Source organism: Theropithecus gelada, chromosome 10, assembly GCF_003255815.1.
Source record: "Theropithecus gelada isolate Dixy chromosome 10, Tgel_1.0, whole genome shotgun sequence".
Taxonomy (NCBI): domain Eukaryota; kingdom Metazoa; phylum Chordata; class Mammalia; order Primates; family Cercopithecidae; genus Theropithecus; species Theropithecus gelada.
Genome location: NC_037678.1, coordinates 78724932 through 78797020, shown reverse-complemented (window position 1 = coordinate 78797020; position 72089 = coordinate 78724932).

Here is a 72089-nt window from a genome sequence, read left to right as displayed (position 1 = left end):
GGGAAAATAAAGGGGACTCTGTCTTTCACCATATGTACCAACTCAGCCAAAATGAGGTAGAGGACCAAGTGGGTTCTTGGGGCCCCTGATTGCAGCACTTGACTCTTCGATGGCATTTCTGGACCTGTCCTCTGCCAGAGGGGAGCCCAGTGCCTTGAAGGGTAAGTCCCAGGCCAGGCAGCATTTGCCACAGCTATTTCCACAGGTTAAGCCCTTGGGAATTAAAGAAACATAGGTGGCAGTCTGGCAGTACTCCTTGTGGCCTGTGGTGGCAGTGGCCATGGGGTGAGTCTCCTCAGCCTTTGGAAAGTGAGGAGGAGAGTGGGAAAGACTGTGTCTTGTGGCTTGAGTGCCAGCCCAGCCTCAGTACAATAGAACACCAGATAGAATTCTAAGATTTTAGGCTCTAGTCCCTGGCTTCTGGGCAGGACCTCTGTACCCACCCAGGTCCTAGGGAACTCACAGCCTTGAAGTGAAGGACACAGCCCTGGCTGAATTTACTACCTGATAATTGCAGAGCCTGAGGGCCTTGAGAAAGCATAGGCAGTAGCCAGGGAGTGGTTATAGCAGGTTTTGGGTGAGACCCAGCACTGTACTGGCCTCAAGTCAGATCCAGAACAGAATGGTGGTAGCCAAAAGGGTCCTTGTGTCACTCCACCCCCAGATTCAAGTGGCTCAGAACAGAGTGAGAAGCCCCATTTGTTTGGAAGAAAGTAAGGGAAGAGAACAAGAATCTCTGCCTGTTAATCCAGAGAATTCTTTCAGATCTTGTCTAAGATCATTAAGGCAGTGCCCCTACAAGTCTGCGAGAACTACAGTGTTACTACACTTGGGGTGCTCCCTAAAGCAGATATAACTTAGATCACAAAACCCAAGAAATTTTTAAGATCTGGGAAGTCTTTCCAAGGACCACAGGTACAAACAACCCTAGACTGTGACGACTACAATACATACATAACTTCATTGCCGAGACACAGATGAACATCTACAAGTATCAAAACACTCCAGAAAAACATGACCTCACTAAATGAACTAAATAAGGTACCAATGACCAATCCTGGAAAAGCAGAGATATATGACCTTTCAGACAGAAAATTCAAAACAGCTGTTTTCAGGAAACTCAAAAAAATTTAAGATACACATAGAAAGTATTCAGAATTATATCAGATACATTTTACAATCAGATTGAAATAGTTTAACAGAATCAAGCAGAAATTCTGGAGCTGACAAATGCAATTGGCATACTGAAGAATGCATCAGAGTATTTTAATGGTAGAATTGATCAAGTAGAAGAAAAAAATAGTGAGCTTGAAAATAGTCTATTTGAAAATACACAGTAAGAGGAGACAAAAGAAAAAAATTAAAAACAGTGAGGCATGTTTACAAGATATAGAAAATAGCCTCAAAGGGGCAAATATAAGTTATTGGCCTTAAAGAGGAGGTAGAGAAAGAGGTAGGGGTAGAAAGTTTATTCAAAAGGATAGCAACGGAGAACGTCCCAAGCCTAGAGAAAGATATCAGTAGCCAAGTACAAGAAGGTTATAGAACACAAAGCAGATTTAACCCAAACAAGACTACTTCAAGGCATTTAATAGTCAAACTTTCAAAGATCAAGAAGGGATCCTAAGCACAGCAACTGAACAGAAACAAGTAACATAAAATGGAACTCCAATACATCTGGCAGCAGACTTTTCAATGAAAGCATTACAGGCTAGATGAGAATAGTGTGACATATTTGAAGTACTGAAGAAAAGAAAACTTTTACCCTAGAATAGTATATCTTGGAAAAATATTCTTCAAATATAAAGGAGGAATAAAGACTTTCTCAGACAAATGAAACCTGAGGGATTTCATCAATACCACTCCTGTCCTACAAGAAATGCTACAAGGAGTAGGAAAAAAGACTATGTTAATAAACAATGAGTACTCACCCGAAGGCACAAAACTCACTAATAATAGTGAGTACACAGAAAAATGCAGACTACTATAACACTGTCACTGTGGTGTGTAAACTACTTCTATCCTAAATAGATTAAACAATGAACCTATCAAAAACCAAACAAAGCTAGGTAGTAGAATTTTTATTAGTTTTCTTTTTGCTTGTTTGTTTATGCAAACAGTGTTACGTTGTTATCTGCTTAAAATAGTTGATTATAAGATAATATTTGCAAGCCTCATGGTAACCTCAAACCAAAAAACATACAAGGGATACACACACAAAAAAAGGCAAGAAACTAAATCACATTACCAGATAAAATCACTTCCACTGAAGGAAAGACAGGAAGAAAAAAATAGAAGGAAAGGAAGACAAGAAAAAAAAAAAAAAACCAGAAAACAAATAGCAAAATGACAGGGGTAAGTGCTTACTTATCAATAAAAACATTGAATGTAAATGGATTAAACTCTCCAATCAAAAGATGCAGAGTGGCTGGATGGATTAAAAATCCAAAAGCCAATGATCTATTATCTATTAGAAATACACATCACCTATAAATAAACACATAGACTGAAAATAAAGGGATGGGAAAAAGTATTCCTTTCTAACAGAAACCACTATGGAGCACGAGTAGTTACACAAAATAGACTTCATGACAAAAGCTATAAGAAGTGATAAAGAAGGTCACAATACAGTGATGAAGGTGTCAATTCAGCAACAGAATATAATTTTAAATATGTATTCCCCCAACACTGGAGTACCCAGATAAATAGAACAAATATAGAGCTAAAGAGAGAGAGAAACTCCAATACAATGATAGCTGGAGACTTCAACACTCCACTTTCATCATTGGATAGATCTTCCAGACAAAACATCAACAAAGACACATCAGACTTAATCTGCTCTATAGACCAAGTGGAACTTCATCTAATGGCTGCAGAATACACATTCTTTTTCTCAGCACATAGATTGTTCTCAAGGGTAGACCATATTTTAGGTCACAAAACAAGTCTTCAAACATTCAAAAGAAAATGAACTAGTATCAACCATCTCTTCTGACCACAGTGGAATAAAACTATACACAATAAAATGAAACTATACAAATACATGGAAATTAAACAATATACCCCTGAATGACCAGTGGGTCAACGAAGAAAAAGAGGGAAATTGAAAAGTTTCTTGAAACAAATGATAATGGAAATGCAACATACCAAAACTTAACAGGATACAGCAAAAGCAGTACCAAAATGGAAGTTTATAGCAAAAAGTGCTTACATCAAAATAGAAGAAAAACTTAAAATAAACAACCTAATGATTCATCTTAAAGAACTTGCGAAGAAGGAGCAAACCAAACCCAAAATTAATAGAAGAAAAGAAATAATAAAATTCAAAGCAGAAATAAAAGAAATTGAATAAAACAATATAAAAGATGAATGAAACAAAAAGTCAGTTTTTTTAAAAAAAAGTTAAAATTGACAAACCTTTAGTCAGACTAACTAAGGAAAAAAGAGAGAAGATTCAAATAAAATAAATAAAATCAGAAATGAAAACAGAAGACATTACAATTGATACAGCAGAAATTTAAAGAATCATTAGTGGATACTATGAGCAACTATATGCCAATGAATTGAAAAATCTAGAAGAATTGAACACATTCCTAGACACCTATAACCTGCCAAGATTGAACCATGAAGAAATCCAAAACCTGTTCAGACCAATAACACATAGTGATATCAAAGCAATAATAAAAAGTCTCCAAGTAAAGAAAAGCCTGAGACACGAGGCCTTTATCACTGAATTCTACCAGGTATTTAAAGAAGAACTAATACTAATCCTACTCAAACTATTCCAAAAAATAAAAGAAAAGGTAATACTTCCAAACTCATTCTATGAGGCCAGTATTACCCTTATACCAAAACCGAAGACACATCAAAAAAAGAAAACAACAGGCTAATATATCTAATGAATGTTGATGCAAATTTCCTCAATAAAATACTAGCAAACTGTATACAATACACATGAAAAAGATGATTCTTCATGACCAAGAGGGATTTATCTCTGGGATGCAAGTATGGTTCAATATATGCAAATCAATCAATGTGAGACGTCATGTCAACAGAATGAAGGACAAAAATCATGATCATATCAATTGATGCTGAAAAAGCATTTGATAAAATTCAACATCCCTTCATAATAAAAACTCTAAAACATTAGGCATAAAAGGAACACACTTCAACATAATAAAAGCTATATACAACAGATGCACATCTAGTATCATACTGAATGGGGAAAACTGAAAGCCTTTCTTCTAAGATCTAGAACATGACAAGGATGCCCACTTTCATCCGTGTTATTAAACATAGTACTGAAGTACTAGCTAGAGCAATCAGACAAAAGAAAAAAATAAAGGGCATCCAAACTGTAATGGAAGAAGTCAAATTATCTTTGTTTGCAAATGATACAATCTTATATTTGGAAAAACCTAAAGACTTCACCAAAAAAGTAGTAGAACTAATAAACAGATTAAGTAAAGTTGTGGAACACAAATCAACATGCAAAAAGTAATAGCATTATGCCGGGCGCGGTGGCTCAAGCCTGTAATCCCAGCACTTTGGGAGGCCGAGACGGGTGGATCACGAGGTCAGGAGATCGAGACCATCCTGGCTAACACGGTGAAACCCCGTTTCTACTAAAAAATACAAAAAACTAGCTGGGCGAGGTGGCGGGCGCCTGTAGTCCCAGCTACTCGGGAGGCTGAGGCAGGAGAATGGCGGGAACCCGGGAGGCGGAGCTTGCAGTGAGCTGAGATCCGGCCACAGCACTCCAGCCTGGGCGACAGAGCAAGACTCCGTCTCAAAAAAAAAAAAAAAAAAAAAAAAAAAAAAGTAATAGCATTTCTATATGTCAACAGTGAACAATCTGAAAAAGAAATTAAAAAGTAGTTTTATTTAGTATAGCCACAAACAAAATTAAATACCTATGAATTAAAGAAGTGAAAGATCTCTATGATGAAAACTATAAAACACTGATACAAGAGACTAAAAAGGCCACAAAACATTGAAAAATATTCCATGTGCATGGATTGGAAGAATCAACATTGTTATAATGTCCATACTACCTGAAGCAATCTAAAGCTTTAATGCAATTCCTATCAAAATTCCAATGATATTCTTCACAGAAATAGAAAAAACAATCTTAAAATTTACATGGAATCATAAAAGACCTAGAGTAACGAAAAATATCTTAAGCAAAAGAACAACACAGAGGAATAAATTACCTGACTTCAAATTATTCTAGAGAGCTCTAGTAACTAAAACAGCATGGTACTGGCATAAAAACAGATATATAAATCAACAGAACATAACAGAGCTCAAAAACAATCCACACACCTAAAGTGAACTCATTTTTGACACAGGTGCCAAGAACACATATTGGCAAAAAGAGAGTCTTTTCAATAAATGGTGCTGGGAAAAATAGATGTCTATATGCAGAAGAATAAAACTATGCTCCTATTGCATGCCATATACACACACCATATACACAAATCAAATCTAAGGTATCAAAATACAAAACTACGCAAAGAAAACATTGGAAAAAATCTTCAGGACATTGGTCTGGGCAAAAATTTCTGAAATAATATTCCAAAAGCATAGGCAACCAAGCAAATATGGACAAGTGGGATCATATCAAGTTAAAAAGTTTCCGTATGGCAAAGGAAACAATCAACAAAGTGAAGAGACAGTCCACAGAATGGGAGAAAATACTTGCAACCTATCCATTTGACAAGGGATTAATATCCAAAATATATAAAGAACTTAAACAACTCTGTGGGAAAAAGCCTAATAATCTAATTTTTAAAAATGACCAAATATTTGCATAAACATTTCTCTAAAAAGACATACAAATGGCAAACAGGCATTAGAAAAGGTCCTCAACATTACTGATCATCAGAGAAATGCAAATCAAAACTACAACAAGATATCATCTCACCCCAGTTAAAATGGCTTAGGATGTGGTTTAGATATGTGTCTCCACCAAAATGTCATATTAAAACATAATCCACCTCCAGGGTTGGAGGTGAAGCCTGGTAGGAGCTAATTGAATTACGGGGGCACATTTTTTATGAATGGTTTAGTACCATCCCACTTGGTAGTGTCCTTGAGATAGTGAGTGAGTTCTCATGAGATCTGGTCATTTCAAAGTGTGTAACACCTTCCCCCTTGCTCTCTTGCTTCTGCTTTTGCCATGTGATGTGTCTGCTCCCACTTCGTCTTCTGCCATGAGTAAAAACTCCCTGAGTTCTCCCTTCAAGCTGGTTGGTGCCTTGCTTGTACAGCCTGCATAACCATTAGCCAATTAAATCTCCTTTCTTGATATTTTGTCCAGTCTCAAGTATTTCTTCATAGCAATGCAAGAACAACCTAATATAGCTTATATTTAAAAGACAGGCAAAAACAAATGCTAGCCAGGATGTGGAGAAAAGGGAAAGCTCATACACTGTTGGTGGGAAAGTACAACCTATACAAAAATGAGTTGGGATATTCACCCCAAAAATAAAAATTGAGCTACCATATGATCCAGCAATCCCACTGCTCAGGTAACCCCAAAGAAAGGAAATCAGTATACTGAAGAGATATCTGCACTCCCATATTTGTTGCAGCACTGTTCAAAATAGCCAAGACTTGAAAGCAACCTAAGAGTTAATCAAGATGAATGGACGAAGAAAATGTGATACATACACACAATGGAGTACTGTTCAGCTACTAAAAAGAATGAGATCCTGTCATTTGCAACAACATAGATGGAACTGGAGTTCATTATATTACGTAAAATAAGCCGGGTACAGAAAGACACACATCACATGTTCTGATTTGTGTGTGGAGGGGGGGATCAAAAAGTCAAAACAAGGGAACTCATGGGCATAGAGAGTAAAAGGATAGTTCCAGAGACTGGGAAAGGTAGTGGGAGGTGTAAGGGGGAGGTGAGGATGATTAATAGGTGTAAATAAAAGAATGAATGAATAAGATCTACGATTTGATAGCACAATAGGGTGACTATAATCAATAGTAATTGTGCATTTAAAGATAACTAATACGATTATAATTGGACTGTTTATAACACAAAAGAGATGTGCTTGATGTGATAGATACCCAATTCTCCATGATGTGATTATTACAAATTACATGCCCATACCAAATCATCTCATGTACCTCATAAATATATACACCGACTATGTATCCACAAAAATTAAAAATTAAAAGAAAACTGTGAGTTTGAAAAGTAAAAACAAAGAAGTTGTTGTATGTATACAGTATTGGGAACCACAGACATAGATGACATTAAACCAACCTCTGGACCCATAGACCCATATGTACCCTACGGAGTGTAATCATTCCATAGCACTACTTTTTTTTTTTGAGGTGGAGTCTTGCCCTGTCACCTAGGCTGGAGTGCAATGGCCTGATCTCAGCTCACTGTAACCTCCACCTCCCGGGTTCAAATGATTCTCCCGCCTCAGCCTCCCGAGTGGCTGGGATTACAAGTGCCTGCCAGCACATCCAGCTAATTTTTGTATTTTTAGTAGAGATGGGATTTCACCATGTTGGCCAGGCTGGTCTCGAACTCCTGCCCTCGTGATCCGCCCACCTTGGCCTCCCAAAGTGCTGGGATTACAGGCATAAGCCACCTCTCAAAGCCTACAATTTTTTAATTGAAGTACAGCATACATACAATAAGGAATATATTCACATTTGATGAATTCCTACAAACTGAATCAGTACCTGCATTGAGAAATAGAACATCACAGTGTCCCTGCCGTTCCCTTTGTGCCTCCTTACAGTCTACTCTTGGCTAAGGGTAATCACTACCTCAACTTCTAGCAGCATAAATTAGTTCTGCCCATTTTTGTACTGCATAAAAATGTAAAAATATAGTATACTCTTTGTGGCTGGTTTCTTTCAGACAACATCAAGTTTATGAGATTAATCCACGCCATTGTGTGTAATTGTAGATGACTCATTCTCACTGTAGTATAATATTCCATGTTTGATTTCCCATAATTTAGTTATCCATTCCATTGTCGAATTTCGGGGTAGTATTCAGCTTGTGGCTATGATGAATAGCAGCCATGAACTTTCTAATACATGTCTTTTACTAAATATATGTACACATATATGTCATATGCACACTTAAGAGTGCAATTATGAGGCATGGGGTATGCTCTTGTTGAGTTTTAGAAACAGCCAAATGGTTTTCAATGTAGTTGTATCAATCTGCACTCTTAGCAGTTGAATTTGAAATTTCCGATTGTTCTATATACTAGCCAAAAGCATTATGATTTTTTTTAGTTTTCTATTTTAATTTTGGCTATCGTGATGGATTTGTAGTGGTATCCCATTGTGGTTTTAATTTTATTTCTGGATGAGTGAAGAAGTCTCAATAATAGTTTTTCTCAGTCAGGATACATCTTGGCTTTATTAGGTTTTTCAGGTATTTCTGAGCAATTATGAGTTAACAAATAAACAAAACTATCTAAAGTCTCATGCGAAATAATGTAATTTTTTCCAGGTAAAATGCTAGGGTTAAAAAGCACTGGAAATGTTTGATGTGATCACATAATATTGGCATTATGTTCCAAAAACAGCTGAATATGAAAATAATAATAGCAGAACTCTTATGGACCAGGCACTGCTCTGGGAGACAGGGATTAAATGACTGAACAATGTACAAACCTTGGCTTCTGCCATGTCAGAGTCTAGTTGAAAGAAAGATCAAATAAATCCCAGTTATCCAGCAAGAGTTAATGATAAAAGAGAAGCATTTATGGCATTCTATGAATTCAGAAAGAAGGAAGCACTTAATTCTGTGTGTGACAAGTGTGAGGTATGTACGTGGGTAGGGGGAGGAGCTGGGATGACATCAGAGAAGTAATAAAAACTCACATTGAATACTGCAGCAAGAGTAGAATTCACTAAGCAGAGAGTTGGGGAGAAAAATGTTTTGGAAAAAATGAACAGCACATATAACAAAAGCAAGGCAAGCAAGAGGAAATTTTCTCCTGACAAGTGACCAGTTTGGATTCACTGGAGTACAGGGTGGGGAATGAAGTGATGCAAATAGTGTCAAGTACATAAAATCCCCCACCCCATACCTGTCAAGGGGATTTGGACATTCTCCTTTAGGAGACAAGGAGGATCTGTTGAGATTTATGCCACACAGGAAGTAATGTACCCTGGCCTTTGCTGTAAGAAAACCTACTATTCAAAATCCACATCTGTACAATAAACATATTATCAGGTTATTATTCATGTCAAAAATATCAATTTAAAATAGATTTTCTACAGAGTCCATTAAAAGCAAGCCTCTCAGCGCCCTTCAGGTGTGAATTTCTCATAAGTTACCAGGATGACATCTACACATTACTACACCCTTTGTCTGTTCTTGGAACATGCATCTGCAGAATGGAATTCTGCTTTGCTTTTTCTCCATCAGTCATACCAGAATACAACTTCTATAATATACAGATTTTCTTTCTTAAAAGTGGATACAGAATTTAGATATCTGCAAAAATATATAACAACCAAATCCTTCCATACTTCAATCATTTTCCCTAATTTTCCAGTTGTTTCATCAATCTTTACTTTATTAATATTATTTTAATGAACGCACATTTATCAAGTTTTTCCAAAGCGTTTAGAATCACCTTTTTGTGGAAAAACCCTCTGCCTTTATTCATTTATCAGAATAGATAAGATTTAATTTAATTACATAATTGCAGTACACAGTTCAACTGCTATAATCAGGTTTGAGAAAACAGCTCAACTGGAGGGATTCAGTTAACATTGGAAAATGACAGTTATGTTAACCCAGTAAGGAGATGTGAATCCAGTAAGAAGCTTGCTCAAGAAACTTCTACTATATTATCTTTACTTGGCCTATCTAATATAAAACTTAGCCGTAGTCTTTCTCCTATAAAAGACTGTAATCTCACATTGCACCTTACCGTCCCCTTCTCCCATCTTTTGGTAGTTATTTTCACTTGCCTTTTCTTTTCGTTTCTTTTTCCTCAATTGGTTACCTTTGGAACCTACATCTGGGTATTACTATAACTAAAAAAAAAAAAAAAGAAGAAGAAAAAAAAGAGTTGAGATTTACTCTTATGAACAATTTGTTTTCCCAAGTCCTAATAATCTCTTTCCAACCTCCTGAAGATCTCCCCCTTCATAACTAACATCTCTAAAGCCAAAATCTTTTCATTATGAAAAAGTGACCTTTTCTGCTTTAATTATCATTTTCTGTTTTTCTTCTCAAAGTACTTCTGATCTATTGTAAAGGACAAACTAATGAAGGAGGGAAGGAGACTTCACTCCAAAATATGGCTGCACGGTATAAGTGTCTTGAATTAAATGCCCTTAGAGATCAGCAGAAGCTGGAAGAGTCTTTTCCTCTGTTTATATAAAGACCAAACACATTCCCTTCTACTGTAGGAGAATCAAGGATTAGTGGGATGAGGAAAAAGATTGCAGTATTGAAGGCATCATAGAACTGCTGTCAGCCCTGTACTCTGTAAAAAAAAAAAAAACCCTGATTTAACCATGATATTTGGATGTTTGTTATAGGCATCCAAATGCAATCCCTAAGTGTTACAACATGAAAGTCTCTTTTTAAAAAGCCTTGTTTCAAAAAATGGCAAAAGAATTACAGCAAGATCCAGAAAAGACAAGGGGAAACATAGTGCAAATTCAAATTAGGCAATGAAGTGGTAGTTGCATGTGATAGAGTAATAAAGGTAATTAGCACAACCAGGGAGATAAAACATTGAATTAGAAAGGATAATTTTAAATGTCCAAGTTGGTTCATATGCAGTGGCTTATCCCTGTAGTCCCAGCTACTCAGGAGGCTGAGATGGGAGGATCACATAAGCCCAAGAGATCAAGTAAGCTATGATCATGCCACTGTCCTCCAGCCTGGGAAACAGAGCAATACCTGGTCTAGAAAATAAATAAATGAATGAACTAATAAATAAATACATTGATTAATGAAATGTCCAAGTGATGAGGGAAGAAAATATAATCCTAGCAAAAGCACATAGATAATGGGGGCCCTGTTCGTGGCAGTACAGGGACGGAGGAAGTCTTTTCCTTTGCCCTCTGGAGGTGTGCTGAAAAATCATCTGACAAAAGGCAGACCAGATGGAGAAAAGGACATGAATTTATTAACTTCCACCTGGCGGAGAACTACTGAGTTGTTTTACTACCTCAGAGTTTGTTACATTGGGACTATGAGACAGTGGCTGATATTGCTCCTTAATTATTTAGAATCCATCATTTTACAATCAACTGGAAGACTTACAGTTAAATAATGAGATGATGAAATAAATCAGACCCTTACTATTAAGAAGCTTCTTGTTATATTTAGGAATGACCTGTGTGTTTTCATAAAAGGGTTCACAATTTTAAGAGGACCTGACATATTAGAGTACCTGGCAAGTTAACTTCATGATTTCAACTTAAAATAAATAATTGATATGAGAATTATTATTTTAAATGTAAAGGCATTGTACAATCTAATTGTTTGCAAACAATAACAGAATGCTTAAGAAAACCTAATTCACCAAATTTGTAAGTTTGAGCTCATAGATTCCAAAGAGTTACTTCAGAACATAGAAGTATTTTGCTTTAGCTCCCATTTAATTAAATGTCATAAGTATTTAAATTCTGTCCATTTCGACCTTTGTCTGAAGAAGCAAAGCCTAAATATCTATTTTCTATTTCAACCCAGAGCTTTAAGTTTGACGTTTTTATGTATTTTTAGTTACATTTCATTGTAGCAATGGTATGGATAACACCTTTAAATAAAATGTTTCAGTATTTCATATTGATATGACCTCTACAACTTAGGACAATTTCTATTGCAAGTGATAGAAATCAAACCCCATGTGCCTTAAAGGAGAAAAGACACAATATTAGCTCATATAACAGCAAAACCTGCACATGGATTTCAGCTACTACTATAATAGATCCAGGATACTATGTACTTTCAGGACATGGTATCTCTCAATCTCCTTCTCTCAGTTTTCTTTCTTCTGTGTTGGTTTCATTTCCATGCAAACCCTCCCAATTTCTTGGCAAGATAAAAATGAACTCACATCCTGTCAATTTGGCAACCTCAGAGGAAAGGGGTTTTTTTTTTCCTAATGTTTCTGTCTCAGTCCATTTGTGTGGCTATAAAGGAATACTTGAGGATGAGTAATTTACAAAGAAAAAGAGGTTTATTTGGCTCATGCTTCTACAGGCTTTACAATAAGTATAGTACCAGCATCTGCTTCTGGTGAAGGATTCAGGCTGCTTTTACTTATAGCAGAAGGTGAAGTGGAGCTGGCGTGGTCAGAGATCATATTGTGAAGGAGGAAGCAAGAGAGAAGGAGAGGTGCCAGGTTCTTTGTAACAACCAACTCTCCCAGAAACTAATAGAGTGAGAACTCACTCATTGCCTCCCACGGAGAAGGTATCAATCTGTGCACGATGGGCTCACTCCCATGATCCAACACCTCCCATTAGATCTCGACTCCAACCCTGGAAATCAAAGTTCAACGTGAGGTTTGGGGACAAATATCCAAACTATAGCAATTTCCAAAGAAATTCCTGGCATTTTCGCTAATTAATCAAAATAAATCATGTGTCCCTTTAAGAACCAATCACTATGGCCAGAGGTAACCAAGTGATTCCCACATCTGGAAGTGGTCTGAGGAAGGGAGATATGAGGAAGGGTGTCATTGTCCTCAGAAGTAAGAGATAAATGCTGAGCAAACAAATGCAACAAACACACAATCTAATGAAGAGTTTTAAAGGCTGGTCTGAAAATCAAATTGCATCTTCTATTAGTTTTTCAGAAGGTTAAAAAAAAGAGTTTTATCCTCAAATAATAAATTTGTATATGAACATTTGGAACCAACGCTGTTTTTAGTTGGGGACTAATTACTAGAAGCCAGATGATAACTTAATCACAGGGCAGGATGTGAAATTTATCTAATTTTTTTGTATATAGGAATTGATGTGGTATTGCTGAGATGTCTTTTGGCACTGTCTCAACTCTACTTGATAATGGAAAAGATCATTTCCTATTTTGAATTCAAAATCTAAAGTCTAATTTTGAAATTTAGCAAGGAATTAATGAAGAAATATGTGTTTTTCATTGATTTTGCTGAGAGTGTTTTTGTGTGTGTGTGTGTTAAAACAAGAGAATTATTCCTGAATTATTCCTCTGGAAGAGAATTGTTTTGGAAAGTTTTCTGTTTCTATAATAGAATGCCACAGATTAGTACATTATGAACAACAGAAGTTTATTTGACTCATGGTTCTGAAGGCTAGGTAATCTAAGATCAAGGTGCTGCATGTGGTAAGGGCTTTCTTGTTGTTTGATAACACGGTGAAAGGGTGGAAGGGCAAGAGACTGCATATATGAAAGAACTCACTTTTATAACAGAGACTCCTGTGATAACAAAGCCATTCCCACAATAATGGCATTAATCCGTTCATGAAGGTGGATATAATCACCTCTCATAGGCCCCACCTCCAACCACTGTTAATTCAGGGACCAAGTTTCCAACACACGAACTTTTGGAGGACATATCCAAACCATAGCATAAAGTCCCTGCGTCTTAAAATTTATGTTCTCACAATGCAAAATACATTGATTCCATCCCCATAGCTCCAAAAGTCTTGACTCATTCTAGCATCAACTCAAAAGTCCAAAGTCCAGAGTCTCATCTGAGTCAGATGTTAGTGAGACTAAACACTTCATTCTGAAGTGAATTCTCTTCAGCAGTGAGCCTGTGAAATTGAAACAGTTATCTGCTTCCACAATACAATGGTGGGACCGGCACAGGAAGGAAATTCTCATTTTAAAAAAGAGACATAGGTAACTGATTCCAAGTAAGCTCAAATTCAATAGAGTAATGACATTAAGTCTCAAAGTTGGAGAATAATTTTCTGTGACTCAGTGTCCCACATTCTGTGCACACTGAAGCTTTTGGGTCCCCAAAGGCTTAGGCAGCCTCACTCCTACAGCTTGGCTGGGGTTAACCCAAGCAGCCATCTCAGGTTGGAGTCTTTTGCCTATAGCTTTTACAGGTTGGAATTGCGTGCTTGTGGCCCTACAGTTTCGGAATCCTGGGAGTGGCCCTGCTCCCAGGGCTCCATTAGCCATTGCTTTCATTGATATTTTCTGTGGCAGATCCCCCAAACCCTGGGCAAGTTTGTTCTTGGGCTTCCTGGTCCACAGCATCTTTTCACTTCTAGGTGGACAAAGCCATGCTCCCATGGCTCTTGCATTCTGCATGTCTGCAGACTCAACACTATGTGGACACCACTGAGGCTCATGGCTTGTACCTTCTGAAGCAGTGGCCAGAACAGCAAGGGAGCTCGCTTGAACTATGGCTGGGCAATCTCACGAGCACTGCATTGGAATACAGGGAGCAGAGTTTCAAGGCAGCTCTGGGCAGGGAGTGTGTGGAGGGCTGCTAAGGCCCATGTACAGAAACAGTTCTGCCCTCCTAGAACTCTTGGCCTGTGATGGGAGGGGCAGCTTTAAAGATTTTTGTGGCTCATGCCTGTAATCCCAGGAGACCGAGGCAGGTGAATCACTTGAGGTCAGGAGTTCGAGACCAGCCTGGTCAACATGGCAAAACCCCATCTCTACTAAAAATATAGAAATTAGCTGGGTGTGGTGGCAGCCACCTGTAATCTCAGCTACTTGGGAGGCTGAGGCACAAGAATCGCTTGAGCGAGGGAGGTGGAGGATGCAGTGAGCCGAGATCACACCATTGTGCTCCAGCCTGGGCAACAGGTGAGATTCTGTCTCAAAAAAGAAAAAAAGAAAAAGAAAGAAAGGAAGTGTGCATGTATATATTTGTCCCGCATTATGTTTTTTACTTGATATAAATGTATTTTTACTGTGATAGCCCAAATGCACTGGGGGCAGTTGTGCTCTGCGTGGTTCTTCTTCCATTGGAGAGCTGGAGTAGAGACCTGCAGTGTTCATAAGGATGTTGGTTTGGAGATGTCTGCTGCTAGGACCTGGGGTGTGTGACTCAGTCCATATGAGAGGGACATCTGGGTGGAGGAGTGAATTCCTGTGCTCTGAAATGCCACTTGGGAGCTCTGGACAATGAAGGACAATTGACTCAAGGGTGCCTGGCTTCTGCTGCTGCTGAGAAAAAATTCAATTTATAGCATTTCTGCACCTCCCAAAGTAGATAACCTGGAGATCATTCAGTCAACAACTGTCCCTGAGGACTCAGTTTTGGGGGAGGGGTTATCTGGTAGAAGCTTTAGCCTGTTCTGAGCCATTAGCAGACATTAGTGAATTGGAGCACTGGAGAATCCTACAAATGGACTGTATCTCAGAAGAGGTGGGACCTCCTTCCAACTGCTGCAGATGCTGACAGGCCCTGGGAGGCAGCTGTGCTCTGGAGAAACTGGAGCAGCTCATTCTTGGCCTAGCCTGGCTGCCTCAGAAAGAGCAGTTAGGACTTGAAGGAAGCATCAAATTCTATACCCATAAACTGCAGTTAGAGGTCAGCTTTTTGAAATGTCCAGCATTTGCCCGATTGTTTCAGATCATCTCATTCCTCAGGCTTTGGCAGGTATCCTGCCCTCCGTCTTATTCCAGTGTGTTCACCTCATCAAGGCAGCAGAGTGGATGAAGGAGCAAGCCTGCCCTTTGCCATGCTGAACAGCTGTGGGCCCCGATTGGTGACGGCTCTGCACGTGCCTGTATGAAGGAGATACAGGTGTGTGTGCACATGCCTGTATGAAGAAGACACAGGCGTGTGCTTCTCAGTTTTGCTAACAGTGGGAGCTCAACGGGGCAGAGAGGGAGGAAGGTCCATGATGCTCAGCCATATACTGGAGAGGCAATTTAATGTTAAATGACACGCCATTCTTCCTTCCTGGGTCCCTTCTCCCAGTCAACTTTTTTCTTTTTCGAGAACTAATAATTGTCTCTCACAACTGAAAAATTAATTGCCTTAGGTAGAGAACTTAATTCCTAGTATCCACCAAACTTAACTCCGTGATGTCTCCATATCTACTGTGTGAGCTACTTAACTGATGCCCCGTTCCTCCAACTGAAGGATCGCCCAATGTTTTTGGATTATAGAATTATTTCCGACGGCCGGGCGCGGTGGCTCACGCCTGTAATCCCAGCACTTTGGGAGGCCGAGGCGGGCGGATCACAAGGTCAGGAGATCGAGACCACAGTGAAACCCCGTCTCTACTAAAAATACAAAAAATTAGCCGGGCGCGGTGGTGGGCGCCTGTAGTCCCAGCTACTCAGGAGGCTGAGGCAGGAGAATGGCGTGAACCCAGGAGGCGGAGCTTGCAGTGAGCCGAGATCGCGCCACTGCACTCCAGCCTGGGCGACAGCGCGAGACTCCGTCTCAAAAAAAAAAATAAATAAATAAGAATTATTTCCTGCTTTCTTTCTTTGAGACTTTTGAATTTCTTTGGTTTCATTTTTAAGAAGTAACCCAACATTTCCTACAACACTAAATGAAATGGTACTACCTTTCAAAGATTTGTGTCTGTAGTTTGGTATGGGTGCAATAAAAATTTATTCTGTCAAAAAAAAAAAAAAAAAAAAAAGATTTTTGAAATGCCTTTGGGAGTCTTTTCTCCCATTGTCTTGATGAATACCCTCTGGCTCCTTTCTGTCCATAATAATGTCTTTAGAATATGGTTCCTTGGCCACACTCAAATAGTCTTTTTCACTCTACATGACCAGGCTGCAAATTTTCCAAATTATACCACTCTGTATTCTCTTGTATCTTACTATAAACAATTAAAAGTAACTCTGCAGCAATCTGAGTACATTGCTGCTTAGACACTTCTTTTGTCGGATATATTAGTTTGTCAGTCTTAAATTCTGCCTTCCATTAAGCTCCCAGGCATGGGCACATTTTAGACAAGTTATTTGTTACTTTATAACAAGGATGGTCCTTGCTCCAATTTCTAATATCTTGTTTTTGAGTTCCATCTGAGACCTCATTGGAATGGTCTCTAATCATGTTTCAACCAGCGTTCCTATCACAACCACTTAAGTAATCTCTAAAAAGTTACAGACTCTCCCTAGTCTGCTCTTCTTCTGAACTTTTACCAGAATTGTCCTCAAGGCTTTGTTTATGGCAATCTAGGCTTTCTCTAGCCTGCTTCCCCAAATTCTTCCAGCCTCTACCCATTACCCAGGACTAAAGTTGCTTTCCCATTTTCAGGTATTTATTGTGGCAACAATCCCACCTCTCAGTACTAATTTTTTGTTTTAGTAAATTTCTAATGCTATAGCAAAATACCACAGACTGAGTAAATTATAACCAATAGAAGTTTATTTGGATAACAACTCTGGAGTGGGGGAGGTCCAAAATCAAGGGGCTGCATCTGGTGAGGGTCTTCTTGCTATGTTATAACATGGTGGAAGAGAAGCAGGGCAAGAGAATATGTGTGAAAGACAGTCATTTTTATAAAACGAACCACTCCAGAATAATTAGCCCACTCCCACAATAACAGAACGAATCTGCTTATAAACATGTAGGCCCCATCACCAAATAACTTCCTACAGGTCCCAGTTCCCAACACTCTTACACTGGGAACAAAGTCTCCAACACATTAATGTTGCGAGGGACATATTCTAACCTTAGAAGAAGTCATTTTTTAAACAGAATAATCATATTTGAACTTTTTTTTTTTGCAGAGTAAAATATGAAGCATTATAAGAATTCAAAGGCAAAATAAATTACTGTGGATGGGAGGAATCAGAGGATGCAGTGAAAAACAGAGATTATGAACTCTGCCTTTAAAAATAGGTAGGATGTTAAAAAACAGAAAAAAATTATTTAAAGATAAAGTTCAAATTAAATTGTTTTCAAGAAACTAAGAACTAAATGTTTCTTAATAATAGGAATTTATAAAGCAATTATGCAAAAATTTCTGAATTATTTTACCTCATTCAATTCAATTCAAACTGATTAAAAAGAAAACATTAACATATTACACAAACTTTTCAGCTGAATTCTTTTGTTGGTAACTGAAGAGTTAAGTTTTTAAATCATAGATTACTTGGATAGCTCAACAATTAACTGCTTGGATTTGGCACCTCTAGAATTTTGTCCTCAAAATGTCTGAACAAATGACTTTTTTTTTTTCAAACTCCGTGTTCTTGATCATGGACGTTTTTACTTCTCTCGGTCTCTTGGTTCTTCGAAAATTATAGAACACTAAATGAAAAGGAAGGAAAGAACTTACTAAATCAAAACCTATCACTCATCTCTTGGGTTGAGTAACTTACTATATGCCAAAACCACTTTAAGGCAATCTCCATAAAGTAGAGACAGATATATTAGCCCCTGAAATGGACCATATGCAATCTAGTATTAGGCTTGCAAATGGCTAGATTTCAGTGATTGATATAATCATGTTAGTAAATCGACTTTTTATCAGTTTCAAAAGCTAGTAGTCTCTTTCTCAAATATTTACAACTTCACTTAAAACTCTTTCATGGAACACTCATCCTTGATTTTGCTTAAATATTTATTCCCAAAGAGAGTATTTATTTCAGAAATGCTACCAAGAACAATTTATTTCATAGAAATCCCATAGGGAAATTTGGTAGAATGCATGCAATTATTGAGATGAGTGGATCTAGAAGGTTAACCCATGAATATAGATAAACAACACAAGGTTTAAGTTTTCCTCTGAACATTATCCAAACCTCTCTGGTCTGCAAAAGACAAAAGATTGTGCTCTCCTGCAAGGTTTCTCATTCTGCCCAATCACCATCAGTCATAAAGAACAAGAGAATGGTTCTTTTCACATACTTGGATAGCTTCACTTCTGTGCCTCACTAAAACTACTACGTGCCAAAACATACAATTAAACAAGAAAGCTTAACTGAACTTATTTGAGCCTTTAAAAAAATTAGAATAATTGTATTTGAAGAAATGTTCAGGCTAGCTATAGTATGTAACCAACCTGTTACAGGGCCAAAGTCCATGAACTAAAAAAAAAACCTCACTCTTGAGGAAACAGCAACAACAAAAAATGAAAACAAATAAACAGAAAACTTGTCTTAAAATGAAAGGTGGTACAATTCAGGAATTACCTTGTGATTCGTAGGCAGTCAATTATTAGTTCTTGTAGAGTATGCAAATGAACTTGTGGATCAATAACATTCTTGGCTTCTCATCTTTATTCCTAGCAGTGCAGGCATATGACAGAAGAAGACAAATGTTGTGAAGTTTGTCTGATTGTTTCCTAACTTTGAGGCCACACAGTATATGAGATTAAGGAAATGGATCCCATTGATTTTTCATTTTTCTGCCACCAAATCCAAAATTATTCTTACAATGGAAAAATGCCTTGTCAAACCCAAGTTGAACTCTTGCAGTTTTCTTCTATATCATATATCTTCCATCATTTACTCAAAGGATTTCACTCCTACAGTTATTACCTTTGGAATTTATGTTTAAGTATAGTATCAAAAAGATATATTTATTTTTCCCACGGATAAAAGCAGTCTTCTAATAAGTACAAAGGCCTTTTTTTTTTGGATATTGCTTTTGTCTCAACATTCTATTTGTGTGCATATGTATCTATCAACATTATTTTAATTATTGTTGTTTTACAAAATGCATATATATAAGCCAAGTCACAAACTGTGTATGTTGATCAAAATTGTCTTTGTAATTTTGTATTTTTATTCAAGATCAAATTTAGAATGAGTTTATCAATTATATTATGGGCATATTTTTGAAAATACTAGTTTTGATGGCTTTTCTTTATTTACTTTAGAAAAGATTATGTATTTCATAAAAAGCAAAAAATGCTTTAAAGTTGTGTTTGTTTATACATTTATTTGAATAAAAAATGGAAATTTTATAATATACATTTTCCCATGTTGAAATAAAAGATTTCTTATAAAAATGTGTACTTTTTCATATTAGTTATACATTTCTGTTTGTGCAGTTACTAGTATCTCAAGTGTTTATTGTGATTTTTGTTATTTTTCTAATTGATTTTTCTGCCCATTAGAAAAGCTATTTTTTGTGTGTATGTTGTGCTTATATCTGTGTATGTTGTGCTAATTCACTTTGCTAATACTTTTGATAATTTAATATTGATTCTTATTGGATAGATATTTATTTAAAGTATTTTAAATATACAAAATTTAATAGAAAATAACAATAAAATGTCTATTAAACTACTTCATAAAATGTTAACATTTTATCCTTTTGCTTCAGGTTCTTTTAAAGAAAATCTGTTGAAGTTCCCATGATTATCCAAATTAAATTCCAAAACTTTCACAATAGTGTCCCCTATTCGATAGCATTCCAGCACTGTTGCAATAGTATCCACTATTTTGCAATAGTATCCACTAGTAAAGAAATTGGGGGTTATAATTTCTATGAATTTTTATACAACAACAACTATATACAGATATGTGTGTACAGTTGCTTTACATATTATAACATTTTATACATATGACATCATGTTGTATACCTTACGCTATTTTTAATGAAATACATTTAATGACATATATTCATCATATAGATGTATCTGTTGTTTATTCATGTTGGTATTGTTTAAATGAACCGAAATATTATTTCTCCAATCTCCTCTAGAGGACCAATATTTTAACACTACACACATAGCAGTAATGAATATTCTTGTACAAATCTCCTTATATCTCTGGCAACTTTTTTTTTTTTTTTTTTGAGACGGAGTCTCGCTCTGTGGCCCAGGCTGGAGTGCAGTGGCCGGATCTCAGCTCACTGCAAGCTCCGCCTCCTGGGTTTACGCCATTCTCCTGCCTCAGCCTCCCAAGTAGCTGGGACTGCAGGTGCCCGCCACCTCGCCCGGCTAGTTTTTTGTATTTTTTTTAGTAGAGACGGGGTTTCACCGTGTTAGCCAGGATGGTCTCGATCTCCTGACCTCGTGATCCGCCCGTCTCGGCCTCCCAAAGTGCTGGGATTACAGGCTTGAGCCACCGCGCCCGGCCTCTGGCAACTTTTATAATTCCTTCTGTGTTGTATTCATATTTTTATATCTCCTTGAGTGTATTTGAATAACATAATTTTATATATGTCATTATTTATACCGATTATCAAAATTTTAGTCTAGAATTATATGTACTATTTTGTGTCAAAAAAGGTACTTTCATTTGTATCGGAAATTATATAATATTTAACCTGTTTAAAAACTTTCACTTTGAAATCTCTTACTGTCATCAACTTTACTCTTTCTTTCATATTGAAAGAGAAAAACAAATAGAAGTTCATTAAAGGAGCTTATTTAATCCCAAGAGGTGCAATTCTGAATGTCATGATCCTGAATGTTGAAGTCCCACATGATCAAATTTCCAAAACTGTAACTCTGGAAAAAATAATTTAAAAATGTGTTAAAAGACATTTATTTATATTTTTAAAAGGCAATTTATTTGAGAAACATATAAAACACATCAGAGCATGTCATACATAATTTACACAACAAAAACAGCAATATAACATACATATTATTTCAAACATAAACTCAGGTACACAAATGACAGGCACATGAGTATCAAGCAAGTGAACCATGTTCATAAAGAAAGAAGTGAAAAAGCAAAATATATAAATGCCTATCAGTATGGTTGGCAATTTTGTGCACTCAGCTTTATGCCTGTGATTATCTGAAATGCTGTGATGGACAGACAAGTCTTTTGACAAGATTGATCAAAAACTTCAAAGGGTAATCAATGCATATGCAGTCACCCAAAGCGCTGAGACCTGGAGAAATTTTATCTTTCAAAAATGCAGATGTATGATAAGAACATCTCTTTACCTATTGAAGAAGTTTTAATGTTTTCACATTGAGAACTAGGAAAACCAATGGTGTTACTCTCAGTTCAAAGCTGAAAGCCTCAGGACCCTGGGACCCCTGGTATAAGTGCTGGAATTCAAAAGTTGGCAAGCCTGGAGCTCTGACGTCCAGGACACAGAATAAAAGTCTGTCCCAGCTCTCAGAGAGATACCAGTTTGCTCGGTATTTGTTCTCTCTGGGACTCTGTGGCAAATTGGATGTTGCCCACCAATGTTGAGGGCAGGTCTTCCCTACCTAATCCTCTCAGATTCACACATGAATCTTCTTTGGAAACACTCTTACAGACACACAGACAAGTTTATGCCTTACCAAGTTTCAAGGATTCCTAAATCCAGTTAAGCTGACATCTAAAATTAACTCCACCTCTTGTCAACTTGGCACCCATACACATCTCTTTAGCCATACTTAATTTCCAAATAAAGGCAATAACAAGTTAGTAGTTCTACTTAACATGATAAAACTATTCTGTGGTTGTGATTTTGGGGATTTTAGATGTTAGGGATTTTAGACTTTGGAATTTTGGTCTTTAGAAATGTCAATATTTGGGATTATGGCAGTCAGAATTGTGTCTTTCAGGATTCTGATCCTATTTATTAGCATGCGTATTTCATGTATATGTCGGGGACACCCAGGGAGTGAGTAACTCTTAGAGCAGTGGCTTAGAACTCTAGCTTACATAGTATCTTCAACAAAGAACAAAAAATTCTTTGAAAGTGACAAGACAAAGGAAAAGGTCCTTGAGCTTCTAGGAGTGGCAAATTGTAGGAAGGCAACAACTGGGGAACTAATAGTGGATAAAGACTACTTAGTAAAGCTTATTATAGAGCTTCCATCTGTTTGGGCTGATGAGAGTCTAAATTTGTCTTCTGTGATCAATGTTTTCCCTTCCTGGTAAAGAGTAGAGGAGGAACACCTTTGTAAATGTGTGTCCTGCCTTTAGGCAAATAAGAGGAAGGTAGAGAGCTTTTCTGTATCTGCTTCTTCTCAACTGCCTTCAGCTCAAAATAATTATTATGCCAAAGTGGCATATTGTAGTGTGATATATTCTCCAATCCTTCACTTGTTTATAACTCCTTATCTGTTCAAGTGTTATCAGTAGATTACAACAATTCAGTTACATTTTTTGGGCTCCACTTCTAATTTTATTTCTCTTGTTATTTCTGTTACATCTACAGTCACTTCCTCCACTAGTCTTGAAGCTCTCAAACTCATACCTGAGAATTAAAATCAACTCCTTCCAAACTCTTATGAATGTTGGTATTTTCACCTCCTCCCATGAATCAAGAATGTTCTTAATGGCTTCAAGAATGATGAATATTTTCCAGAAAGTTTTCAATTTACTTTGCCCAGATCCATCAGAGGAATCACCATCCATGTCAGTTATAGCCTTACAAAATGTTTCTCTTAAATAACAGGACTTGAAAATCTAAATACTCCTTGATCCATGAGTTACAGAATGGATGTTGTGTTAGCAGGCATGAAAACATTAGTTTTCTTGTATATCTCCATCAGAGCTCTTGGGTGCCCAGGTGCACTGTCAATGAACAGTAGTATTTTGAAAGGATTCTTTCTTTCTGAGCAGTAAGTCTCTACAGGGAGCTTAAAATATTCAGTAAAATATGCTGTAAACAGATGTGCTGTCATCTAGGCTTTGTTGTTTTATTTATAGAGCACAGGAAAGTAGACTTAGTATAGTTCTTAAGAGTCCTGTGATTTTTGGAATGGTAAATGAGTTATTTGCTTCGGCTTAAATTTATCAGCTGCATTAACCCTTAAGAAGAGAGTCAGCCTGTCCTTTGAAGATAGGCAACGTCTTCTCCTCTCCAGCTGTCCTAGATGGCGCCTTTTTCCAATAGAAAATTATTTTGTCTGCACTGAAAATTTGTTATTTATTGTAGCCACCTTCATCAATTATCTTAGTTAGATCTTCTGGACAACTTGCTGCAGCTTCTACATTAGCACTGTGATTTCCCTTTTTACTTTTATGTTATGGTTATGGCTTCTTTCACTAAACCTCATGAACCAACCTCTGTTAGATTTCGAATTTTCTTCTGCTACTTCCTCACCTCTCTCAGCCTTCACAGAATTGAAGAGAATTAATGCTTTTTTTCTGAATTAAGCTGTGGCTTAAGGGAATGTTGGGGCTGGTTTGATCTTCTACCCAGACCACTCAAACTTCCCCATATTGGTAATAAGGCAACTTCTGCTTTTGTATCATTCATGTATTCACTGGCGTAGCACTTTTAATTTCCTCCAAGAACATTTCCTTTTTATTCTCAACTAGGTTAGCTGTTTGGCATAAGTCACCTAGCTTTCAGCCTATCTCAGGTTTCAACATGCCTTCCTCACTAAGCTTACTAATTTCTAGCTTTTGATTTGAAGTGAGAGACATGCAATTCTTTATTTTGCTTGAATACTTAGGGGTTATAATAGGGTTATTACCTGACTTAGTTTCAATGTTGTTGTGACTCAGGGAATAGAGAGGACTGAGGAAAAGGAGAGAGATGGGGAAACTGCCTGTTAGTGGAGCAGTCAAAACACCACAACATTTATCTATTAAGTTCTCCATCTTATAGAGGATGGTTCATGGCCTCCCAAAACAATTACGATAGTAACATCAAAGATCACTGATCACATATCACCATAACAGATATAACAATAATGAAAAAGCTTGAGATATTGCAAGAATTACCAAAATGTGACACAGAAACAGACGTGAGCATAGGCTATGTGAAAAAAAATGGTGCCAATAGTCTTGCTTGATGCAGGCTTGCCACAACCTTCAATTTGCAAAAATACAGTATCTGTAAAGAGCAATAAAGTAAAACATGATAAAATGAGTTATGGTTGTCCATGAATCTACTAGGAATCAATGTCAAAACACAGGATCAAACAAATCCATTGTTTCACTTTTCTCACATAACAAAGCTTTTTGAGGTAGGATGGTTTCAGATGAGAGTGTCACCCCATCCCAATTTTGTTGTTTTGGTTTTGCTAGGCTTTTATAATCTAAAGATTTAATATGAAAATATGTATCCTTAGTAATGATTCCCTATTAAATTCATAACTTGCTCTATTTTACTTTTTCATTTTGAAACTCCTGTTAAACAGATGTCAGAAGATGTTATTTTTTCACATATATTAGCTTTCCCACATAAATTCCACTTCAAAAATTTTATCTTTCATTCCTTAAGAATATACCTCCCTCATTGACATACTAGCTAATCAAATCCAATGCCACATCAAAAAGATAATATTTCATGATCAAGTGGGTTTTATCCCAGGGATGCAGGGATGGTTTAACATATGCAAGTCAATAAATGTGACATCACATGAACAGAATTAAAAACAAAACCATATGATTATCTCAAAAGTTGCAGAAAAAAAGATTTGATAAAATCCAGCATCATTTTATGATAAAAACCCTCAACAAAATAGGCATTGAAGGGACTTATCTCAAAGTAATAAAAGCCATATATGGCAAACCCGTAGCCAACATTCTACTGAATGCGGAATGGTTGAAAGCATCCCCCCTGAGAACTGGAAAAAGACAAGGGTACCCGCTTTCACTTTTATTTAACATAGTACTGGAAGTCCTAGCTAGAACAATCAGACAAGACACAGAAATAAAGGGCATTCACACTGGAAAAGACGAAGTCAAACTGTCACTGTTTGCTAATGATATGATCCTATATCTAGATAACCCTAAAGACTAATCCAAATAAACTGTAGATCTGATAAACAAATTCAGTAAAGTCTCAGGATACAAAATCAGTGTAGACTAATGACTACCACTGCTATACACCAACAATGACTAAGCTGAGAATCAAATCAAGGACTCAATGCCTTTTACAATAGCTGTAGAAAAATAAAGTACTTAGAAATATACAAGGAAAACTACAAAACATAGCTGAAAGAAATCATGGATGACACAAACAAGTAGAAACACATGCCATGCTCATGGATGGGAAAAATAAATGTTGTGAAAATGATCATACTGCCCAAAGCAATCTACAGATTCAATGGAATTCCCATCAAAATACCATCAGCATTCTTCATAGAACTAGAAAAAACAATCCTAAAATTCATATGGAACCAGAAAAGAGCCCACATAGCCAAAGCTATACTAAGCAAAAATAACAAATCTGGAGGGATCACGTTACTTGACTTTAAATTATTCTACAAGGCTATAGTTACCAAAACAGCATGGTGGTGGTATAAAAATACACACATAGACCCATGTAACAGAATAGAGAACCCAGAAATAAAGCCAAATACTTATAGCCAACTGATCCTTGATGAGGCATCCAAAAACATAAATTGGGGAAGAGACACCCTATTCAATAAATGGTGCTAGGGAAACTGGCATACCACATGTAGAAGAATGAAACTGGATCCTATCTCTCACCTTACACAAAAATCACCTCAACATGGATCAAAAACTAGAAGATAACATCAGGAAAACTTTTCTGGACATCAGCTTAGGCAAAGAATTTATAACTAGGTCCCTAAAGGCAAATTCAACAAAAATAAATAAGTGAGACCTAATTAAACTAAAAAGTTTCTGCACAGCAAAAGAAATAATCAGCAGAGTAATCAGACAACCAAAGAGAGGGAGCAAATATTCACAATCTGTGCATTGGGCAACAGACAAGTATCCAGAATGTACAAGTAACTCAAAAAAATCAGCAAAGAAAAAACAAATAATCCCATCAAAAAGCAGACAAAGGACACAAATATACATTTCTCTAAAGAAGATGTATAAACAGCCAACAAACATATGAAGAAATGCTCAATATCACTAACCATCAGGGAACTGCAAATTAAAATCACAATGAGATACCACCTTACTCCTGCAAAAATGCCCATAATTAAAAGTAAAAAAACAATAGATGTTGTCATGGACATGGCAGAAAGGGAATAGTTTTACACTGCTGTGGGTAATGTAAATTAGTACAACCACTACAAAAAACAGTATGGAAAGTTCTTAAAGAACTGAAAGTAGAACTACTGTTTGGTCCAGCAATCCCACTACTGGGTATCTATCCAAAGGAAAAGAAATAATTACATGAAAAAATACGTGTACATGCGTGTTTATAGAAGAACAATTCACAGTTGCAAAGATATGGAACCAACCTAAGTGCCCATCAGCTAATGAATAGATAAACAAAATGTGGTATCTATACACCATGGAATGCTACTCAGCCATAAAAATGAATAAAATAATGTCCTATGCAGCAACTTGGATGGAGATGGAGGCCATAGTTCCAAGTGAAGTAACTCAGGAATGGAAAACCAAATATTGTATGTTCTCACTTATAAGTGAAAGCCAAGTTATGAGGGTGCAAAAGTATAAGAATAATGTAATGGAAGGTGGGCACTCATGGAGGAAGGTTTTAAGGGGGGTGAGAGATAAACAACTATATATTGGATTCATGTGACAGGTGCACTAAAATCTCAGCAATCAGTACTAAAGAATTTATAAATATAACCAGAACCATCTGTACCTCTAAAATCTATTGAAATAAGAGAAATTAAAAAAGAGAATATTCCTCTTGATCTATTCCATTATCATTTTTGTAACTCAGTCTCCATATTATTCTATAATTTTGTATGTACATACATACATATATAGGCATGTATATACACAAATACATATATATTTCTAAGAATGCTAACAGTTTGTTTCTTTGTCATAATTCATCTGTTCTTAGTGGATGTAATAGGTTTTTAAAGAACTGTGAAGACTAATTTGTAGAGAATTTATTTGCAGATGATGGCTTTCTTTGATAGTAATTGTTTTATTTTAACGTTCAGTGATTTGGGGATATATAATCATATCTGTGAACACATATATAATTGAACTGTTTCAGGATTAAAATTAAATAGGTATCTGGGTTGTTCTTTCTTAACCCAAAGAATATTCCTATTTGTGCATTGGTGGATTCAGTTTCTTGTTTTAGTATGGTTTGTTGGGGACAGGCAGGACCTTCAGTAGAATATGGACACAGGAAACTGTTTCTAGGTGTGGGCACTCTTGATTTCTCCCTGTGGCTGTACATTATTCTCTAGTCAAATACTCACCTTGTAGGTCTTCTAGGTGAGGCCAACACAATTAAGCTGGTAGTAAGAGCTTTATTCTGAAGGAAGAATGCAGTCTGTAGTTGATTCAGGGTCTGCTCAATATCTCAGTCCCCAAACTCATGACAAAGACCTACCTTAGGCTGATTCTCATCCCTGTTTAGAAATAACTTTGTGCTGAAACAAAATAGTTCTGCCTCTAAAGTCAGTGGACTAAAATAGATAAGGAACATCTCTTTCAAACTCAGCCTTAAATGAACTGTCCTGATGATCACCCCTCAGCCACTCTGGATCCTGTTGAATTTGGGGAGATTCTTCTAAGCCTTAGTTAGTAAATGCTCTTTTCACCACCTCTAGACATTTCTGCTTCCTGTATTTTGGGTTTTATTTTCCCTGTTTAATTGTTTCCTGATTTGCATGCCATCTTCCATCTATTGGAAATTTCTGAAAAGTTTCTAACCTAATAAACATACCCCCTTTTTTTCCCCTATGCCTATTATTTATTTATTTTTCCTTTTGCATTTTATTTTCTGTCACTTCAACAGAGTGGAGTGAGTAAAGAGATACAATTCATTATCTTGATCCAAATAAATTCCCTGTCATTGGAAACTCTTTAATTCTTTTGAAATTGAAAGCTTTTGACACACGCACTATCTTCTTTCTCCAAGAACCTGCTATATGAATTTTGTCAAGGTGTGGTTTACAGTTCTGCATGCTCAGCTCTCTTTAGTGATTTTATGCACTCTAGTGGCTATTTGTGTGTGTGTGTGTGTGTGTGTGTGTATGATTATTATTTAAAACTATGCAATGTATGCACGTAGATCTAAATGATGATGATAATGTTTAACACAGGTGCTTATCAGGTGCTGGGCATTTTGCTAATTATTTTACGTGTTTAATATTTTTAACCCTCATGACATATTAACCACCAAAACCTTCATTTTACAAATGAGAAGACCAAAGCTGGAAGAGTTTGCATAAGTATCCCAGGTTCTGTAGGCTTGTGAGTGTTGGAGTCATGATTGCATGCAGCACTGGGATTCCAGAACCAGCATTTTTTAAAAAAACTCTGCTATATTGCTGCTTATGTGTATTTATAATTATTTAGCCAAGAAGTGAAGTCCTTATGTTCTCTCATGTATTGAAAAATGAGAAGAAACACAAACACTCTTGGGGACTTCTGCATTTAGTAGCCAAATATTAAGCAACAAGGCAAATTACTTGTGGGACAAATTCTAGTATCTCAGAGTTAAGGATAAATTGCAAATTGCCACATGGAGATTTATCATAATGTCTGGCGACTGGGATGGTTTTCTAATAATTTTCATGAGGAACAAATAGTGCTTTGTGGTTTTCTTTTTATCTAGGTCAATTCTTGTTATCATGCCTGGATCTAAGCAAATGCTTTCTCTTTTAACATCAGAAATATACTATTAAGTATATTTACCTACTCAAACCCTACAAACATATAGGGTATCTTACAAGGTCTTTGTTCAGTCTGAAGCTCTGTCTTAACTTTTTTAGGCCATTGACTTAGAAAGCCCAAAAATTCCTTATACACTCTTTTTTAAAAATTAAGCTCATCTTTAAGCAATGCTCCCTGTGACAAAGTCCTTGCAGATGACTCTCTTAGTTTTCTTGGTTGAAACAAAATGAAAGCAATAAATAAAAGCCCACAGAAATAGACTCAGAAACAGGACTATGCTCAAATCTTACATCTATCACTTATGTTTTCCTAAATCAGTGATTCATATATGAGTTTTGTTTTCTGATTTTTTAGAAAGGATACTTAATATATTTAGGATTTTATAAAATTTGATTAAAATAAAATATTGTAGGCCTTACACTGGAAACATGTTTTAAGTCTAAATAGAACATCTTCCCTGCAAGGTCAATACAATATATGAAAGTACAGTTGACCCTTGAACAACTCAGGAGTTAGAAGTGCTGACCTCGTGCAGTAGAAAATGTGTGTATAACTTTTAACTCCACCAAAACTTAACTACTAATAGCCTACTGTTGACCTGAAGCCTTACTTGTAACATAAAGTCAATTAATACATATTTTGTATATGTATTACACACTATTCCCTTATAATGAAGTAAACTGGAGAGAGTAAAATGTTGTTAAGAAAGTCCTCAGGAGGAGAAAATATATTTACAATTCATCAAGTGAAAGTGGATCATCATAAAGGTCTTCATTCTCATGATCTTCGTGTTGAATAGGCTGAGGAGGTGACGGAAGAGGAGAGGAGGGGTCGGCCTTGCTGCCTCAGGGGTGGCAGAGGTGGAAGAGAATCCTCATATAAGTGGACTCTTTTAGTTCAAACACCTGTTATTCAAGGCTCAAATGTGTTTCATAAAATGTGAGGCACATATACTACATATTCTGAGATAGAGGAAAACAAACAGGCTCTGAAAACAAACACTCTGACCCAAAAATGCTCACAAAAGCTCTGCAGCCCTGGGTAACTCTTCTAATTTTCTTAAAATGTTATTTATTTACCAATAAATTGGTGCACTTAAACTATTTCAAAATAAAATGGAAAATAACATTTGATAAAGTGAGAAGACATTCACTCATATTTGATACTCATTAAATTCTGTGCATTTCTCTTCTTAAAACATTTTATATTACACTCATTCGACTAAAAAACCTTAAGCTCATGTGTTTGTATGTGTATGTATACACACAAACACACACAGAAATAACATTCTTTCTGTATTTGTGCTATATATGCTGGGAAAACTAATACCAAGTGTTGGTGAGGCATGGAACAATACAAACTTTCATATTTCATTCTTATGGGAATGTAAACATGAATAACCATTTGGAAAGCAATATGACAATTTCTAATAAATAGATATTTCTAGTAGATAATGCATCAATTTCACTTTGAGTTATGTGTTGTAGAAAAATTTTTGAACATGTGCTCACTGAGGCATGTTTAAAGGTATGAATTACATAATTTAAAAGTTCCACAAATTGCTAACAACCTCAATGCCACCAGTAAGTCAATAGAGGAATAAATTGTAGTCTGTTTATATAATAAAATGTCATAAAGTAATGATACATTGAGTGAATAAAACAAGTGGTACAAGAATACATAAGGATGCTAACATAGTCAAATAAAAAACACATGGAAAATGTGATTGTTTACACACACACGTAGGTTGCAAAAGCATAAAACCTTGGATGGAAATGGTATTCCCAAGTTTCAGTTTAGAAGTAGCTTCTGAAAAGAAATTGAGAGAAAGGCTGGCACCAACTAGATCTGTCACATTGTATTTATTTAAGAGAAGAAGATGATGTGAAAGCAAATATACTCAAATGTCAACATCATCTGTTAAGTCCGGATGGTAGGTATGGAGTGTTGACAAAATTGGTCTCTGCATTTGTATGTTTATTGGCAGGGTTATAAAAGCATACAAATAAACTCTTTTGGAAACTATGGAAAACCTTTAGTTGTTTTAAATTCTTTCTGGATAACAGATATACAATCTATATAGGGGATCATATATTTGTATTTTCTATATGTGCAGCTTAGTTACTGAGAGGATGCAATATATGTGTGCACATATGGATATGCATACACTCGATTTCTTTATCTCTGTGTGTATATAACACTCTTATATTTATACCATATGTACAATGAGTTGTGTCCCTGCTGTCTCTTCTCACTGTAAATTACTTTAAATTTTCATAAAATACATTAATTTAGGGAAATGCTTTTTTACTTACCCCTGACTCTTTTAACAGATTTTATTGACAGATGTTGCTTTAAATTTTCTTAGGTAGCACTACACTTTTTCCTCCAACCGTTTGCCAAGACAGATCCAGGATTTTGTTCCTCTCTGCTTTGTTTCATCATTTTCTGTGAAAACAGGCTGGACACACTTTAATAACCTTTGTTATTAACATATTTTAACTTTAAATCTGTTAAATAAGATATAGTGTATTCAAAGTGTACTTGGGTCATAGAAAGACCGGAAATCTGCCTTTACATCTCATGGAAATATCTTATGAAATGTCTAGTAATACACCCACCTAATTGCAATTTCCTGTAACATAGAGTGGCTTTTAATAAAGCTTATTCTTTTTATGGTTTACTGTAGCGTGACTTCTGGATTGTGTGATTTGACATCAGAAATTACTTAGATGAGATTATTTCCTTGTATTTTTTACTCTTAGGATATGTGGAGTCACATTCTTTTCCATAATGAAAAAAAATTAATAAAATGCTCAAGAAACAAATGGACCACAATTCCACCCATTCAAAATAATTGCAAGGAGGGTTGGCCTGAATCTGGAAACAAAGAAAATGTTAAAAGAGGCACCATATGTTCACTTTCAACTGAGGGCAGTAATGAGGATCCGCTTTCAACAACAGTCTACCTAAGCAAGGGTCCTGCTGAGACCGTTACGATGAACAGAACATGCTTACTTCCTAGTCTGTTGATTACTGATGCGACTGCTGATGTGGTTTTAAAAGTGCTTGAGAATAACAGTTTATTATAATAAGTTAAACATTCCTTGTCTGCTCCACCACCAAATCTTATGTAAACCGAGATTTCCTTTATAAAGTAACTTTCTTTCCTAATGTTATGAATTAATTATCATGTCAAATAAATAAAATCACCCATGTTCATGAATTCACATGGAAAGCATGTGGGATTTTTAAAAAATAAATCTAGAAGTGTCAGGTTAGCTCAGAGTTAGATGGTAAGAAAAAGTAATGCATTTCAGGGTAGCTATTTCCCTAATATTTAATTTATATTTGTCTTATCTCTCTTATGTTTCTCTTGCTGTCAAGTACATGCACAAGCTAATAAAGCATGAATGGAGAGTAACTCTGAGGCTTTGATTATAAGAAAATACCTTTAATTTTATCCCTGACACTTTGGCTGGTTTTAGAATTTAGGTAAAAATTTTTTTTTCTTTGCTAAGATCAGTAAAAACATTACTGAAAACATTATTTCTGAGACCCAGAATTGCCAGTGAAGTATGCTTTCATTTTGTGAAAACAATTTATGTTTCTTTATAAGAGGTCACTACTTTCTTTCCGGAAATTTTAAGAGCTTCTGTACTCTTGGTGTTCTGAAAATTCACAAGTTACGTACAAAGTATTTCAAAATATATATATTTTGTTCAGCAGTTTATAGGCACCTTAAATCTTAAAACATATGTCATTCAGTCATTCAGCTCTAGAAAGGTTAGTACTTATAAATAATTTCCTTGATAGTTATTGGTTAATCTCCATGTTTTATTTTATCTTCTTTTTTAGAGATTTCTTTTATCATATGTTACACCTTCGAGATAGGTAATATTTTCTCTCTTTTTGGTCATATTCTTTCTCTCTCTCTCTTTTATACACACACACATACACACACACACACACACACAAGCATGATAGAGGGCAGAAGCTCTCTATTTCAGAAAATCAAAAACTTCTAAAACTTACAAACTTCATATTAGGACCCTCACATGGTAATCCTAGCAGACATTTAGAATAGAAAAGTGAAAATTGGCTGAGGCCAATTGTAATGCCCTAGTTGTAAAATCATGTCATTGATCCATTCAAAATGTGAGTTTTGAGTACTAAATAAGAAATTCCAAAGCCCCACACACCCTCTCTTTCTACTATGAACAAGAATTTCTCTGGAGGTTTCAGCCAATGTAATATGGCAAGAAATAATATGTAGAGCTTTGAATGGAAAGAGAGGGACACATTTTTATTGTTTCTAGCTGATTTAATTATCTACTCAAGTAATGCAAGGAAATTAATTAGAAATGGAGAAAACTATTATAACAAGCTAGGAATTTGAGTTGAGTGGCCTCAAATAGAAGCAGGATAATGTAAAAAATACTCCGTGTGTACCAGTGTAGAGAGTGGAATGACGGACCATGAAAATTTGGAAGCATGAGCCAGCAGGAGGCGGTAGGGTTATGAGAAATTACATAATGGGTGCAGTATACATTATCTGAGTGTTGAATACCCTAAAAGCCCTGATTTGACCACGACACAATCTATGTATGTAACAAAATTGCACAGGTACCTCATAAATTTGTACAAAATAAAAGGCAAATCTAAGCACATTTTTAATACTCTATGTAATAATAAAAATGGCATAGCTAAAAGTGAATCTAATAAAATTCTAACAGACCTTTTTAACCAGAAAAAAAAGTATACTCATATATATGACTGTGAGTATTTTATTTAAATCACAGAAATAAAGAACCCATACTGAAGGTATCTTTTTTCTTTTTATCCAAGCTGAAAATGCAAAACCCATATAGAAAGGACCTGGTATGGAATAAGAGAGAAATGAGGAAGGAAAGTAAAAAAGTAAATTATAGCACAAATAATTCAAAAATATAATAAAGCATAAATCACTCATTATTTATCTTCTCCAAACTTTCATCAAGGCAAAACCATAATGAATTTGACTAATTTGTTTTTATATTCCCTCATTCTCTGTTTTTCTTTCTTTTCTTTCTTTCTTTTTTATTGAGAGGGATTGATAAGAAACAAAACAACAGAAGAGAAAGAAGTTAAAAAAGTTGTGAGTTTATATAACCCACAATGTACATTATTAGACTTCACACAGTTATAGCTTGACAACACAAATTTATGCTGTCAATTATCAAAAAGAAAAATAATAAAGTAAAATAAAATTTAAAGTAAAAACCAACAAAATTCGGCTGGACCTGGTGGCTCATGCCTGTAATGCTAGCATTCGGGGAGGCCAAGGCAAACTGATCACCTGAGGTCAAGAGTTCGAGACCAACCTGAGCAACACGGTGAAACCTCATCTCTACTAAAAATACAAAAATGAGATCTGCGCGGTGACATGTGCCTGTAGTCCCAGCTATTCGGGAGGGTGAGACAGGACAATTGCTGGAGCCTGAGAGGAGGAGTTTGTAGTGTGCCGAGATCGAGCCACTGCATTCCAGCCTGCACAACAGAGAGATACCATGCCAAAAAAAAAAAAAAAAAATGTATAGTTTAGTTGGTTAAAGAAAACTAACGTAAAACAACAGCCACTTGGCATGTAAGTAGCATATGTATTTGTTTTCATTGTCAACAATTTTACATATGATAGAAATGAAGCCAGCAAGTCCGGGAGCGGTGGCTCACACCTGTAATCCTAGCACTTTGGGAGACTGAGGCAGGCAGATCACCTGAGGTCAGGAGTTTGAGAACAGCCTGACCAACCTGATGAAACCCCGTCTCTATCAAAAATACAAAAAATTAGCTGGGTCTGGTGGTGTGTGCCTGTAATCCCAGCTAGTCAGGAGGCTGAGACAGGAGAATCTCTTGAACCGAGTGGCAGAGGTTGCAGTGAGCCAAGATTGCGCCACTGCGCTCAGCCCGGGAAACAAAAGCAAAACTCCGTCTCAAAAAAAAAAAAAAAAAAAAAAAAAAGAAGCCAACTTTTAATTAGGATAAATTAGTTACAAATTTTGTTTAGGATTGTTCTAAACTTCATTCTGCTCTATTCCATTTACTTTATTAGTTACATATTACTACTAATGCAGAGATACATGAAAGGGCAAAACAATAAAACAGATTTTCCAATCAGTCCTAATACAAGCTTCCCAGCCATGAAATCAGCAAAACCAAATCCTTTCCATGGCAGCCACTGAAGAGCTTCTTCTCAAGTCCTTCAAGGAGAGAGAAAGCAGCGCCTGGTCATTAAACTGAGTAAAAAGGACCACATTTTTCTTCCTCTTCAACAAAGAGAAGAAGGGATTATCTGTGCACACCTGCAGCTGGGTTAATTTAGGTTTTTCTCAAATTTCCTGCCAGAAACAAAATCTTGACAAAAAATATGGAGAACACTGGTGTGCTCATTTGAAAATGAAGACATTTCCTTTTCTTTTATGGGTTCTATATCCAAAAGGTAAAGGGCAGGGATGAGAATCATCCCTTTGGGAATTTCAAAACAGGGAGATATTTTGCAAGGTCTTTTTAGAATTGCACCCAAATAGCTTTTTCCACCTCTTTTTCTGAACGAATTCTAGCCATGTACTTATATGCAGTATTTTCAGATAGTGACAACATGTTTCCCAAGAGGTCATCTCTTTTAAGTTACCTTTGAAGGCAAAAAATGAGAGGACAAATGATTGATGGATTATTTGGAATTTCTAAGAGTCTAGCAAACAAACACAGTATGAATTCCTGAGAAGCATTTAATTAGCATAAGGGAAGCAATTTGATTTTCATACATAAATGGCTCGCCGTTGAGAACTGGAACAAAGATTCTCTAGATTCAAATTGGATCACACAAAAGGGATCTGTTTATTTTTTTAGATTTAATCTCCTCTATCCTTGCAAACTTTAGTTTTCTCTACAGATTACCTGAGGCTAAGAAGCAAGTTTTAGTCTCCTATGAAAACATTTAGCCTGGATTTATAAGCAAAATTATCATCACTAGGCATAAGTTGCTGGTAGGTAAAGAAAGATGTATAAAAATACAGGAGTTGAATGCCTAGATATTCTACTTAGACATTGTGAAATTATTTGCCCAGTGCCTACTTAGCTAAATAAATTGTTTTGCCTTGATGAAAGGGAAAAAGTATAAGTACACTCCTTTGAAGATGGGAGGAGTGTCCAGAGACTTACTCGGGCAGAAACTGTCCATTTGGATATCAAGCAACAAACTTTCAAAAGGAAGAATAATTCTGAATTATTCTTATCGAAGAAGACACTATTAAATTGTATATACTTAATTCCTCAAATCAGAGCATCAGGTTAAAAATCTTAGAGGGCATTATTTAGCCCTTGATTTTTTAAACATACAGGAGAATATGTATTCATTCAAAATTTATTTAGTAAATAAACATCTATTTTATTCTCTAGGTAGAATAAACATATATACATGTATGTATTTATATAATAAATAGAAATTTTATAATTTGCATACACATATAAAAATATATATGTATGTTTTTGTTCTATCCTAGAGAATAAAATAGACACTCATTTACTAAATAACTTTAGTAAATTGTTGTATGTGTCTGTATATGTGTGTGTGTGTGTATATATATATATATACATTGAAAACTTCTATGCCCTTGAAGAAACCCTTTTCTCCTGTAGCTGCAGGATTAAGATTGCTGAAGGCAAAACCCAAAATCTCAGCCTGCTAGTGGCTGAATGACCATGCAGATTGCATTGCCTGCTTCTTAGGATGTCTACTGTGCAAGTGAGGGAATTGATTGAGACAGAATGGTATCCTGAAGATTGGAATGGGATGTGTAAGAAGACATCAGGGAAGCTGGGGAAGCTGAGTTCCTAAATTTGACGGGTCTTCTGTTCCTGTAGCAACAGCCTCTACACTCCCTATATATATATTCAATAGAGTAGAATAAGGGCATATATATATATAATAAATATAATATACATTTTATATATACATATATACACATATATACGTATGTTATATATTATTATATTATATATACACATATTATATATTATATGCATCATATATAAAACATAATATATAAAATATATAATAAATATTATATAATATATACTATTATATAGTATATATAGTATATACAGTATGTATACATATTATAAATACATATAATACAATATATATATGTGTATATATATAAAGTACAGCAATATGCTCTACTTAAAGTCCACTCATTTAGATGTCACTCTCATCCAAAATACCCTCATAGAACATCCAAAATAATGTTTAACTACATATTTGAGTACCATAGCCCAGCCATGTTGACACATTACAATTAAATCTATGGTCCATTTTGAGTTAATATCTGTATAATTTATAAGATTTAGGTTGAGGCTTCTTCTCGCTGTTTTTTTTTCCCCTTGGCTTGTGGTTTCCAGTTCTTCCAGCATCTTTTATTGAAGATCTATCCTTGGGATTTCAAAAATATTCTTTATTTCCATTAACGTGTTTTCATTTGTAGCATTTACTTTTGATTCCTCCTTAGAGTTTCAACCTACATGCTGACATTACCTAGTTGTTATTGCATGTTGTCCACTTTTTCCTTCATATCCCTTAGCATATCCGTCAGCTATTTTTAGATCTTGTCTGATATCTGAGTGTGGTTTTGATGTTGCCTGCTTTGTCTCATAAGATTGTGATGTCTTTCTTGTTATTTAGCATGACTTGTAATTTTCCCATTAAAATTCAGACATGATACTTTGGGAAAAGGAACTGAGGTAAACAGGATTTTGGTGTGGTTTTTATGTTTTACTGGCTAGGAGTTAAACTGTGTTTAATATTTGCTATAGCTGAAGGTTCAGAAACTTACATTTCTTCTAGAATTCTTGTTTTTGTCTCTCTTGCTGTCTTTGGGTTTCCCTAGAAACTACCTCTTAAATAGAGTCTGTGTCTTGCAACTCTTGCAATTTCAGTCCGCTCTTACTATCCTGGAGCCCCGATTTGTCGGTAAGATATTGGGAGAGCCAAGGGTCTATAATCTTATGATTAAATCTCTACTTTTTGTCACGGACTGGGCTGTGACTTTCATCTTAGCCTTTTTTTTCCCCCTTATATGAGACAGGAAAGCTAGAGGAAATTGCCCTCCCTCAGATGAGATAAGAGTTTAGTAAAGTAGTGCCCCCTGAGGACTGATCTTCATTACAGAGAACAATGAAAGGACAGGATACTGTGGCTGTATGTCAAAATCATTACTTTCCCCCGAGCGTATTTCAAATTATTATTTTTCCCCTTCCTCTGATGGAATCAAGAGGCGGCAATTTTCTCAGATCCTCAAGGTAAGGACTTGCTGGGTCTCTTTCAGGTAAAACTCCAAAAGTGTGGGAAGCCCCCTTAAGACTGGGCATTTCCCAGGAGTTGTGAACTCTCAACTTAGACCACACTGAGCCTCTAGTAATTCAACAATTAAAGTTTAAGTGTTCCTGTTGGCACCAGCTCCAGCAGCATGTTTCTGCTCTTGAAATTCTGTTTCTAGTAAGCTGTGGTTCTCTGTAGCCACCTCTCTCTCTCTTCAGGTTTTGCAGCCATTTTCTGATAGACCTAGAAAAGTGGTTGTCTTTCCATTTGTTGAGCTTTTCTTCTTGCTGTGAGCATGGAGGGACAACTTCCAAGCCCTTTACACGTCAAAGAAGGTACCAAAAATCCCAAGGATAGATCTTCAATAAAGGATGCTGGAAGAATTAGAAGCACAGGCCAAGGAAAAAAAAACAGCAAGAAGAAACCTCAAACCTAAATCTTATAAATTATAAGATATTAACTCAAAATGGACCATAGATTTAATTGTAATGTGTGAAACTATGAAACTATGAGGAAAAAAAAAAAAAACAGAAAATTTTTAGGACCTAAGACTGAGCAAAGAGTTCTTAGACCTATACCAAAAAAAAAAAATATATACAACCCATAAAAAGAAATACTAACTGAATGTCATCAAATTTAAAACTTCCCTTTGTAAAAATCTCTATTAGGACAGTAGACAAACTTCAGACTGAGAGAAAATGTTTGCAAACCACATATACAACAAGAAAAATTGTATCTAGAATAGAAAGAGAACTCAATGCTCAAAGATTGAAAATAAAGACTAAACAAAAAATCTAATAAGCAAATGGGCAAAAGACATCAAAAATAAACATTTCATCAAAGAGAATATATGAATGGCAAATGAGTGCACAAAAAATGTCCAACATCATTAGGCACTTTAGTCATTAGGGAAATGCAAATTAATACCACAATGCAATATCACTGTATACCTATTATAATAAATAAAATTTGAAAAGCAATCATAGAACTAAATGTTGGCAAGAATGCTGAGAAACTGCATCACATATATATTGCTGGTAGAAATGCAAAATGATACAGCTAGTCTTGAAAAGAGCATGGAATATTCTAGCAAAATTAAACATGCATTTACTATAAAACCCAGCAACTGTACTCTTAGGTTTTTATCCCAGATAAATGAAAACTTATATTTATATAAATACCTATGCACAAATATTCATAGTAGCTTTATTCTTAATAGCTTCAAATTGAAAACAATCCAGATGCCCTGAAACAGATGAACAGTTAAACCAATTGTGATATATTCATAACATGGATTACTACTTGAAAATTACAAAGGAACAAGCAATACGTGCAACAATTTAGATGGATCACTAGTGAATTAGGTTGAGTGATAAAAGCTAATTTCAAATTGTTGCCTATTGTGCAATTCCCCTGATGTAGCAATCTTAAAATAACAAAATTATAGAGATGGAGAAGATGTGAATGGTTGTCAGCAGTTATTGAGAAGGGATGGTAGGAAAGTGGCTGAGGTTATAACTTGGTAGCATGTGAAATCCTTATGTTGGAACTGCAGCATTGGCACACAGATTTACGCGTGACAAAACTGCACTGAAATACATATACATATGTGCGCGCACACACACACACACACACAGAGAAATGAGCCCATCTAAACTGGTAAAATCAAAATAAAGTTAATAGGTTGTATCAATAATATATGCCTGGTTATAATATTATACCAGAATAATGCAAGATGTTGTCTTTGGAGGAAATTAGGTGAATGTTATACAGGATCTCTCTGTATTATTTCTTAAAACTACATGTAAATCTACAATTATCTCATACACATACACACAAACACACACACACACATATATATATATATGATGGAGTATTATTCAGCCTTAAAAAACAATGAAATTCTGATGCATGCAACACAGATGAACCTTGAGAGCGTGCTAAGCAAAATAAGTCAGACACACAAAAATGCAAATATCATTTCATTCTCCTTATATTTAGTACCTAGAATAGTCAAATTAATAGAAATGAAAAATATAACAGAGGTTACCAGGGACTGGGGAAAAGAAGTAATGGACAGTTATTACATAAGGGATATAGAGCTTTGGTTTGGAATTGTAAAAACTCTAGAGATAAAGAGCAATGGTGGTTGCCCAACTATGTGAATGTACTTATGACATGGAATTGTACACTTAAAATGGTTAAAATGGTAAATTTCATGTTATAGATATTTGCCACAGTGAAAAGCTACAATTATCTCAAAATAAAAAGTTTAAAAAGAGAGGTGGGGAATGTGAACATTAAAAATAACCCAGAGACAATTAGTCTAAAGCATTGAAATTTTATTCATGTATAGTTTTATAAGAGGAAGAACAGCACCTGTGGACAGCACCTCCTAGCCCCAAGGCAAGTGTGGGACTGAGAAAGAATAAAGTCACACAAATTCAAAGAAAACGATGACTAGTTGTTTAATGTATGGATTCAAGATTGGTTGGCCCAGTGGAGCTTGACATTGTGATTTCTGAACCCCAAGTTACTGTGTTTTAGGGACAGTGTTGACCCAATAAATCCATTAGTCTGAGCCCAGATTACCTACTAGGATCGCAGACCACAAATAGTTTTCCATCAATATGTTTTTTATGCTAATCATGATCAGCTCTTTTTGAAGAAGTGGTTGCTCTTATTTTCTTCTGCAAGCTTGGAAGCTCATGCAGCCCCTAAGCCAGGCAGGGGCAGAGCCCCTAAGCTAAGGCTCAAGGCTCAGTGGAAAATTCCTTTATTACTGCCTTCAGTCACCAAAGTTGGTTTGGGGTAGCTTCCCCATAAGCAGTTTCCCTTAGTTTGCAGTTTAGTTTAGAATCATCAGGAGAGCTTTAAAAAATACTGGTGACCGGGTCCCACCCCTAGAATTTCTGCTGTAATTGGTTTTGGTATGGCCAAGGCTTTGGGATTTTTAAAAGCTCCCTAAAGAATTCCATTTTGTCTTTATGCATCACTTGAGAATTACTGATGTATAAAGAGTGAAAAAAGCTGAAGTTTATTATACTGGAAAAGGAATACCTCTTTCTGCCTGATACTTCAGTAAAAAAGGGGGCATTTTCCTTACCTGGCAATATCTACCATGTCCTTCACCAATCCATTCCAAAATCTAAAAGCCTCATTGAAAATTAAATTTTCACTGTAATGAACCTGATGACCTCATGCTACAGCGAAAGCATAGTCCCTCTTGTCCCCATGGGTGATACAGAACAGCTGCCAACCATCCTTCTTCCAGTGAGCTGCTAGACACAAATAACAGCACAGCTCTACGTGTGTGTGTTGTGCTGAATGAAAATATACAGAGGAAGCTGGTGAATTCTTTTTCCTATTCAACAAATTTATTAATTTGTTTAAACTCCCAGAAGCCTGATCCTTTCACAGGAGCACAATAAGTTAATTGCCTTCTTATGTTTAAACAGCATCAATAGTGGGGCACTAACCATGGATAGTGCCTTTTTAATATCCTGTGGTGTAGATGTGGCAGGAGGTAGTTAAAATGAGGGAATTCTTACTAAGCAATCAAATGGAGATTGTTTTTAATGCGGTGCCTTGGAGCTATACGAGCTTCTTTACAGCTAAGTTATGCCCAAAATACTTCCTTGCTTAGATCTTACCAGTGTAAAATAGATTACACTGGAGAGTTGTAGAAACTGCTACATCAAAGACACTTGGGCTGTCTTTCTCAGGAACATGGATGAGAACAGTGGTCTTGCATTCAGCTGACTTACATCTGCCTACAAAGTGAGATGTTTGTTTGTTTAGCTCAGGAAGGGAACTAACCAAGGTTGTCCATTTACCTTTTCACATAACAGATATTTACTAAACCTCTGTTGTATGCTAGGGGCTATTCAAGATCTTGGAGTTAAAACAAGACTGGCAGGGTATTAATCCAGGGGAGAAAAAAATCTATACATATTAGAACCTGATGTCTACAGTCAGCCTCCCTGGTTCTGCAGCCGGGCTCTACAATAAGCGGTGCGTAATTTCCCAGAGACTCAGTCATTTAATCGTAACATTGGGTAAATAATGGATTCTTCATTATAGAGGGTAGAATTACTAGGAGGAGTAAATGGAATAATAGATGAGAACTGCTTAACAACGTGCTAAGCACTTTATGTTACCTATTATTTCTATTATTCTTACCTACGGTCACTGTTTATTATTAACTTAAGTAAATAAGATTAGCTGTTTACAGAAATTAGTATCAGTGGTAATTAATCAAAAACACTTTTATTTTTCAGTGTAGATGTGGATATTTTGATATTTAAGAGAAAAAAGCATGAATAACATGCTACCATCAAAATGAAAGTAACAGATCAAAAAGCAGTATGTATAAGACTTCAATGGAGTTTTGCACAAGTGTTCATCTCTTAGAAAGCTCAGATTTAAATGATCTGACATGAAGAGAAAGATTCAACTGAACTTGACTTAATCCTAGATGAGGAAGTTAGCTTTGTACTTTTTTAGACTTTACTCTGTTTTATGGTCACAATCAGCTTTTATAACCACAGATATACAGGTGGAAAATGACTTCTTACATTTTCAAAGAAAATCGACAGAATCTCAGCTCTTGAAAGATGCACTTCCTGAGATTTCAGTGTCTGTGAATATTGTGTTGAAATATGTGAGAACAACATAAGACAGCTCACTTCTTCTCGTCCACTGACTTGGTGGCATGAAGAGTTGGTGTCTAATATGTTGGGAATGAAGAAGTAGAAGGGTGGTTGTAAAGGAGACAGTTAACCCTGGAGAAGTCTGGATACCAACCCAGAGTTAGCTATACCACGAATAAACTGGTGTGTAATGAGACGGGTAATGTATATTTGGACTTCACTGTCTTCATCTCTACAAAAGAAGAGATTAGACTTCTACATCTAACAATCTGTGATTCATTTAGACCTGGTATTTTTATGTAATTTGATAGAACACTAGACAGTGGTTTAAGCAAGAAGAGAACTGTATTCCAGGTATAAACACAAGACCTGGATGAAGATTAATACACTAATACTTTGCAGCAGCTGTGGGTCTCCCAAGCACCTTCACTCAAGATTTTTCAGTAAGGTGTCTTTTAGGAAAGGCCAAGTCAGGTGCAAGTGTTTCATAATTGTCAGATACATAAATATAGAACTTGTGATGTAGCTTGCAATTTTTATAGAACAAACAGTGCTGTAAGTAAATACACAACGCTAATGACTTACAAGTAATTTTGAAGTAAATAATTATCTTCCAGTTGGCCGAAGATCTTTGTTATCTACCCAAAATTATTAATCTATTCTGAATGAATGGGTTATGTCTACTTAGTGCAGGTTCCCAACACATACTATGGTTTTCACTGAGCAATTTCCTTGTGTAGTTTACAATTATTTTATTTTGTCACAGCCCAACTTCTATAGCAATAAAAATCTCTATAATAAGTGTGCATGACTTTCTATTGCAATCACCCTACAAAAATAGAATAGACCCCTACAAAATCTGAACCAAAATTTGGTTCAGACACCAGGATTAATGACACCACAGACATATATCAAGAGGGAAAAAAAAATGTTTATTACTTATGAGGCTCTATGATCATTGCAGGGTGGGCTTACCAAGTAGGTCCAAAAATAGCCCGAAAAATCAAGAGAAGAAGACACACGTGGAGTTTTTATGGTGCTTACAGAATGGAGTTGAGACGAGGTTTCCACAAGCAGGCAGGGCCTTGTGTGGTTTGAATCTCCTCCTGGCTCCAAAAGAGGGAGACTCTGGGCTTTTCTAGCTTGCTCAGATGTGGGGCAGAAAGGTAAGAGAGAAAGGTAAAGCTTAAAAGTTGTTAGCAGTCAACTACACAAAGTAAACTCAGGCTTATTATTCCAATTTCTACACAATTAATTTTTCATTAAAAAGTCCAGATAGAGGGTTCACCAGCTTCACTCAAATTATCAACAGGTATACGAAAACATGACTAATGTATGATTTGGATTTGCATTATTTTATAGAAATTTTGCAGCCCTCAATTATATCAGTTGTGAGCGATTTAAAAAATACATACTTTGCAAAGATGCTATTGGTCTTCACCTTCTCTAAACCTTTTCTTGCCCTGCCTCTTCCCCAAGCTGTGTAGGCCAATGAACTAGTCTCACTCACTGGGGCAAGATCACTGAGCACCCACAAAACTGAATCGATATTCATATATTTTGTGTAGTCAAAATTACAGAAAGGTACAGAATTTTTCCACTTTCCCTGCAGTCCTATGCCAATACAAAGTTACTTTTATTTGTTTCCTTTTAGCTCATTGTTGAGGTGATACAAACTGCTGGACCATCTTTAGCAATGTATTAATCATTTTAATAAATTGAAACATTGTTTCCAATATCTTATAAAGAAATTATTTGGCATTTCTATTATTTTAATATTATACACACATACACCTATTGCTTCTTGTCCTGATGAAGTAAAAGGGAAAGGTATGTCTACTTGAGACTGCATGGGTGTTTTCATGTTTTAGATTTGTTTTTGTTTTTTTGGTTTTTTTTGGGAGAACAAGAGCTTAATGCTTTTTTTTTTTTTTTTTTTTTTGAGATGGAGTCTTGCTCTGTCGCCAGGGCTGGAGTGCAGTGGTGCAATCTTGGCTCACTGCAACCTCCGCCTCCTGGGTTCGAGTGATTCTGCTGCCTCAGCCTCCCAAGTAGCTGTGATTTAAGTTGCATGCCTGGCTAATTTTTTGTGTTTTCAGTAGAGATGGGGTATCGCCATGTTGCAAGCCGGTCTTGAACTTCTGACCTTGTGACCCACCCTCCCTCCTCGGCCTCCTAAAGTGCTGGGATTACAGGCTTGAGCCAGCACGCCCGGCCTGAGTTTAAAGCTTTTCAGAAATAAGTAGTCCCATTGTGTCCAAAATTGGTGGGTTCTTGGGTCTCATCGACTTCAAGAATGAAGCTGCGGACCCTCATGGTGAGTGTGACAGTTCTTAAAAATGATGTGTCCACAGTTTCTTTCTTCTGGTGGGTTCGTGGTCCGCTGACTTCAGGAGTGAAGCTGTAGACCTTTGTGGTCAGTGTTACAGCTCATAAAGGCGGCAGTGGACCCAAAGAGCGAGTGGCAGCAAGATTTATTGCAAGGAGTGAAAGAACAAATCTTCCACCACCTGGAAGAGAACCTACCGGATTGCTGCTGGCTGGGTGGGGTGGGGGGGGGGGGGCAACCTGCTTTTATTCCCTTATCTGACCCCACCCACATCCTCCTGATTGGTCCATTTCACAGAGAGCTGATTGGACCATTTTGACAGGGTGCTGATTGGTGCGTGTACAGTCCCTGAGCTAGACACAGAGTGCTGGTTTGTGCATTTACAATCCTCTAGCTAGACATAAACGTTCTGCAAGTCCCCACTAGACTCAGGAGCCCAGCTTCCTTCACCTAGTGGATCCGGAACCAGCGAACCAGCCCTGCAGGCGGAGCTGCCTGCTAGTTCAGAGCCGCTCTGCGTTTCTCAGCCCTTGGGCGGTCGATAGGACTGGGCGCCATGGAGCAGGGGGCGGTGCCCGTCAGGGAGGCTCGGGCCTCGCGGGACCTCACCTCTGAGGCGGGGCTCCGACATGGCGGGCTCCAGGTCCCAAGCGGGAGGCGGCTGAGGCCTGGCGAGAATTCGAGCGCGGAGCATGCGGGCCGGCAGTGCTGGGGGACCCCGCCGCAACCTCTGCAGCTGCTGGCCCAGGTGCTAAGCTAGTCTCACTGCTCTGGGCCGCGGCGCCAGCCGGCCGCTCCGAGTGCGGGCCCGCTGAGCCTGCGCCCGCGTCTGCCGAGATCCCCCGGCGCAGCGGGCAGCCCGGGTTCCCCCGCTGCGCCGGGAGCCGGCTCCGGCCTCGGCCAGCCTAGAGAGGGTCTCCCACAGTGCAGCGGCGGGCCGAAGGGCTCCCCAAGCCCCGCCAGAGTGGATGCCCAGGCCGAAGAGGCGCCGAGAGTGAGGGCTGCTAGCTCATTGTCACCTCTCACCATTGCTCTTCAACTCCTGCAGCTGATGTCCGTAAGTGATTACAGAAAGAGTTTCAACAAGATATTTAATGATAACAAGTGATGAAAAGGAAGGAAGACAAAAGTAAAGACTACTTGTGGGGGTTCATTTAAATTATGGAAAAGCTACACACTTATAATTTATGCCCAGAATTTGGTTTGGTCTTATAGAACATAGCCTATTAAGGATATATAAAAATGTGACATATGACAGAGAAGAGAAATCAAATAAAAAACAGAAAGCAGACTGAAAATATGTCAATACTTGATGAGGGTGTACAATGTACAATATAATTCCACATTTACTTTGTACCATATTTCATAAGCGTAGAGTCAACGTTGTCCACATTCATTACTGTACTGTACTTTGTATATTCATTACTGCAGCGTACATTCATTCAGTACTGTACTTTGTATATTCATTACTGCACTGTACATTCATTCAGTACTGTACTTCATAAACGTGGAGTTCAGTGGGAAACATCAAAGTAAACACCTGGCTTTTGTAACGGACTTATTTTTCTGGCATCTTTACAAAAATGATCTATAATCTTTGTCACCCACAAACCAATACTCATAGAAAACAGTGCGAATTGTATCCCTACCACCCAGATTTTGGTCTCTAATTCAATTAACTTCTAAATGTAAACAGGAGAATAGTTGATGGACTGTAGTAGAACAGAGAAAACCAAAATAAGCAGAAACAACTTGTTGCCACAGTGCAAAAGTGTTGTCATACAGGTCTAAAAGAACAAAGGAGCTAGCTAAAAAAGAGGTTCACCCTGGCCAAGTTGTGAAGATTTCTGATTTTGAAGTAAAATAACATTTTGTGAAAAGTCACAGTTCATAATGATACTCAAAAAGATATGAGATGTGCTAGAAAAAAAGATATAAAAGTTTCCAATGATTTTAACAGGTAATTCTGTGTTGATACAACCCAGTTATGTGTAGCATGGTATTTATGCTTTAGTATAACCTTTGTTTATACAAATTTAATAAAGTTTATACCATTGTGCTACTTTGTATATGTTTTAAGAGGTTTAAAAAGCAGATGAAGATCTTATCAATTACATTTCTAAATTAGATACATGTATAAGACGTGCTTAAGTGCTTAGGTAGATTTTTTCCTTCTTTGATTGTAAGCTTGACTTATTGGGTAATTTTAATATTTGAGAAAATCAGATATATTTGTGACTATAGTATGAAATGCTCATAGAAATCTTATTTAGGTCACTATTACTAAATGTTGGCAGGGTATTTAAGTGAATAAACTTACTCATTAGACTAGTGAGAGTAATTGATTTCTCATGAATAAAACATTTGTAAATTGAAGGCTTAAGGAAAACTAAAGTTTTGATTTTAATTTTAATAGAAGAATATTACTGAAATCACAACTGTAGATACATTTTCTACTCTCAAAATCTTCTTCAAAGAATCTAATCCAAAATTGATTGCTAATACCAGCCCATTTCACTACTTACAGGTGGTTTTATATGATGCCATATCCTTCATTATGCCAGATTATATCTTTCCCTATAGGTTGTCATCTCCTCGAGGACCTTTGCCTCAAATCTTAGCACAGTGTCAGGAATATCACAGGTTCCCTCACACCTCTGAAATTTCATTTGTCAAAGTCACCCAACAAACCAGATAGGTGTTGCTAAATCCAATGATCAATTTCAGTCTCAACTTACTTGAATTCCCAATAGAGTAGCCCCAGGTGTTCCTTGTATCCTTCTTTAAACACTATCAGGACCCCAAAACCTCTTGGTTTTCTTCCTTCTCCCCAGCTTTATTGAGGTTTAACTGATAAATGAAGTTTTGTAAATTTAAGATAAGGTGTACAATATGATGATTGGATATATGCATATCTTGTGAAATTATTACCACAATCAAGGTAGTTAACACATTCATCACCTCACTTAGTTATAATTTGTTTACTTTGTGGTAAGAACATTTAAGATAGACTCTCTTAGCTAATTTTCACTTTACAATACAGTACTGTTAACTGTAGTCACCATATTTCTCCTGGTTTTCTTCCTAACTCAATGACCACTCCTTCTCATTTCCTAATGCTGGCTTTCTTCACCTCTTTAAACACTGGAGTTCTCTGGGGTTCACTCTTCTTCATGGCACTATGAAAATCATGTCTAACACAATAAAAAATGATAAAAGGGATATCACCACTGACCCCACAGAAATACAAACTACCATCAGAGAATACTATAAACACCTCTGCACAAATAAACTAGAAAACCTAGAAGAAATGGATAATTTCCTGGACACTTACACTCTCCCAAGACTAAACCAGGAAGAAGTTGAATCCCTGAATAGACCAATAGCAGGCTCTGAAATTGAGGCAATAATTAATAGCCTACCAACCAAAACAAGTCCAGGACCAGACGGATTCACAGCCAAATTCTACCAGAGGTACAAGGAGGAGTTGGTACCATTCCTTCTGAAACTATTCCAATCAATAGAAAAAGAGGGAATCCTCCCTAACTCATTTTACGAGGCTAACATCATCCTGATACCAAAGCCTGACAGAGATACAACAAAAAAAGAGAATTTTAGGCCAATATCCCTGATGAACATCGATGCAAAAATCCTCAATAAAATACTGGCAAACCGAATCCAGCAGCATATCAGAAAGCTTATCCACCATGATCAAGTGGGCTTCATCCCTGGGATGCAAGGCTGGTTCAACATACGCAAATCAATAAACATAATACAGCATATAAACAGAACCAAAGACAAGAACCACATGATTATCTCAATAGATGCAGAAAAGGCCTATGACAAAATTCAACAGCCCTTCATGCTAAAAACTCTCAATAAATTTGGTATTGATGGAACGTATCTCAAAATAATAAGAGCTATTTATGACGAACCCACAGCCAATATCATACTGAATGGGCAAAAACTGGAAGCATTCCCTTTGAAAACTGGCACAAGACAGGGATGCCTTCTCTCACTACTCCTATTCAACATAGTGTTGGAAGTTCTGGCTAGGGCAATCAGGCAAGAGAAAGAAATCAAGGGTATTCAGTTAGGAAAAGAAGTCATCAAATTGTCCCTGTTTGCAGATGACATGATTGTATATTTAGAAAACCCCATTGTCTCAGCCCAAAATCTCCTTAAGCTGATAAGCAACTTCAGCAAATTCTCAGGATACAAAATCAATGTGCAAAAATCATAAGCATTCTTATACACCAGTAACAGACAAACAGAGAGCCAAATCGTGAATGAATTCTCATTCACAATAGCTTCAAAGAGAATAAAATACCTAGGAATCTAACTTACAAAGGATGTAAAGGACCTCTTCAAGGAGAACTACAAACCACTGCTCAGTGAAATAAAAGAGGACACAAACAAATGGAAGAACATACCATGCTCATGAGTAAGAAGAATCAATATTGTGAAAATGACCATACCGCCCAAGGTAATTTATAGATTCAATGCCATCCCCATTAAGCTACCAATGAGTTTCTTCACAGAATTGGAAAAAACTGCTTTAAAGTTCATATGGAACCAAAAAAGACCCCGCATTGCCAGGACAATCCTAAGCCAAAAGAACAAAGCTGGAGGCATTCACGCTACCTGACTTCAAACTATACTACAAGGCTACAGTAACCAAAACAGCATGGTACTGGTACCGAAACAGAGATATAGACCAATGGAACATAACAGAGCCCTCAGAAAGGATACCACACATCTACGCCATCTGATCTTTGACAAACCTGACAAAAACAAGAAATGGGGAAAGGATTCCCTATTTAATAAATGGTGCTGGGATAATTGGCTACCCATAAGTAGAAAGCTGAAACTGGATCCTTTCCTTACTCCTTATACAAAAATTAATTCAAGATGGATTAGAGACTTAAATGTTAGACCTAAAACCATAAAAACCCTAGAAGAAAACCTAGGTAATACCATTCAGGACATAGCCATGGGCAAGGACTTCATGTCTAAAACACCAAAAGCAATGGCAACAAAGCCAAAATTGGCAAATGGGATCTAATTAAACTAAAGAGCTTCTGCACAGCAAAAGAAACTACCATCAGAGTGAACAGGCAACCTACAGAATGGGAGAAAATTCTTGCAATGTACTGATCTGACAAAGGGCTAATATCCAGAACCTATAAAGAACTCAATCAAATGTACAAGAAAGAAACAACCCCATCAAAAAGTGGGCAAAGGATATGAACAGACACTTCTCAAAAGAAGACATTCATACAGCCAACAGACACATGAAAAAATGCTCATCATCACTCGCCATCAGAGAAGTGCAAATCAAAACCACAATGAGATAACATATCACACCAGTTAGAATGGCGATCATTAAAAAGTCAGGAAACAACAGGTGCTGGAGGGGATGTGGATAAATAGGAACACTTTTACACTGTTGGTGGGAGTGTAAACTAGTTCAACCATTGTGGAAAACAGTGTGGCGATTCCTCAAGGATCTAGAACTAGAAATACCATTTGACCCAGCCATCCCACTACTGGGGATATACCCAAGGGATTATAAGTCATGCTGCTATAAAGACACATGCACACGTATGTATATTGCAGCACTATTCACAATAGCAAAGACTTGGAATCAACCCAAATGTCCAACAGTGACAGCCTGGATTAAGAAAATGTGGCACATATACACCATGGAATACTATGCAGCCATAGAAAAGGACGAGTTCGTGTCCTTTGTAGGGACATGGATGCAGCTGGAAACCATCATTCCTAGCAAACTATCGCGAGAACAGAAAACCAAATACCGCATGTTCTCACTCATAGGTGGGAATTGAACAAAGAGATCACTTGGACTTGGGAAGGGGATCATCGCACACCGGGTCCTATTGTGGGGAGCGGGGGGAGGGATAGCATTAGGAGATATACCTAATGTAAATGACGAGTTAATGAGTGCAGCACACCAACGTAGCACATGTATACATATGTAACAAACCTGCACGTTGTGCATCTGTACCCTAGAACTTTAAAGTATAATAATAAAAAAAAAGAAAATCATGTCTAAAGGGACTAGAATCATGGATCTACAATCCTCTGAATTCTACTAGTACTAAGCACTGGATGAGTGATCAAGCACATTATAAATAGGCAAGAAGTCTTTATCATGTTTTATGTATCCTCTCATATGGTCTGCGGTTGCCTCTCCAACCTCATCTCTGTTGTTTGTCACTCTTGGCATTTCTGTTCCAGGAACACTGACCACCTTACTATTCATCATTCAAATCAAACTGCTTTCTGCCTCACCGCTTCACTTTGTTGTTTCTTCCGTGGATGAAATAACAGAGATCCATCTTGCTAGAACCTTCTCCCTGTAAGTAACAAATTTTATTAGTTTCTTTAATTTCCTCTTAGTTTTTTATTTAGTGTATGGATAGATAGAAATATTAACAGATGATAGAAAATCTTGTCCTTTCTCATACATATAATCTTGACATGTATTACATTATTTATTAGCTGTGTTTCCTAATTGAAGTATAAACTCTTAAGAAACCAGGGAATTTTTAAGTTTTGTATTATTAGGAGCCCCAGTCTATTTGGCATTTAGTAATTGCTCAAGAAAATGTTTGTTAAATAAGCTGAATGTGGTAGAAAAAGAATGGTAGGGATATTTAAAATTGGACAATTAACTTCTAATACAAATTAATGTTACTTTTTGGTTAAATTCTTTTTGGGCTATTACCCGTAATTTTTCTAGAGGAATAAACAATAGCCAGCCATGGTAGCTCATGCCCGTAATTCCAGCACTTTGGGGAGCTGAGGTGGGGGAATCCCTTGAGGCTGGGAGTTTGAGCCCAGCTTGGGCAACATAGCAAAACCGCATTCCTACAAAAAATTCAAAAATCAGCCAGAAATGATGGTGTATGTCCATGGTCCCAGCTATTCAGGTGGCTGAGATGGAAGGATGACTTGAGCCCAGGAGTGTGAGGGTGTAGTGAGCTATGATTGTGCCACTATACTCTGGCCTGGGTGACAGAGAGAGACCTTGTGTAAAAAATATATATAAATTGATATTAATAAACTAATTAATAAATAATAAAATCAAAAGCTCACATTTCACCAAGATAAAACCTCTCAAAAAATAAATAGTAAATAACAAAGAAACAAATAGTATGCATTATATGTGCCTTGGACATCAATTTAGAGTCTTAGAATTTCTTTTTAATTATTATGTAGCAAAAATTCTAGCTATCTATTGATTGCATGGCATGTGCCAAATTCTGTTCTATATAAATTGTCCTTCTTTAATCTTCAAAAAACCTGTATGATGTACATATTTTTATCTTCATTTTGTCGACGAGAAATAGAAACTTGAAATAGACCCCATAGCTACTGGGTGAAAAAGCCTGGTTTTGATCTTGAGCCTTCTTGCTACCATGCCCGTGTTCTTTGAACTCTATAACCCAGGATTTCAGAGAAGTACCAGGTTTTCAAAAATCACTTTCATTTAGGGAGTGTCATGTAAAGTTCAAATTAAGCATTGTCTAATAGAAATAAAATATGAGCTATGTTTGTAATTTTAAGTTTTCAAGCAGACACATAGAAAAAAATATTAATTTTAATAATGAATTTTATTTAATATACACAAAATATTTCAGCATGTAATCAATATAAAATTATTAATAACACATTTGCATTTTTTTTGTGTATGCTTCTTGAAATCTAGTTTGTGTTGCATATTTACAGCATATCCCAATTTGATTAGCCACATTTCAATGCCTGTAAATGGCTAGTGGTTATGTGTGGGATAATGCAGATCTCTTCATGTAAGTCAGTACATTCGATGTCCTGGTTTCATTTTTTTCTGTATTACCTGCAGTGCTCTGAATAGATCTGGTTTTAATATATTTATTGTTAGAATCTAGGCACCTCAGGATACAATATTAGCTAAAAAGAAAAATCAAAAGCTCACATTTCATGAAGTTCAAAACTCTAGCTCCTCCCAGTTTCCAGAGTGGAGATTTAGGACCAAATACCCTAATTTGAAAGATATTTGTTAGCTGTTTAATCTATTGCCTATGTGGCAGGTGAGCTGCTACTTGTTAGACTGCAGCCTTTTTATCTTTGCAGTGCCTACAGTAGGAATATAATACTCAGTTGTGAGTAATTTCTAATATTCTATTTCACCTATCAAAGTATGAATATGATTTACCACATTATATTCCACTTTATCATGGAAGAAGAATTGTGCTTCAGTAATCAGATCTGATTTACCAAGGTATGAAGGCTAGTCCACCCATGCAACCCAACTAGAAAAAGAGATGGTAGACAGAATGGTCATACTAGTTGTAAGCAAGATCCACCATGAAAGACAAATCAGTGGGCGCAGGTTTGAGAAACAGAATATTGACACAATCCCAAAGTACCCATCCCCTGAAGATATTTACTCATTACAAAGGGAAAAATAATAATGGTGGAGTGAAATGATCAAGTAATTAGGACTAACATTATCAGTAATGAGACATTTCAGCCTCATGCATGAGCTCACATAATCATAAGAACACATCAGACAAAAACTAATTGAAGATAAATCTACAAAATACCTGATAAGTGCTCTTGAAACGTCCCAAGGTCATGAAAGACAAGGAAAAAACAAGGAATTGTCATAGACGGAAAAGACTCAGAAGAGAGAGGTGAAATGCAATGTGGGATCCTGGATTGCATCCCAGGCCAGGAAAACAACATTAGTGAAATAATTAGCAAAATTCTAACAAAATCTTTTATTTATTTATTAGTATTTCACCCATGTTAATTTCCTAATTAATTTCTTAATTGTACTGTGATTCATGCAAAATGTTAAAATTAGAAGCAGCTGGGGGATCAAGGTATATGTAAACTCTCTATTATATAACTTTTCTGTAAATATAAAACTATCTCAAAATTAAAAGGTTTTTCTCTTGCCAAAGGCAAAGATTTGAACAATTCTTTGCTAAGTGTTCTTTCCATTTGCCATTCTACTCTTTGTCAGTACCTATTTGTCATTGGAATAAATTATTCAAAGGCATTAAATATGCATAGCTAATTATATGATACTGTCCTGGCAAAATAACCTCTTCACTTAATTTTTCACTTTTTAAATAGCTGTTTAAATTGTTTAACTTCAACCCAACAGAGTCTTAAGAAGGTGATACGTCTTTCTATTCCCAAATATTTGTAAACTCATACAACAACTACCCAGCTAGATTACCTTTGTTAGCCTCTTATTTATTACAATATATGATATTTTAAAAATATCTTGTCATGGTATTTTATTAACTTTTCCTGAGCTTTTTTGGAAGAATGACTTTTCTAAATAGGTAATAAAATATTATACAAAGTAATTTTGAAGAAAGAGTAACTCTCACAACTTGTTTAAAAAGTGTGAATGCTATTCAGTGGAGGAACAATGAAACTAAAAGCTCTGTTACCATTATAGGCAGTGCTTAGAAAGTTTACTCTATGCTTCTTCCTTACTTTATATATACAGGCAAAGAAGCGTCTAATTTAAAAGAAAAAAATGATGTTTTTCACACAGAAGTATTCTCTCTCTGGAGGCATTTCAGCGCCCTTAAATCAGGCTGATTTCATGTACTTCTTAACAATATTAATGTCATTCACTGAAAAAATGGGTGTGAAGCACTGAAGCTCACTTAAAGAAGTAGGGGCAATGTGTGCTTATTCTCTACATCAAAGACATTTAAGGATGAAATTACATCCTGCAGATGATCGCCTTTCTGAGGCACCAGCAATGCTTGCATCAGGCTGTATAGTGTGCGCAATGAGGAATATAAACGGGCTCTACCTTGGGGTTGCTGGTTGCTTAGCATCCAAAGGAGATTCCCAGACCATCTTGGAAATCCTGTGTAATCTGACTGCAGTCTTAGTAGGCCCACCTCAATTTGCACTCCAACCACAAAGTACCTGGTCTAAAAGGGAGTATCAACAACTTGAACATAGAGATTAAACTTGAGTGAAGACCAGGTTTAAATGATTCTTTGTTCTATTTATTTTTCCCCACATAAATGTAAATGAGGTCTTTATAGAAGTCATGGTAAATGCACCATTTTAGGGTTTATAGAGAATGTTTATTTAAAGTACTTAAAACAACCCAGTCTGTGGGCTTGGCCTTACCTTGCAAAATAAACAACTGCCCATTTGATAACCATTAGTGCATATACAGACTTAAAGTGTAAGGACTTAACATAAAGCAGATTCAAGCACAGCTTTCTAATTATGGAGTCAGAATGATACAGTGGGTGGGCAGCAGTGCCTAATTATTAAGACCGTCTTGCTTGGAAAGCATAATGTGATGTTTCTAAACCATTGATTATTTTTCCCCGCTTAATTATTAGGATTGTACTGATGCTCCTTCCTTGTTGTTGCTTGGAAAACATAAACGTGATGTTTATAAACCACTGATTATTTTTTTCCCATTTTGGAGAAGTTAATTCTAAAGAGATAAGAGAGTTTATTTGGCTTCGTATTTCATGCTGCAAGCTATTGATGTTTCCCCTTGCTTTAAGTCTATAGCTAAATAAGCAGACTGTAATGAAATATTGAGAAATTTGATGTATCTCTGAATCCAGAGGCCTAATCAGGACTATGTGAGTTCAGTCTTCCCCTCCTCAAATATATTATTTATTTCTGGTATTATTTCTCACTCAACTATCTTTTCAAAATAATTGTCGCAGCCTCTACTGTTTCTGTGGAGAACAGAGAAATAGTAAAGTATTGTGAAAACAGCATGGACATTGGAGTTTGGTAGGTTCTTTATGTGACATATTAAAAATAAAAACTACTTGAAATCCTGGTATCCTCATCTGTCAAATGGGTGGGTAATAATACTGACAACATTGTTCTAAGAATTAAATAATAAAGCATGCACAGTGCACTTAAGACGGTGGTAGGTATATATAAAGCATTCAGAAAATGGTAGTCATTACTGTTACAGAAGCATTAAATTATGAAATATGATGAGCTAGCACAAACTTATTCTGTGTGTGTAGATGTATACATGTTTACATTTGCTATGTGTAACCATACTATCTGTTAAAGATAGTTGATCATAGACTATTGATTGATAGGGTACTCTAAACTCCAATTTTCCTTCAGTTCTCAGTATTCTGGAAAAACACTTGAAGATTGTAGTACATGTGGTAACAATTTTATATTCAAAACTATGGGAGATAAGTTGTCTACCAGTTGTTAGAAATTAATGTAAAACTATGGTAATTTAGAAAGTATAGTGTTACTCTAATAACAGAAAGGAAATCAATAGATTAGGGAGTAGAGATGCACACACAGGCAGATAAATAGATTTTATGTATAATTATTGTGGCATTTTAAAACAGTGGGAGAAAATAGACTATTACACAATATTGGGACAACAGGTTAGTAGGATGAATAAAAAACAAAACTAGATCTTTATTAATTTTACTGAAACAAATTAAATATAAAATGTTTTTTAAATGTAATGAAAATATGAAAGGAAAACATGACTGAATATTTGTCATCGTTTTTGTGGAAAAGAATAACCTTCTAACAATGTTGTTTAAACTGAAGGTCATAATGAAACATACTGATAAATTTGAGGTTTAAAAACTAGAAATCTCATGTAACAATAAACAATCATAGACATCATAAACAACTGAAAAGACAGATAACAAACTGAGAATCACAGTTAATATTTATGCCCCAGGCAATGAGTTAATATTTATCATATAAAAACTGTCTTTATATATCATGAATAAAAACAGGGACACTCAGAAAGAAATTAAGCAAAATATGTAAAACATGAATTCATGAAAGAAGATGAATAAAAAGGCTAGTAAGCATTAAAATATGTATAATCTAATAGATAACTAAAAATACAAGTTATAAGCAACATTGAAATATCAAATTGACTAGACTAGCAGAGCAGGAAAAAGTGAATATTGGTGATGATGTCATAAAATGGCATTTGATGGAGAAAATGTAAATCAATATAATTTCTGGGGACAAAGTTGTTAATCACTGTATACTTTAAAAGTGCAATATTGTCTTTAATTGAAAATCTTTGAAAAATTTACTCTAGAGAAACATTTTACAATTATAAAAAGATTTTTGTATCAGAATTTGCATCTATCTTTCTTTATAGTATTGAATAATTGATAATCACCTAAGTAACAACCATTGGGAATTGAAGATATATGGCACCTAACTTTGGTTATTAAACATAATGATACAGATTTATATTGAATGACAAGAAAGTCAGGACAAGATTTCCACATGATAAAGCAGGTTTTTTGCAAGGTTCTACAGTGAGATCTTCCTTATGTAAAACTGCATAACCTATAAGGGAAGAAAAAAAAGCTAACATTTTTAGATATTGACCATATAACAGATACTGTGCTAAGTACTTTTGATTCTTTATCTCATTTAATTCCATTGCAATTCTGTAAGGTAGGTACTGCACTTTTTCTTATTTTAAAGATAAGATATCTGAGGCTTAAAGAGTAGGTTTATTTTTTTCTTTTATACTTCAGAGCCTATGGTGTGTGTTTTTGTGTGTGTGTGTGCGCGTGCGTGTTTTCTGTCAGTCTGTTTAAATATTTTCTAACAGTAGTTTAAGGTACTTGTTTTTTAAGTAAACTTTATTTGCTTTGCTACATTTTTAAAAATAACTAAAAGTCCTAGCAAGATGAATCAGGCAAAAGAAAAAAAAAGTATTCAAACAGGAGAAGGAGAAGTCAAATTATGTTTCTTCACTGATAATATGATCCTATACCTAAGGACTCCACCAAAAACAAACAAACAAACAAAAAAAAAACAACAAAAAACAAGGACTCCACCAAAAAGCTCTGGAAACTGATAAAGACTTCAGTAAAGTTTCAGGATACAAAATCAATGCAAAAAAGTCATTTTAAAGCATGAATAATGTTCAAGCTGAAAGTCAAATCAAGAACACAAACCCATTTACAATAGACACACACACACACCCCACACACACACACACACGCACACACACACCCTTCCAGGAATACATCTAACCAAGGAGGTATTATCTCTGCAAGGAGAACTACAAAACACTGCTTAATGAAATCAGTAGATGACACAAACAAATGGAAAAATGTTCCATGCTCAGGGATTAGAATAATAAAAATTATTAATGTGGCCATAATGTCAAAAGCAATCTGCAATTTCAATGCTATTTGTATCAAACTATCAAAGTCATTTTTCACAGAACTAGGACAAAAAACTATTCTAAAATATGAGTAAAAAAAGAGCACAGATAGCCAAAGCAATCGTAAGCAAAAAGAACAAAGCTGAAGGGATAACGTTTAACCAACTTCAAACTCTGCTATAACCAAAACAGCATAGTCCTGGTACAAAAACAGACACATGGACCAATGGATCAGAACAGAGAACCCAGAAATAAAGCTGCACAGTGTCAGTCATCTGATCTTTGACAAAGTGGACAAAAAAAAAAATGGGGAAAGGACTGCCTATTTAATAAGTGATACTGGAATAGCTGGCTAGCCATATGCAGAAGAATAAAATTATACTCCTACTTTTCACCATATTCAAAAATTAACTTGAGGGATTAAAGATTCAAATGTAAATCCTCAAATAAAAGAATCCTTGAAAACCTAGGAAACACAATTCTGGACATCAGCCTTGGGAAAGAATTTATGACTAAGTCCTCAACCACAATTGCAACAAAAACAAAAATTGACAGGTGGGTCCTAGTTAAATCAAAGAGTTTCTGCACAGCAGAAGAAACTCAACAGAGAAAACAGACAACCTTCAGAATGGGAGAAAATATTTTAAAACTATGCATCTGACAAAGGTCTAATATCCAGAATCTATAAGGAACTAAAACAATTCAACAAGCAAAAAACAAATGACCCCATTAAAAAATGAGAAAAAGGCATGAACAGATAACTTTCAAAAGAAGATAATGTAAGTAGACAAGAAGCATATTTAAAAGTGTTCCACATCGTTAAACATCAGAGAAATGCAAATGAAAACCATGATGAGATATTATCTCACACCAGTTAGATGACTGTTAGTAAAAAGTCAAAAAAAAAAAAAAATGCTGGTGAGGCTTCAGAGAAAGGAGAACACATATACACTATTGGGAATGTAAATTAGTTCAGCCACTGTGGAAAGCAGTTTGGAGATTCTTTAAAGAACGTGACCTATCATTCAACCCAGAAATTCCATTATTGGGCATATATCCAAAAGAAAATAAATTGTTCAGCCAAAAAGACACATGCACTCATGTATTCATTCACAATAGCAAAGACATGGAATCAACCTAGATGCCCATCAAATGGTGGACTGGTTAATGAAAATGTGGTACATATACACCATGGCATACTGCACAGCCATAAAGAAGAATGAAATAATGTACTTTGCAGCAACATGGTTGGAGTTGGAGGTCATTATCCTAACTAAATTCATGCAGGAATGGGAAACAAAATACTGCATGTTCTCACTTACAAGCAGGAACTAAACATTGGGTCCTCCTGGATAAAAAGATGGTAATGATAGATATTGGGGACAACTGGAGGGAAGAAAGAGGAAAGGGAGAAAGGGTTAAAAAACTAACTATTGGGTACTGTGATTGCTATCTGTGTGACAAGATTATTTGCACTGCAAACCTCAGCATCATACAGTATACCCATGTAACAAACCTGCACATGGTACCCCCTAAATCTAAAATAAAAGGTAAAATTATTTTTAAAATGAAAATATAAATATAAAAAACACAAAAATTACTATCCTTTTACGAAACTAGTTGTTTTTATGAAAATCAAAAGAAGAAGAAGGATGTTTAGTGATTTTATTTTTTCTGAATGAGATGTACACACAAAAATTCCATATGGAATTTTCTGAACTTTTTTTCAAGATATTATTAAAAGGTTATTGTGTTAGTTTATTCTCACACTGCTATAAGGAACTACCTGAGACTGGGTAATTTATAAAGAAAAGAGGTTTAATTGACTTACAGTACCTCAGGCTGGATAGGAAGCAAGGCTGGGGAGGCCTCAGGAAAGTTACAATTCAGGCAGAAAGCAAAGAGGAAGGAGGTACATCTTCCTCCTAGACAGAGCAGGAGGAAGACAGTGAAGGGGGAGGTGCTACACTTTTAAACAACCAGATCTCGTGAGAACTCATGACTGTGGGAGCAGCAAGGGAGAAGTCCGCCCCCCAGTCCAATCATCTCCCACTATGCCCCTACTCCAACATTGGGAATTACAATTTGACATGAGAGTTGGGCAGGAATACAAATCCAAACCGTATCAGTTATTTTAAGTTGATGCTCCAAGGATGGGCTCTATTTTCTTTTTGAAATATATAGGGCTCATTTATTTTATTTGGGTATTAAAAAGTGAAATTCTTAAAGATATTTATGAGTTACCTGCTTCCCGCACTTTGAGCTTCTATCGCCTTTACAAGTGGGGTTGCAGATATATACAGCTATAATTCCAGATGCCATTTTCTTATTTTTCTCAACAAACCTCACTAAATAATAATAATAATACTAAGCTAAAATCCTGATGATTTTCTAAGACACGAGTGACATACAGATTTTAAAAGAAGTCATCATTTAATCATTTGATTAACATTGGGTTAACTTATCATTTCTCAGGATCACTTGTTTATAGCCCTTTGGTCACTACAATTAGGTTTTTTTTGGAAATTAATATTCTGCATTTTGTACACCTGATCAGAAATCATCATACATGCTGAGTGACAAATTTGTTCTAGTTAATAGGCCCCTCATGGCAATAGCGTAATTTAGGAGCAAAGCAATTCTACTGGATATTGAAAATGTTTAATGGAATCTGCAATTTCTCCATGCAGACAGAGAATTTTGTTTCCCGTCTTTATGCTTTAGCTCATCACTTTTCCCTAAGCATTCATCATCTGGGTACAATATCAATCAGAAAAGAATCAGATGACTCATTTGTACTGTATAACCACAAAGCCAAGGACAGTATATTATCTCTAAACACAAACTTACCTCAATAAGGATTGCTCAGGTAATGACTTTTCATGGCTCTTTAAAAACTGTATTTCAACATTATGGTTTCGGGCAAACTCACACCTACTCACTTGACACAATGGTCGGAGGACACCATATGGAGTAAGTTAGAATAGAATGCCATGTTTGTATGAGGGCTAAGGGGTTTGCCCTGCATACTTATAACTGGAGGAAGCAATGGAAAGGTATCGTCTTCCACAGCTCTTCAGGCTGTTGTGCGTGTGTCCCATTTCCATGTGTTCGAACCCTTTAGTGTTTAGCAATTAATTTGACTGAAGATGGTCTTCTGTGCTTTAACTTCATTTTAAATTTCAGTCTGAATGTAAGAAAATTATGAGCCTCATAAATGTTCAAATATTAGTGAAAAAAGAGTGCAGAAGGAATAGACCTTCCAAAAAGTAGGACTCCCTGAAACCTATCCTTCAACAGCCACCACCTGCTTCATTGTACCATATCAAGTACAGTAAATTTTACTTCATTATATTTTATGTACACACTATTTGTGCACTTTCAAATTACTGTTTATTACCTATGTAAATTTGTTATTATTGGTTATTTGACACATTTTCATCTGTTATACATTTATTCATATTTTGGGGTAGAAATAGATGCATAATTTTTCCATAAAATTAATAAAAATATATTGATTTCACTTAATATATTTTATTTAGACTCAAGGTCTTCAAAAAAAGATAAATCATTAAGTATGTGATTAGTAAACCAAATACAAAAACTATAGAGTAAGGAAAGACTATGTGAAATAGCCCATTTCCTTCAGGTGCACCCACATTTGCCTTAGGGCCTTAGCACTTCTCATTCTGTGGGTTGTAAAAGAAAAAAATATAATATGTTTGAGTTACGGCAAACCCCGTGTTTAATGTTTATGAAGTGCCTGCCTTCTGGAAGCACATTATTGGAGTCCCTGGCAAGCACAACCATCTGATGTTAAACATAGCATAGAGGTGATGAAGATTAAATTTGTGCAGAAGCTGACAATTCTGTTGATAGGTCCCCAAGTCGCACAGCCGAGGTATAGGTCTAAAATTAAAGTTGTCGTAGGTGATATTATTACTAAGTTGTTCTGAAAGGCATCACTTACTCCATATAATTGAAACAGAGTGTCTCCCTACAAACATTAACATGCCATAAATCATACGGGTTTTGGAAAACGACTGCCTTTCAACAGGGTTTTATTTAATGAAAATTAACACAATAAAATGTCTTCATTGCAAGAATCATGCTGCAATGGAACCCACTCAAAACACATGGCTTTCATTTTTTTCTTGAAAGACTAAAGCATCTTGCCAAAATAAGATAGGCAAAAAGAAAAAAAATGATTATTTAACATTCTGTGATTTGTAATGGATGGAGCAATAGAGAATAACAGCGATGAATACCGGAATTGATCTCATGTCACCAACTTAGAACTTTACTTTTGGTAGCATATTACAGTGACGTGGTAAAAGTAGCCAAAGTGTTACAGCAAAAATGAAGAGTGGGAAAGAAATTCAATGTTGTTCCTTAAGAATTATGAATTGAGAAGTCTTTTAAAATGTTAGTTCAGCTGAGACTTTCTGATGAGTAGGAAGGTGTGAATAATTTGCTTTGAAAAGTAGTCATTTAAAATTGCTGGCTATTTGACAGCTAACCAGAGCAGGTAATATGTAGCATACTTTTTGAGAGAATCACTTAAAGCTCAAAGATCCTTCCAAAATAACATCTTGGCTCAGTGAATCTCCCAACGGAGCATGACCACTTGTGTACGTTTATATTAAGCACATTTAGTCTGAAACCATGTTAAATGAGACATTTGCAAGATCTTCAGAAAGTTAATTTATACTGAATTTGGCATGATTACAAGAGAGGGAATATTCTCATAGATTTCTGGCCTGCTAACACATAAGACATGATGTTTGTGGAAATGTAAAAGTACATAAGTATAGTTTATAAGAGTACAATTGGGAGGACAAAAAATAAATGCCTCTATTAAAAAAGGAAAACATCTAAGACAATATTAGCTATTCAATGTGAGCGTCTTTAACTTTGATGTTTATTGTTTTTTGGGTTTTTTTTTGGTTGGGGGTAGTTGGCGTTTTGCCCTTGTTGCCCAGGCTGGAGTAAAATGGCGTGATCTCGGCTCACTGCAACCTCCGCCTGCCCGGTTCAAGCGATTTTCCTGCCTCAGCCTCCAGAGTAGCTGGAATTACAGGCTCTGGCCACCACACCTGGCTAAGTTTGTATGTTTAGTAGAGATGGGCTTTCACCACGATGGCCAGGCTGGTCTTGAACGCCTAACCTTAGGTGATCCACCTGCCTAGGCCTCCCAAAGTGCAAATTATAGGCATGATCCACCACGCCTGGCCTATTTATTGTTACTGAGAGACAATTTTCTTTTATAATATGGGCAAAGGAGAGACAAGTGTTCAGCTAAAAATGCGTATATTTCTTAACTGTGATTTTGCATATGACTATAACCATAATTTTTAAAAAAATAGCTGACCAAACTGATCCGAGATTTATAAATTACACATAATAAATGATAAGCAGGTGCCAGGTCACACACAATAGATTCACTTACCAATCTTCTCCAGTTGCTTGTCACACTTGTCTTCTAGAATCCCAGATGGATGTTGGCAACATGTCCATGATAGTGCAGAGGTGACAACCACCTTCTGCCACCCCCACTCCCAATAACATTCTCATGTCTAGTAATACGGAAATCCAGGTGGGGAAAATTTTACTAGACTAGAGCAGCCTCCATGGGTCAAGAGAAGGGGGCAAGACTCCACCTTCTTTGAAATAGAGTTCAGTATGCCTAGGGCGCACAGTTTAATTGTTCTTGGGTGAAAGGTAGAATATCTATTGTTGAGATGGGATTATTACTGAAAACTATTAGATGTGCCTATACCTATGCCTATTTGAAATCCAAATTTGTGATTTGGATTATTTTTGAGTTCTTGTAGCTGTGTGCACTAAATTCTTGGGGTAGAGTGTGTGACTGACAGTTTTGATCCCAGTATTGAAGTCTTCTTGTTTAGCCTTAGAGTGGCAGTGGGGAGGGTTGCACTTGAAGCTTTAAGGAGTGGGATAGCTGGGAGACACTCTCATACTCTGTTTTCTAAGTATGCACTTTTGTGTCCTACAGCTTGCAGACTCAGCTCCAAGGGTAAAAGTGACTGTAAAATCTGTTGTCCAGAAGTGGTAATCAGATTCATAGCCATGCCTGTAATTAAAATGTGGCCTCATTTTTCAAGTTGAATGATTGGGTCTTGTTTCTGAAATAATTTTTACCGTATTCTATATGTATGTTTTTGATATTGCAGAGTCAATGACCCCCAAAACTTAGTGGCTTAAGCATTAAGCATTTTGATATCTCAAGAGTCTGTGTCACCTAGCTGGTTCCGGGTGAGCTGTCAGCTACAGTGTTGGTGTATCTAGGCTTTTCTCAGAGAGAATGGCTCTTCTCTGCTCCATGACACACCTCAGGCTCCAGTAGGTATACCTGGCCTTATTCCCAGTGTGACTTGGCTAGGGTCTGAGAGAGAACTGAGGACATGCAAGGCTTTATGCTACATTCTGTTGGTCAAACCAAGTCCTAGCCTGACATACATTCAAGAGATGAGGAAATAAATGGGAAATAAATGTCACCTTTTGATAACAATGAGTTTATAGCCATATATAGCCATATTTTAGGGATAAATATATTAGGAAAAAATAATTTTTGCAATTAATCTACCTCATCTCTGTTTTGGCAACTGGATCCCCATTTTATTTATTAGTAACTGGTTTTTGCCTTGATAATTATTCCCAAAACCATAGGTTGAAAAAAAAATTAAGAAATATTATTATAAAATTTTGTAACTTGGAAGCAAAGATAAGAGTTTAAAAGGAGAGAGAGAGAGAGGAGAAGAGAAAGGGAGAGATAAATTATTCATATTGAAGCATCTGAAATGATAATTGTATCTGTCATCTAAGCAGCAACAATTGGAAGTTATAAAATAATGAGTGATGCCTTTGGCATTAGCATTTGAGAGAAGGTGTCTCTCAGCTGACAAATCTGTGCCCAGCAAACTGTCCATCATGTATGCAAATAGTATAAAAGCATTTATAAAAATGCAATTTTAAAACAATTGTCCTTTTATGCTTTTTTTTTCTCAAATAAATGCTGCAGAATATGACCCAACAGAACAAGAGGGTTGGTCTTTAAAAAAATCAAAAGAAAAACATACAATATCCAGGAAGCAGATGGTACTTCTAGGATAGTTGAAAAAAATTCCAATTTGATAATAAAGGAAGATTTGGGGATGATAACATTACAGAAGTTTAGAAAGGAACCAGCCCAGATTGAAACAAGTGGACAAAGGAGAAGACTGGAAAAAAAAAACAAAAACAAAAAACAAGTTACATTATTGGGTTTTAAAGTATCAAGAAAAGAAATATAATTTTGTCAGGTAATTCAGAGATGGATTACATAGAATTCTGTGACAAAAACCCAAATAATTTTATTTCTAAAAAATTATAAAAATATAAAAAATGAGTTGTAAATAACATTGTTATAATTATTATAATATGTTTAAGCAAAAGTATTATATATTAATATTTGACATAATGAGAAAAAAGGAATTGTGTATGTGTGAAGAGATGTAGAATTAAGAGTGGACAAGCTAAATACTTATAGTCTATAGTTAGAAGATAGTAAGCAATGCATAAAAAGAAAAAGTTCTCAATAAATAGAAGTACATTAATATCCCTTGGTAAAGAGACATGTCAGTAGAAAAAGTTAAATGCATGAAAAGTGGTTACATCTGAAAAGGGAGAATCAGGTGGTAAGAAGAGTGAAATGGGAGACTGACGTTTATCATTGTAAGTCCTACAAATATTTTTGAAAATTTAAACCATATGAATGTTTAAATTTGACAAAAATTAAAAAGTTTAAAAATAAAATAATTGTTTCATTTGAAAACATTGCATTGCCTGTTATGCATTACATTTTCAATGTAGCAAGATTAGTGAAGATTAACTGATGAAATAGTTGAACACCTGAAGGAGGTGAAGAACAAAATTATGAGAATATCTTAGATGTCAGCATTGTAGCTAGATGGGCCATAAAGCAGTGGAGGGATATATCTCTGCACCCATCAAACGGTCACCATTACAAGTAATACCCACTATTGGTAGAAATGTAAATTTTATAGACTTTTGGATCAGCAATCTGGCAACATCTGTCAAAATTAACCATGTGTAACCATTGTCTTTATATTACCTGACTCAGTGTTCATTTGGTGCTAAAAGCCCCTTTTGAGTGACTATTTGTTAAAAAATCTTTACAGGCAAATGGTTTTAATGTCATGGCTGCCTGAGACAATTAATAACATTTGGTACAAAACCATAGACTAATAAGCTTAAAAGGAAAAGCTGAGGAATGAGATGTCCATGGGGCATTCCAAAGCTTTGATGTACTCCTGGGAACCTAGAAGGCCACTCAGATGTGTAACTCTGTGTGCATGTTCAGGAAATAAATTAAAGAAGATATAATTGAGCTCTGGATTCAATGTAGTTCCCATCAAAATTTCTACTATCTTTTTTTTTTTTTTTTTCGGAGACAGATATCTGATTTTAAAAGGGGTATGATAATACCAAATAGCCAAAGATATATTTAAAAAATGACAGGCACAGTTAAAGGCCTGTAATACATACACACACACATATATATATGTATTACATATATATATAAAATACATATATATATATGTATATCACAATCTCATAAAACAATAAAACTAATGTTCCCCTTCTCAAATATCATCTACCAATTTCAGGAGAGCTGCTGGGAACATTTCTCAGAATGTTCTTCAGGCAAAGAGACGTTAATTTTCATCAGCTTTAGCCTTCTTACGAACACCCTTGTTGATGGTGCAGGCTTAGAGAGTAGGTGAGAGCTTTGCCAGAGACTTCTGAGAATTGTAGTTGTTCCTGGTGGATTTGTGGGGACTTTCCAGTTTTGTGCTTCAGCTAAGGTATTTAGTGATTTTATTTTTCTCCAGTATTCCTGCTGCTTTCCAAACTTTGTTTCTCATGCCATCCTACATGTATGGAAACTTCTGTTTATACTGAAGAGTTGCACACCATCATTCTACCACATTCTAGTTGTCAAGCAAGTTAAGGTGGGATAAGGTGTTTCATTCTGTGAAGAAGAATGCCTAACAGGAACAATGACTTTTCATTAAAAAGATGCAGCCAGATGATGACAACTACACAAAGCAGGAGCCAAAATACATACTCTCACTTCCCTCTTTTCTCCCTATCTCTTGATACTGGTCCCATTGGCCCAACTAAATAGGGAAATACATCCATACAGGTCAGCCAAAATAAGGTCAATCTCTCAGGTAGAAAGCAGTGTAGAGAAAGATGGAGAGTAGATCCAGAATGAAAACAGAAGATAGCTTATTTATCAACCAGAAGAAATTGTATGAATGCAAGTACAAACACAAATATAATTGTAAATAAATATATTATCCAAAATATATGAAGGGAGCAAATTAAGAAATGTATATATAAGAAGAGAGAAATAAAGTCTGTAACACATTTTAGCAAAGAGAAATTCTAAGCTGCCAATTCATGTATTTAAAAAAACACAGCACTACTAGTAATCGGAGAAATATTATAGAAATCAAAACAATAATTTACCAGTGCAAACCCTTTAAAACTAGCAATAACAGTGTAATAATAATAAATTTGACATCCTGAAGTGTTGGCAAAAATGATGCAAGATAGGAATGCTAATTAACAACTGGTTGGAGTCTTAATGGGTACTCCAACTTTCTAGGTAATTTGGCAATATTGAAGAAAATTGAAGATCCACTTTAATGCATATGCAGAGGAACATACATAGAATTGTTCAATGCTTGCAATACTGAAAAAACAAAAATAGAATACTCATTTAACAGTCCCTTAGAAGGAGAATGGAGGAATGAACTCTTTTAAAATAGAATAATTAGTAATTAGATGAAAGGTATAGACTGTAGCCTCAAATATCAAGAATGACAAATCTCCCAAAATTACCTGGTTAAGTGGAGAAAGCAAGGTGCCAATAATGCTCAATAAGTATGGCACAATTGATACAATAAATGTAAATTTAGAAATCACATTCTCTGAGGGGTTTCTCTAAAAGTAGTGTGAAACAGAGATTTGAGTTTATATGATTTCTTGGAAGGTGGCTCTCAGAACAAGGGGAGGGAGGAAAGCAAGGTTGAAAAGGGAAAGGAAGAAGTGGAGTAAGGTTGTTGTGGCCTTGGGTGAATTCTTGTGTCAGTTTGATCCTCGAAAGAGCTCTGGAGGATGAACTAAACCACAGCACTGGTCTCATCTTGAAGGAAAGGGGCTAACCTTGTTGACCCATCCCCCATCCTCTACATAGACCTTTGCCAGTCATTTATTAATGTGTGCTGACTTGTGGGAGGCATCCTCTCAGTGAAAGGGCTTCCATTTAACCCAGGACCATTCTTCAGACAGCAGGGCACCTAGAACCAGGAGGAGCCAACATAACGCGGCAGATGGAGTGTGGGTGCACCATCAGTGAAAGAGATCTGGCCGGGGCATAAAACAGTGTTGATACACACATAAGACAATGGTATATTACTTATGGCTCTACATACGTAGTAAAATTGCCATTTGTATGAAAATAGAAAACCACTCATTTCAAAATAAGTTTCCTCCACATAGAGACACAAGAAGGAAAGAAAAGTGATTTAAATGCTCTTATTTGTATTATTTAACTTCTTTTAAAAATGATCTGAAGTAATAAAGCAACATGTAAACATTACATGGGTATAGGTACATGTGTATTCGAAACCTTTAAAACTTAAAATTATGTATAAAGACAAAAATGAGTAGTAAAGTGTGTAGATTTTGAAATAAAAATGATAATTCTAATAATATTTTGACTTAATTTTGGAGGAATCATTTAGAAACAGCTGCAAAAATATCAATGGTGAAAAATTTGTCTTTTCTAAGTTAAAGATAAAATAGGAAAGTATTGTTTTATTTGGTTTTTTATTCTACTAATTCCATTCATCAACAACTATACTTTTTTTATTTATTTATTTATTATTATTATACTTTAAGTTGTAGGGTACATGTGCATAACGTGCAGGTTTGTTACATATGTATACTTGTGCCATGTTGGTGTGCTTTACCCATCAACTCGTCATTTACATCAGGTATAACTCCCAGTGCAATCCCTCCCCACCCTCCCCTCCCAACAACTATACTTTTAATTATACAAAGTAGTTATATAATTCAATTTGTATAATGTCTTTAGATATTTTTATCTATCCTCATTAACATTTTGTGTGAAGATATGTGTAGGGAAAAGGAGGGAAAGAGGAAGAGAGAGGGGTTGAGATTTCTGGAAAATATTTACTTAATTTTGAAATGAAATATGTCTAGATGGTGGGATTTGGATTATTAATTTCTTCTTTATAAGTTTATTAATTGCTTCCATTTTTTATAATGACCATTGCCTCATTTTTACAGAAACAATAGAGTCATTCTTAAAAATAATGAAAAATGTGTACCCTCCCTAGTAATAAAGACATTACAAATTTAACAACTACCTGATACTATTTTACACTTTACATACTTGCTACTTGCCAAAATTAAATGAAGAAATATCTGAAATTGGCAAGGTTTTAAAAACCTGGTACAATGATATATTGCAAGTGGCAGCATAAATCATTATAATTTTATAATAAAAAGTAAAACCTGGCAAAATTTCTGGAGTAGCAAACAGATATTTATATCCCCATATCCATAAACTAATTTCCTAGAATTTATTCCATGGGAAATTACAGTAAATGAAAAATCTTCTCCATGAATGATAGTTGTTATAACAAAGCATTTGAAACAACTTTCTTTGGCTAATGAAAGTATGGAATACAAACTTAATGGAGCACTTTGCTATGATTAAAACAGGAAACCTGTGAATAAGGAAATAATTGATAGTTCCTGGGCACATAATTTGTACCTATAGAGCTCAGGTGACTTTGTAAACCCTCTTATCTCTCAAAATTCATGGGTTCAACAACATTAAAATACCATTTTGGGGGAATGAGTTCTAACTTGTCCATAGTCCCCTGGCATGCTAGTAAATGGCAGTACTAAGATTCAAATCACATTCTAACTCCAAATTATAAACTCTTTCCACTAAAGAGTTTTTCTTAACCATAGAATTCATTTTACAAATAAATTTTTAAGAGGGATTCTCTTAGTTCCAAATCAAATAGGTAACAATGGCTGCCTCCACTCCACTCCATCCGCTGGCTTCAACAGAATCTTAGAGTACCACAAACACTATTTTAAAAATCACTACACTACATCTTATTACATCTGAACACGTTAAAAGGGGTTTGCTTTAATACGAAGTTTAAAATGATAGTAAAAATACTGGCAGTTGCAATTCTTTCTTTAGTAGAAATACATATAAAGATACATAGGCACGTATATCAAAACATGTGTGTTTAAATAAGAATGGAAGCTATTTCATGGTGGTATATTAAGCTAAGCCATTGGATCCTAGGCTGACATCTTTCGTTATGTTATTCGTTATCACTGATGAAGCGGTCCTCAGAACTTCATTAAACCTGCATAGATCCACTTATGTTTGTGCCAATTCAGACTTATTCATAAAATATCATTAAAGGTGTTCGCTGTTTATGAATGTGGATGTTACAGCAGTGGTGGGAGATATGAGAAGACTCATATATAAAATGTTTGAGATCAAAATATCTTCCTCAACATACTGTTTGGGACAGGCTGTGTGAGTTGCTAACAATTTCTCCTTCCTCCTACCTTCTTGCCCATGAGAAAACTTCTACTTCTGTCATCCCTTCCCTTCATTCTACCCGAGTAAAAGCGAAAGATACAAGATGCTTGCTTTCCCAGCCTCCTTTGCAGACATTGTGTGGACATGTGATCACTCTTGGCCAATGAAACATGAGAGGAGAAATCTGGTGGCTCCGGGAAAAATGTTCTGTCTGTCAAGAAGATGCGATGTGTGAAGAACACTCTTACCTCCCTTTCTGCATGTGGAAGTTCTTTTCGTGTGGATGTGAGGCTTAAAGTTATGGCAGCCATCTTGAAAACTGGGGAAAAGGCCAAGAGTTACAGGAAAGCTGACAAGTGTCTTCCTACAGAGTTTTCTGTGTGTAATAAAAATAACCTTCTATTGTAAAACTCCTTTGTATTATGGTATTCTGTTATTTGCAGCAGAAAGCATCCTAGTGAAAATTGGTGAAATCTGTCAGACTTCTGAAATTCTC